General features: G+C 44.5%; 3 protein-coding genes across 3 annotated transcripts; all 3 read right to left on the reverse strand.

Annotated features, from left to right (window-relative positions):
* Positions 1-515: 515 nt before the first annotated feature.
* LOC306975088 (cytochrome P450 2K1-like) lies at positions 516-22955 on the reverse strand (the record flags this gene model as incomplete). The annotated part of the gene is made up of 16 exons (XM_079572509.1): positions 516-703; positions 814-955; positions 1892-2076; positions 4505-4646; positions 5315-5488; positions 5709-5869; positions 5950-6099; positions 12495-12663; positions 12897-13116; positions 17662-17839; positions 17921-18062; positions 18475-18659; positions 21507-21648; positions 22143-22316; positions 22426-22586; positions 22667-22955. 16 exons carry the CDS (start codon positions 22953-22955, stop codon positions 516-518), a joined length of 2802 nt encoding a protein of 933 aa, XP_079428635.1.
* Positions 22956-23657: 702 nt separating this feature from the next.
* Positions 23658-25373, reverse strand: LOC306975089 (cytochrome P450 2K1-like; the record flags this gene model as incomplete). Its single annotated transcript, XM_079572510.1, has 3 exons — positions 23658-23668; positions 24804-24972; positions 25188-25373. The coding sequence occupies 3 exons, from the start codon at positions 25371-25373 to the stop codon at positions 23658-23660; spliced, it is 366 nt and encodes a 121-aa protein (XP_079428636.1).
* Positions 25374-36200: 10827 nt separating this feature from the next.
* On the reverse strand, positions 36201-42048 carry LOC306975355 (cytochrome P450 2K1-like; the record flags this gene model as incomplete). Its single annotated transcript, XM_079572875.1, has 9 exons — positions 36201-36388; positions 36469-36610; positions 37286-37470; positions 38416-38557; positions 39087-39260; positions 39359-39519; positions 39600-39749; positions 40552-40720; positions 41863-42048. 9 exons carry the CDS (start codon positions 42046-42048, stop codon positions 36201-36203), a joined length of 1497 nt encoding a protein of 498 aa, XP_079429001.1.
* Positions 42049-52729: the final 10681 nt, after the last annotated feature.

Raw genomic sequence — 52729 nt, forward strand, 5'->3', positions numbered from 1 at the left:
GTATACATTTTCCCACGGGCGACACCTGAGCCTGGTACAAAGGTTCACATACCAAGATGTTTACAACAACACTTCAGCGCACAATAATAGTTTTCATGAAAACTACACAATCAAATCAATTTTCCAGCTCTGCTAAACCATGAAAAGACTTGTAACAAGCAGAGCGGTTTTAAATTCTCTTCTCTGAGCGACAGGAAGCCAGTGCAGCAGCGTTCTGGATGTTCTGCTGTCGTCTAACCGACTACATCTGGTTAGACGACTAAATTTGATCATCTCAATTTACTTGATAGAGAAAATTATTATTCTTTTTTTTAAGTGCAAATATATCAGGAAATGCCTTTTATTTAGCATTTTAAAGTTAATCTAAATAGAGGTTAAATATTTTGGTTTGTGTATTATTATTAATTTGTATCGGATTCTTTCCTTTTTTGTGATTTTCTTTTTTTCCATAGCAGGGTGTTATATTCACTGACAAGATGTCTGAAGAACACCGATTCAGATTTGTGTTTAGTGATTTAAAGACACGGGACGGCACAGAGTTGGTGAGACGCCGGGCTCAGGGTTATGCCGAAGCGCGGGATCAGCTCCAGTTCCTCCTCGCTGACACCACGGGGCGGCGTGAAGCGGAAACGCTGCATCAGAGTCACATAGAAGATGAACAGCTCCATCCGGGCCAGGCCTTCACCCGGACAAATCCTGCGGCCTGCGAGAGGGAGGAGCCACGTTCAAAAGATAATACAAGCTTTCACTTTGAGATAACGGCACATTTACAAATGAATGTGTATCGATAACATCCTTGTTATTAGTTCCCACCTGCGGAGAAAGGCATGAAGGCGTCTCTCGTGACGAACTTCCCGTCTTTGTCGAGGAAGTGAGCGGGATGGAAGCTGTGAGGCTTTTCCCATTGGCTCTCGTCGTAGAGGACCGAGGTGAGGAGGGGGTACACTGTGGTGCCCTACAGGGAGACGAGGCGGGTTAGAACTAGGGCTGCAATGATTCAAGTAAATCAATTGATTAGTAAAAATCCTCTAATCTAATTTTCCCACTTCGATGATTCGCTTAATTAATGTAACTTATTAGAACAGAATGGAATGGGGCCACTTAGCGCCCGGAACTTTCAGCGACGCTCGTTTCCGCACGGTGGCTTCTGCAGAGCGCAGCTGAGTTGTAAACAGCAGAGCAATGGCGGAGCTGTTCACTCAGAGCCGGGCAGAACCAGGTAATCATCGAAACACAGTTCAAACAAGAAGAAATAGCGATGTGAGGCGAAGATCAGACTGAGGATAACAAGGCGAAAGGACAAAAATATCCAATACCCCTATGCTACCAATGCAACACCAGGAGCGACATTATCATTGATTCAACAGCAGAATGTGAGACACACTCATTGTTTGTTTTATTACTTCTAAGTCTCGCGTCAGGCTCAGGTCATTTCTTTGAAACGTCTGTTTCTTGTCATGTTGTTTAGTCGTATTAGCTTTGTTTCCTCCATTAATTCCCAGGGGTCAGTGGTTTGCATTCACAGTAGGGATGCACCGAGGTATCCACATGCTTGTACTCATATTCGTCCTCATTCATGAGGTCCCGATACCAGAAACCGATAGCACCAAGCTCTCCACTGAGGAGAGAAAATAACAAACAGGAGAATTGTTTAGTGGAAATCCAAGATTCCACATAGGCTGACTTTATTACAGACGACACTCCCTAAATCAGAGTCTGAGCTGGATTTAACCAGAGCTAAATGTTGTTAGTGCAGCAGCGTGGAGTCTGCAGTGTTTACAAGATACAGGGTAATGTTGCTAATGCTGCTAAACTAGCCGCTATTGATTATTGGCCGGTAAAATAAATGTGTTTAAATAGAGCCAGGCTCTGCCTTTGCTCTGACACTGACCTTTTTGATGAAGTGTCCCTGGAAGGTGATGTCCCGGGTCGTCCTGTGGGGGAGGGACATGGGGGCGATGTTTGCGATTCTCTGCGTCTCGTGGATGACGGCGTCGGTGAACGGCAGGTCCTTCCTGTCCTCAGTCATAACCTGGCGACTTCCGATCACTCTGGAGATCTCCACACGGACCTGGTCTGAGAGACGAGAAAACCAGAAGAAGAATGATTGGTGCGATCAGAACTTGTAGGACTTTCATTTTCAGTTGATCTGCTTTTTCTTTAATGCACACAAATCCCATTACTTGCATCTCAGTGTGTAAATCTATGCTCGGCTTTATGTAATACGCACACTTCTCCTGACGCTGCTACAGAGTTAAATATTTTAACGATAAGCACCTTGAAATCTATAGCTTTTGAGGGGGTCCATGTGAAGTGAAGCTCACGTCGATGACCTCAGCTGGATTTGAGTGAAAACTAATACTTACTTAAGGCGAGTAAAGGCTTGAGCTTTAGATACGTTCAACGTTCAGACGTTTCCTGCAGTTGTGTATTTACATCCAACGTCATGTAATTAACACGTAGCCAGTCAAGGTTTTCTTGAAATATTCGTTGATTTGTGCAAGACGTCCAGAGGCGTAGCTTGCCATTAGGCAAGGCAGGCAGCTGCCTCGGGCCCCCTTGGAGGGCCAACAGATTTGACAGAAACGACCAAGAGTATAAAATCACTGCAGCAGCAGTGACGTAGGTGCAACAACAATTGAGCCAAATTCGCCCCTCCCCCACCTGCTTCTCAGAGGAGAGGCATTCCTGTTTGGGGCCCCCTGGTAGCCTTGCTACGCTACTGAAGACCTCGCTCATTCTTAATGGGAAAATAGCAAGAGAGGAAGGACTCCACTGTTTTCTGCCTGTCCTCTGTCGAGAGCGGACGTGTTTTCTGACTTCTCCTGCCGCTGCTTTTATCTGCTGCTGCTAGTGTCTTGTCTGACGTATCTTATTTTTTCTCTGGACTCTCTGCTCGCTGTGCTCCTAAGCCGGCTAACCATGGAATTGATCAACTGGTCTCTCAACGCAATTGACAAGATTTTTTCACAAAGAAATGGGGCAGTGGGGGAGCCTACTTGTCCAGAGGGGACATTTCCGGCCGGGTATGGGATCGACTCTTGGAACAAGTGGAAGGTCGTATGTTTGGCCCCCCTCTCTGTGGAAGATCTCTGGTTTATCGCAAAGTTGGCAAATTGGCAGCAAAAAAGGAGACCCCGCTGTCAACCGAAATCAAAGAACGTTTTGAAGCGGTAAGCGCCAATATGATGGAGTTACAACGGAAAGTAGCGAAAAATGAGGAACTGATTAAGGACCTTCTCGTTACGAGGAAGGATTACGGAAGATGGATTACATCTTGGCAAAGTCAGGGGAGACGTCTCAGGAGGTCTTGGGACAGATCTCGGGGCTTTGCAGAACTTTGGCTGGACTGAGAAGGCTGCTGCGGATGTCTGAATAATGTTGAAGATCGGTGAAAATCACATTGATTTACTCAAAGCTAAAATCTGAATAATTTTACCCTCCATGGAACACAGGAGAGCAGCTGGGCCGTTATCTTTCCTGTGCAATGTCTACATCCCACACCAAGGCCAAGCCACGGGGGAAAGGACTGATAGGACTGATGCCGGGCTGATACACAGACAAACATTTAAAGGTTTTTCTGCAGAGAAACCTCATACTGCACAACACGAAGTGTCCCGCCCCTATCCTACGCTCCGCCTCACTACTAGCCCCTCACCACCCCTCCCTTTTGTACTGAAGAGAAATTTCCACCATGCTTTCTGCACGTACTGTGTATCATCCAAAAATGTGTTATGTGTTTAATGTGTGCGTAAGTGCTTAAGACTTGCTTTAACTTTTTCTGTAATTTTCGAAGAAAAGAGTAGTGCGCACTGAATGGGTGCTGCTGTCTGATGCTCTCTCATCGAATATAATTTCTCCATCTGTGAGATCAATAAAGTATCTATCTGTTGACAATATCAAGTTGTTGTTGAAAACGCACCTCTTTGCACTGGCTTTTAATCCAAGCTGAGCTAGACATTTGATTATGCTGCAGTTTTTATTTTTTGTACATTGTTGAAGTAATATGTTTTTTGTGTGTCTGTATTTTTGCACTGAATATGGAAAGCACTTTGGGGCAGTACTCTGTTTTTAAAACTTCTGGAGATCACACTCGGAAATAGGTATAGGAATTGAGAACCGGTTCAATCCATCAGAACCGTGTGTCTCCATTAACGAAGCCTCTCATCGATTCATTTGCATTGCAGCCTCTTTATATAATAAACCTGCAGGTGTGGAGCCGCTGCAGATCCACGCACCACTTTCACTTCATCACCTAAAGTGTTGACTTTTAGGATCTGTGCTGCACGTCGTAACAAGTCCATCTGAATCCGTCCTCTCTATAAACGCTCATAAACGTGCGGCTGCTACAAAGAACCAAAACAGAGTACACGTGCTGAAACCTGTGCTTCTGTGCGTTGCCCGGATCATTCAGAAACTCCGGCACCAAGCTTTTTCAACCATCTTCCATCAAAACGAGGAGAGAAATGACCCCTCGCAAACCCCCTGATGTGGTGCGTATTACCCTGTAAGTGTGGGTACTTGGCCATGATGAGCAGGCCCCATCTCAGCGTGGTGGCCGTGGTGTCGGTGCCGGCGCCGAACAGTTGCATAACTGTGTTTAGCAGGTTGTCCTCGTCAAACGGACTGTTTGGAACTCCCTCCTCCTGAAGGACAACACATCGATACAGAACTGAATGTAGAGAATGTAGGTTCCAAAAAGGTTCATTTGGTGTTCTTCTGTTGAACTTGTGAAATGCTTCACTTTCTCAGACCAGTGTTGTTTTATTCATACCAGAATATTTTTGACCACTCTCTTTCTGCAGTCTGCCTGAGTTGGTCACATGTTGCTGTGACGTGTCCTGTCAGGTTCTGGCGCTGCTTTTAAAGGAGGCAACTGAAATTCGGAAACATGGCCCCGAGACAGTAAACCAGGATGAGGGGGCTTTTTTGCTTTTGCACACCTGGGACATTGTCCGGTTGGAAAACAGATCCACAACCTGTGTAAATCAGCTGACAAGACACATCACAACAACATCACTGGACGTGTAGGGCGCGGCGGATATATGCTTCTTATAGCAGGCTGAGGGCACCATCTGTCTGACTTCTTCAGGTCGGTGTCCCAGGTGTGAGTAAGTTGGTATGCCCCCTCGTCCCGGTTCACAGTCTGCAGATGGCACTGTCAGCCTGCTGCTACAAGCAGGAAGACCGAGCCAAAAACTGTCAGGTATGAAACAACACACAGGTCTGGCTATAAGAACATATTAACTTTATATTTTTCACTCGTATGTGCTTTTGTCTTAAGGACGGCTGGAAAGTCAGAAAAACCGCTCACCTTTTTCTGTTGAACCAAAAACGAGTCCACGAACCCCCGACACATTTGGGGGTTGAGCGTCTCCCTCAAGTTCTTGAAAAACTGCCTTTGTTGATTCTCGGTCTTTACTCTTAGCTTTCTAAATTCATTCCTCTTTGGCACCAGACGTCCGAGCCACGGGAACATGTTATAAATCTAAAACAAAAGTAAGTATTTAGCTAGTACTTACTCACAACATGTAACAATGTTAAAAGCTTTAACCTCTCAACCCCCACCTGAATCGAGCACATTTTCTGCAGTTTGGCTTTAGCTTTTAGATTTGGGTAATACCGAACTGGAGAAAATACACTTGGTTCAGGCGGTGAGTAAGAGGTTAAAAAAGTCAATATAGCACAATGTCTCCTCTGAAGATTACCTGCACTGATGGAGACCCAATGATCTGTGCGACTCTGTTGGCGTCATTGACTAAAGTTATGAACTTAGGGTCGTCATACTCAAAGCGACTCCCGTAGACCATGGAGCAGATTATATTGGAGACTGCCTGGTTCATTGGCTGTCTGGTGTCGAACGGTTTTCCTATCAAGTACATGAATAGTTGAAGGTTTGCTCATATGGGTCCAGTGGTGACTTGAGGTGTGAAGATTTCAAAGTCTCACCTTTAAAGTTCTTGAAGACGTCGCAGAGATACTGGGCCTCCTCGGTGATCTTGTCCTCGCACGCTCTCCTCCCCATCCCATAGTCTCTCAGGTTCGTCAGGACAAAGCGCCGCACCTCCCTCCACGGCTCGCCGTTGGACCACATCACTCCTGAACAGAGCAAAAAACATCACCTGCTTGAAGAGTGTCTTGTTTTTCCCGGTGCGCGTGATTGACAAACGGGATCAGCCCATTAGAGAAATGCTGGATATGACGCAGGAAGAGATAACCAGTGTTTCATGCCTCCACAGAGCTCCAGAGACTGTCAAGCAGAATATCAATGATTTTGACTTTGATTTGAGAATGAATTATAACCGGGGAAGCAGCGACATGCTGCTGTTAATTCATCAAACCACAGAAACATAGAGAGAAATTATTAAAGAGGGGGTATTATGCTTTTTTCAGCCACATAGCACCAGTCTATCACACTACAATGATGACGAAACCTTCTGTTGGTCTGTCAATGCAGTAAATTAGAATAACTGCCTTGTATAAAATTGCTCTTTCAAAATGGCTGTAGCAAATGGCTTGAAATAGGCCCCTGTCTCTTTAAAAACCTCTGACCCTTTCCGACACGCCCCCTCCACACGCTGTCTGTGGCATCACAACAACACTGCGCTCGTTTTCTCAACAGTATTGAAACTACGATCGGTGCATTTTAATTTTTATTGTTGGAAAGGAGCTACTGTTTATCACTTTGTGAACAATGGCCACACAGGATATTATTTGGAGACAAACCTTCCACACCGGACGGGGCTCTTGCCTAAAAAATAATTGCTGTTTGGAGGCTATCTCTTTGCATCTGCCATGCCCTATGGATCTCTAACTATACCCCCATGGACGACACCAGGATCTGCAGGAGCCCATACGATTCAAAAGACGGACATTATCTGTGCAGGTGGACAATGGTTTTTCGAGGTTACCCGTTAGCTTGTTATAATCGACTACAGCTCATTGTTGATGAAAAGTCTGTAATAAACCACAAATGTGTAAAGCCAGGCTCATTGTGTGATCATCGTAAAGGCTGCTTCAAGTAGCTGCCTGCTTTATTGACGTTATTTGTGCATAATATGCTGCCTGTTTTCAATGAATGTTGTGAAGGTGAAGGTTGTTAGCTTGTCGCGGCTAATAGTGCCTTAGCTCCGGGAGAAAACCACTCGGCTACGACTCACTGTAGATGAAATGTGAGCAATAAACTACGAAATCAACAAGCCCGGCTCAGTGTGTGATCGTCATAAAGGCTGCTTAAAGCAGTTGCCTGTTTTAGTGACGTTTTCAATGCATAATATGCTGCTTGTATTCAGTGAATTTTCCCGTTAGCTTGTCGCGGCTAGCTTGTTAGCTCCGGGAGAAAACCACTCGGCTATGACCCATTGTAGATGAAATGTGAGCAATAAACTTCCAAATCAACAAGCCTGGCTCCGTGTGTGATCATTGTTAAACGGTTCTTTATGTGTGTGGTGGTTTTATTGACTTTATTTGTGCATATTTCTCGTTTTCACGTGATGACTCGAGGTTTAGCTTAGCATTAGCTTTCTCCGGAGGCTCTGTGCATCATCAAGGCCCAGCGCAGAACCAGACACTGAAATAAGTGTTCTTGTCACCGGATTTAATCCTGGGTGTTTCGGTAACAGAAACACTGATGTGTGTCTTTGTAAAAGTCTGCTGTGGCTCCGCTTCACAACACGTGAAGCTAATCCTCCATGATGACTCTGTTTACATCTTAGGGCTAGACACTGCGGGGAGTGGTTGGTTACTCGGCTGGTGACGAAAGTTCGGAGGCGTATCCTGGAGGTCGAGGGCGTTTCCTGAAGGAATCAGGCGTTTTATCCCTAAAATGGCCGCCATCAGAGTTTCTACAGATTACTCGAAAATACATGAATGTGCCCAGGCAACACTTCAGGCATGGTTTTAATGAGGGAATGACTTAATAACATGATGTAAAGCTTGAAAAAGTCGATTTTGCATAATACCCCCCCTTTAAAAACAAATGAGCGCTAACTTTTAACACACAATGTCATTAGGCTAAAATAAAAAGCCGCTCAGGTTCATGTATAACTAGAAAATTTACTCTGGAATCATAGGCTACTAATGCTGAAATTGCAAAAATTGCAAAACGTGAAAAATTCATAATTGCATAATAGTGCTTTACATGCAAAAATCCCTATTAAGTTGCATTATACTGCTTTATATGCAAAAATCCCTATTAAGTTGCATTATACTGCTTTACATGTGAAAATCCCTATTAAGTTGCATTATACTGCTTTACATGCGAAAATCCCTATTAAGTTGCATTATACTGCTTTATATGCAAAAATCCCTATTAAGTTGCATAATTGTGTTGTAATTGCAAAAATCCCTATTTTTTTGCAGAAACTGTAAAAACTGTTGAAATTGCAGAAACTCTTGACATTGTATTAGTGGTGGGCCGTTATCGGCGTTAACGTGCTGCATTAACGCGAGACTCTTGTCGGGCGATAAAAAAAATATCGCCGTTAATCTATTCTCAAAGCTGGGTTGGGAGCTGGGTCTATTCTCTGCAAGCTATGATGACTTTCACCGTGATATTTTATGCAGGGCTTAAAGTATTCCGGCCTGAGGCAAGGATGTAAAAAACAGTGAGGTCCGGATAATTCTTTAAATGGGGGGGTCCCCCAGGAATGTTTTGAAGATTCCGATGTAATTTCCTGTATTTTAACACTTTTGTCTCATCCTTAAGCTGTTTTCAAGCTTAAGGATGTTTTGCTTTTTGTTGCACCGTTTGGGACCAGGAAGCCTGAGTGAATGTAGTGAGTGAGCGGATGGTGGTCGGACATGCAGATGGTGCAGACTGGCCTCACTTCCATCAGTCTGCCCCAGGGCAGTGGGTGCAGCCGTGCACCCCCTGAAGTTTTAGGTGACGAGTCACGAACCCCATACTTTGGCATGATGAATATCACAAAATAAAATATCTATTTAATATCCATTTCATCCATTATTACTGTGAAGCAGGTTTTCCAAACAGTTTTGCTCGCCTGAATGAGAGGCAATAAGAAGGTCTTGTCCTAAATAAATACTAAAATATGAAATGAAAATGTCCGTTTTTAATTGTTTTGAAAACGAGGCTGTGGGTGTGAATGGGCTCATTCTGAACATCAGACTCTGGTTTGGACACTGCGCTCTGGCCCCGCCCCCTCTGCGTTGCCCTCACTGTCAAACCCCCGGTAGCTACAAAGGTGAATGCGCTGGTTTAAGCTCTCATTAAAGCGAAGATCATTTATTCGCAGGACAATCTTTGCATGAGACAGAAACAAAGTGAGTATCAGAGGAGGAGGCGATGATGAGGCACAGACGCTTCTCCTTCTCCTCTCGCTCCTCAGATCAGAATGAGGAAAACTCCTGTAAATCGGAGTCACCGTCAGTCTGAGGCGCACGGGCTCCTCTCTCTTTATGACAGAGAGTAAAGAAACTGCATCTGGATCAAACTCTGGCAAGTTCATGATGAAGGCGCTGCTGTTGTAGTGAGGCTGACGCACAGCCGCGCCCCCGCCTCCGCGGAGTTTTACGCACAAGGGTCCAAAGCAGCTCATGAGGTTCGGCTTTAGAGTGGACACATTAACAAGCTCATCCATGTCTAAACTAGAGGCTCTTCCGCCTGTAGAAGCGCGTGTTTACAACATTCATTTGCGCAGCAAAGGATTCGATTCGTAAAAAATAAATAAAAAAGCTAAAATTTTACCGGTGACCTCAATGGTAGACACGGCCATGGCCTGAGGCCTCTGGCGCAAGCAAAGTGTATCAGACTGCAAATTATTTGTCCGGTTTTTCCGCGCATTTCTGAAAAACTCACGTTTCCCGCACTTCTTACGGTCCATGAATGCATCTCACGCGCAGCCTCGCTGTCACGTGATTCCTCTGAAACCAAAACAACTGTCCGGACGCTATGAACAGATGAGTGAGAATCGGATAAAGAGGCGAAGAGCAGCAGGTTCTACGACTGATCCACAGTGAGTTTATTTACTTATTCTGTGAGTACTGTCGGGCTAACGGGGTCGCATCAGCCGCGCTAAAATAAGCACTAAAAGCCCCGCACGAGAGCGCGGTGTCGGACCTGCCCCGCTCCTCCTTCTGCAGCCGTGCGCGCGGTGAGACAGGTGTGCGCGGTGAGACAGGTGTGCGCGGTGAGACAGGTAGTTATTTTTTGGGTAGCACACATATTCTGAATGGTTTCGGCAGAATTCAGCGAGACATTTTAATCTAGATTAATCTAGATTAATTTCAGAATTAATCTAGATTAATCTAGATTTAAAAAATTAATCTACGCCCCAGAGGTTCCGCTAGACTTTTTTTTTGTCGGCCACTTTGGCCGGCTGGGTCGTCCAATGTCGGCCATTCGCAAGAATTACCGGCCATTAAAAGATATATACATTATGAAGGTGGCTTATTATCAACAACAATCTAGACTAAAGCACATCTACACAAGTGCTTTAGTTGGTCCAAAAACACGGCTATTTCTAATTAAAGACTGACGTGAGAAAAATGTAGCAACAGTGAAAATCGGATATACACCACTCATATGCACTTCAACTCAGACAGAAAGTAGCCGATATCTACGAGCCTAACGCTGGTCCTTATCCAGGTCTGACCAGCTGCACAGCGAGGGCTGGGCTGTAGATCCCCATGGAGAGACAAATCGACAGCACTAAAGTCACAAAAGTCAGTCTTGAGCGATTCAAAACGGACCCAGCTCTGCTTCGCTTTAGAGCGGCTCCAACACCGGTAACTAAGCCGAGGCGTCTGCGCAGACTGACCGAGGGAAGCACCTCTAAACCCGGCCACTCTCCCAGGAAGAGCCGCTGCGGGACAGTGCGTCAGTCTGACTGAACACATGCGCGTTTCAGGAATATCCTAATCAAACGTATTAGCTGCCGAGTTCTTAACACGCTTATATAAAAGTAAATGTACCTGTAGTTTGCCGTTTTCTTGTAAAATGTGACGAAGCACGAAGAAAGAGCGTTACACATCCAGACAGCGATGATGGCGCTTCGACTGCGCTTTGTAAAACGTGCTAAAGGCGTAAAATCAAAACTTTTTGGATAGAAATATTGAACCTTTTTTGATATTTAGGCCTGTCTCGAAAACACTTTATGTTAGTCACTGACTTAGGTGACATGTTTAATATATTTTTCTATATTCTCTTATTTTTACCGTCGGCCAATTTGGCCGATGGACATAATTTTTACGGGCCATTTGCTTTGCAAACCGGCCAAAAACCGGCTACAGCCGGCTAACAGAAACCCTGCTATGCCCACCTCTAAATTGTATAAATTCTTAACATTGTATAAACTGTTGAAATCACTGACAGACTTAACTGTATCAAAAATCCTATTAAAATTAATGGGGAGCCTTCCCCATACAAATCAATGGCAGAATTCCCAAGCCCGTAGAAAAAAAACTGGAAAACTGCAGAACTCTAATTTTTTCTGGAAACTGACAAGTTGTGGAACCTGAACAAGCAGAAACTGTAGAAATTGTAAAAAAGATTTGGAAAAAGTTGCAGAAAAACATCAAACATCATCGATTTTTGGTCTTGGTCTGGGTCTTGGTTCGGGTCTGGGTCTTGGTTCGGGTCGTGGTCTGGGTCTTGGATTGGATCTTGGTTTGAATCTTGGTCCAGGTCTTGGGTCGGATCTTGGTTCGGGTCTTGGTTTGGGTCTTGGTCTGGGTCTTGGTTCGGGTCGTGGTCTGGGTCTTAGTTTGGATCTTGGTTTGAATCTTAGTCTGGGTCTTTGTTTGGGTCTTTGTCTGGGTTTTGGTCCGGGTCTTGGTTTGGAGCTTGGTCTGGTCTTGGTTCGGGTCTTTTCTGGGTCTTGGTCAGGGTCTTTCCTTGGGTTTTGTCTGGGCCTTGGTTCGGGTCTGGGTCTTGGTTCGGGTCTTGGTCTGGGTCGGGGTCTTGGTCCGGGTCTGAGTCTTGGTCTGGGTCTTGGTCCGGGTCTTGGTTCGGGTCTTGGTCTGGTCTGTCCCAATCCTTGAAACTGCTGAAGTCCTTGAAGCTGCAGAAATGGCTGAAAGCCCTGAATGTACCTGAAGTCCCATTAAAATGAATGGGCAGAATTCCCCATACAAATTAATGGCAGAATTCCCGATCTCGTAGAAAAAAACTGGAAAACTGCAGAAGGCAGATTTTTTTCTGAAAACTGACAAGTTGTGGAAGCTGAACAAGGTCAAACTGCAGAAATGGCAGAGACTGTGGAAAAAACTTTGCGGAAGCCCCATTATAAGTCAATGGGAAAAATCGGCCGATTTTTGGGCGATTGCGGAAAAACGGAAAACTCTGAATTCCCAATAGCAATAATCTCTGAAACATGCTGAATGTTTTGATGTATAACTTGTTGAAATTGCTGAAACTGTGAAAGCTGTGAAAACTGCTGAAAATCAGGCAAAAAATGGATTAATAATAAAAGATAAAGAACAAGAAATTGCGCCTTGAAGTTACAATTTCCCAAATATATTTCGGCGTTTGTTACCAAGTTTGCCTTTCTTCATAGATTTTGTGAAAATGGCCATTGGGTCTCTGTCCCCAAACACCTCGGCGTTGTCCACCAGACCCTCCTTCACCGTTTTATATCCCGCCAGAACCACCACCTTCTTCGGACCCAGCCACACCGTGAACACCGAGCCGTACTGCTGAGAAAGCTGTGGGACCAAAGAAACGGACATCAGGATTCATGCAACAAAAGCTGGCTTCTGGTGAGGTTTAAAATCTGAGTCGACAGCGGTGGCCCAGGTCATTTCAAGGACACAACAATTTCAGTTCTGCTTTCATCAAGACTTAAAAGTTTTCAGCCAACCTGGCCTTAATGTCCCTCAAAGTCTCTACTGTAAAAACTGGGAGCAGGGCGTCCATATAGCAAAATATCTATCTTCACCTCCATCAGTGTGTTGTAGGGCCTCTTCAGATCCAGCTGCAGGAGGTTTCCCACCACGGGAAAAGGCCTGGGTCCCGGCGGTCCCTGGTCTGATCCCAGACCATAGAACAGGTAGAACAAGAGCAGGACCAGGACTGCCCCGAGAACCGTCCCGGGACTGGAGAGGAGCACGTCAGTGAAGCCCATCTCGCCTTCTCTCTGGTGAGCTGTGAACAGGAGCCTTTAAAGCAGCAGTCCATAAATGATTGTATGAGCAGAAAGAGGTGTTGTTTCTGGGAGGGAGATAACAACGCTGAGGTGGAGACCCTTACCCTTCACCAGTGATGTACCTGAACACGTTCATTGAACGAAAGTTCATGACTCTATGCATAACACTAAGTGAGGAAGCCATAATAATTTTGACTCATGGCTGAAGTCAACTTTCTCCAGCTCTCCCAAGGTTGGCAAAAATGCATCTCAAAATACTTCAGATTGTTGCTTTAAGATATGGAATATACAAATATTTCCCTGAGAGGGGAAATATACTGAATGCAGGCTGCAGGCCGCAAAAGACATACACGGCCTGATGCTCCCACGAGAGCAAGGCGCCTGGAGCGCCTTTGCCCGCCTTTGCCCGCCTTAGCCCGCCTCGCTCATCTTAAACACACCTAACGAATTGGTGGTCCCCAGACTAAATAGGTGTTTAAGATGAGCGAGGCGGCTGCAGGCTGCCTGTGCGACGGTGCCCGTATTCTCATGAGACCGAGGCGGCTGGAGCGCCTTGGGGAGGAGAGCGAAGTTGCTTTTCTCCGCCTTGCTCGGCTGCCTGAACTACAAAAGCCAAAGGGATTGTGGGAAATGAAGTGCTGTAAACACGTTCGCTGACAGAGGACTGACAGATGATTGGATCTGAGTTGTGTTTAGATCAGAACCGTGTTGCCCTGACGCTCCGCAGCTCCTGCATCCTTTTGTCTCATCACCAAGATCTACTTAAATCTGCAGAAATGCTTCAGAGTCTTCATGTTTGACAGAAAGTGCCAGTGTGTTCAACATAAGCATAAGTGTATTATTCTAATCCTAAACTGTAAGAGGAGAGTCTGTTATTTCAGCTGTAGTGATGGGTCTGTCTGGTGTGTGGGAGAAGCAGAAATGTGTTCACAAACTTTTAAAATAGTTTTATTACCAAACTCTTTCTAAGAAACGCGAGACGCTGCGTGACCTGAGGCTCCTCTCTGTTCTCGGGGCTGAGATGTGTCTGACTTGATTAGAGGCGTCTTTCTCTGCCCTCGGACGCCACCGCCTGGTCTCGTCTGGAATCGAGGCGAGGCGCACTTCATCTTTAACACACCTAATATCCCTTGTGATTTTGCTGCGGGCTGCCCGTGGGGCGGGGCGGGTCAGAAAAATGCCGGTCACTTTACCGCCGTACGCGCATTCATTGAATTCAGCCACGACTTATTCCGTCACCTTTAGAGCAGGTTTTTGACGTAAATATGCATCGGATTTTCACAAAACAAGCAGCGTTTTGCAGCTTGTGATCCAGCGAACACATCATGTCTCCTATTGTCGCGCATCACTATAGAGCTCCACAGTCCCGCCAAATATTAAGAGTTTAACGTCACCGCAAAAGCTAATCAGCTCTGTAGCAATTCGTGACCATAAAATGTTTCATTTCAATCCAAAAAGAAGACGACATGTTGAAGAAAAGGCAAAGGTACAAGGCTGTGACATCATTCACTTCCTGACTATAGAAACTCCGTATCTCAAGAACCATTGCAACAAACACGGTGAGTTTCTTTTACTTTGCAGACAAAAGTTCTATATTATTTCACTAAACAATCTGAATCAGGCTAATTGTAATAAAAATGATCGGTGGTTCGTTTAATTGGATCGTTGGGAACATTGTTTTGATCCATCTGACGTTTTTCTTACTCTCAGTGTTAGATATGGATAAAACTATCTGCCTGCAATATGTTTTAATACATTGTTTATAATATGTTTTCTACATTACAATAAATAAATAAATAAATACGTGTGGGAATGTGAAGCTCCACCAATCAAAAGCCTCGTAGTAGATCATGGGACTCCCGAGCATCCTGGGTAATGTAGTTCTAGGATGAAGGCTCGCAGTTAAACTAGATGGATCTCAGACGTGCTTTTTTCACCTGCATCTGACTTTGCGGTCGCTTTAGAACCACAGAGCTGGATTCAGCCCGAGCTGACGGAGTTACGGAGTTAAAGACTTTATTCCAAATCAATACGGTCTCAAAGCAAAGGGGAGTTTTACTTCCGGACCGGAGAGGAGGCGGGACTGTGGAGCTCTATTAGACATCACGACTTCAGGCTCTTTCTACTTCGGCGGCCGGTCCCGTCCGCTTTACCCAAGCCAGAATCATTCGAATTTCCGCGTATCTCCTCTGCCCTCACATTGTTATGTCTTTTAAAAAAAATAATTAATATCATAAAAAGTGAAAACACAAAAGCACTAAGGAACAATATATTCATGAAAAAGCGTATTTGTCAAATTATTTTCTTCTTTTTCTTTTTTTTTTAGCCCTCTGCGCCAGAGAGTGATCTACTTTTGCGCTGCATCTGGTTAATACTAGCTCTCTCCCATTCATTCTCAATGGTAAGTAAGGATGCAGTTCACTGTTTGGCCACCAGCGTGAAATTGGGGGCGCTGTTTCACTCCTTTTGCAAAGTTAAAGGGATATTTCAGGATTTTTAACATCGGGCCTCATTTCCTAGTTATCCAGAGTGTTGCTGATTTCTGGAGATATTTATTTTTGTAATTCATGCAGTTCTTATATTTGAAGAGTTTCGTGGCGCTAGGCTAGTGCATGTCTATGGTATCAGCTAGCCTGCATTAAAATCAGTGTGACCCGCTCCACAGTGCACCTGAGGCAAATCACTTATAACACCAGACTAACCATATAAATGTCTGTGTCCATAGAATTATTTTTGGAATAAAACTGACCTGCATCACATGAATGATCGCATTTTGAGGGACTATTTTCTAGCAGATCACTCCAACACTGCGTAGCTTATACAACCACGAAGCTGATGCTGCTCAAATATAAGGCATTTTAAATGCAAAATGGTTACAATTATTCATCGACACAGACATTTATATGGTTAGAATCGTGAATCGAGTTTTTTAGAAAAAAAATCACAGATTTTTTGGGGGGGAAATCGCCCAGCTCTACTATCTATCAATTTATCTGAACATCTGAAGAACGACTTTCTAACATTTTTGTCTCGTCAATGAAAACTGTTGGACTTGGTTACATTATCTCTTAGCCTCGAGTCGTGCATTGTCCGTCTCCGACAATTCATCTGGTTCTTTTGGATCATTCCGTTGATAAATGAAGACATTAAACAGATATAAGAATCATCAATTATTATTGAGAAAATAAATACGAACAATAGTTACGCTTCACGAGCAGTTGGTAGTTCCACGTTGAGACAACACAGCGCCGCGGCCCCTCATGAGAGATCTCTGCCACTGCTTTGTCTCTTACACTTTTATAAACACCTCCCATGCCAGGGGGCATCTGCGTGTGAGTCTGCAGTTAATCTCAAATTGGCCAAGGTCGGTTCAAGCTGTTCTCCACATTGTGACAATGTATCTGCAGCGAGCGTGTCTCATCGCTTCCTGTAACTTCTTTGTTACCATTTTCGTACTCCCTGTACTTTCTCTGTTATATTTACTTGTTATCGTCGTCCTTGCATTCCAGTTACTGCTATGGCAGAAATCATTTCCTAACAAAACTTTCAAGGCAGAGCAAGTTTATTTGTAGAGCACAATTCACACACAAGGCAATTCAAAGTGCTTCACAGTTGCATAAAACTACAAGAAAGCAAATCAAATCAATGAAACATCAACATAAAAATGAATCAATTACAGTAAAAGGCAAGAGTGCAGATGAAATACTCTCGAGTACTCGCACGAGTAAAAAGAACTGTTTTCAGCCTGGATTTGAACATTGCCAGAGTTGAGGCCTGTCTCACATCCTCATGAAGACTGTTCCAGATTTTAGCTTTAGCCTCACCGTGTTTAGTCCTGACTCTGGGAACCACCAGGAGACCCCTCCCTGAGATGGTTCATACGGCTCTAACATGTCAGCGATGGACTTTGGTGCTAAACCATGAAAAGACTTGTAACAAGCAGAACTGTTTTAAATTCTATTCCCTGAGTGACAGGAAGCCAGTGCAGAGACCGGAGCACTGGACTAATATGGTCGTATTTCCTGGTTCTTGTCAGGACTCGAGCAGCAGCGTTCTGGATGTTCTGCAGCTCTAACAGTGGATGGATAAGTCTCTCTAAGTCTGGTTTTGACACTATTCCTCTGATCTGAGCCATGTTTTTCAGATGGTAAAAGCTGCTGATGTTATTGCTTTGATGTGGCTGTTTAAGTTCAGGTCTGAGTCCATGATCAATCAGTTTTGTCTGAGTTTAGTTGGAGAAAGTTGTTTTGCATCCACAAACTGATCTGTTGGATGCAGAGACAGAGTATCTCCAGGCCCATGTTCACCCAAGTTCATTCTTTCCTTTTTTTCTGTTTTTTCTTCCATGGCGGTAAATTGTATTCACTGACATTTATGAAATATTGTCCTGAATTTCTCGTACACAGGAAAAGGCAGAACAAACCCTGAAACCCTCCCCTGAAAAAGAGATTCTTAATCTCAGTGGGACTATCCTGGTTAAATAAAGGTCAATAAATTAAAAAAACAAAAACGTTTAAATGGCAAATTTTCAGATTTGTGTTTAGTGATTTAAAGACACGGGACGGCACAGAGTTGGTGAGACGCCGGGCTCAGGGTTATGCCGACGCGAGGGATCAGCTCCAGTTCCTCCTCGCTGACACCAGGGGGCGGCGTGAAGCAGAAACGCTGCATCAGAGTCACAAAGAAGATGAACAGCTCCATCCGGGCCAGGCCTTCACCCGGACAAATCCTGCGGCCTGCGAGAGGGAGGAGCCACGTTCAAAAGACAATACAAAAAGAAAGTATATATCGATAACATTCTTATTATTATTATTCACCTGCGGAGAAAGGCATGAAGGCGTCTCTCTTGACGAACTTTCCGTCCTTGTCGAGGAAGTGAGCGGGATGGAAGCTGTGAGGCTTTTCCCATTGGCTCTCGTCGTAGAGGACCGAGGTGAGGAGGGGGTACACTGTGGTGCCCTACAGGGAGACGAGGCGGGTTAGAACTAGGGCTGCACTGATTCATCAAGTAAATCAATTCATTTGATTAGAAGAAATCCTCAAATCTAATTTTCCCACTTCGATGATTCGCTTAATTAATGTAGCTCATGCTTGTATCCTCAAAAGATAAATTCTCTGTTGGCAAATAAAAGAGTCAACAATGTCCACATCTTTATCATGAATAATGCTCGTTCCACAAGCAAAGTGTTATGAAAGCACGTACGGTATCATCTGTATCATCTCATGTTTGCATCGTATGACCATTTGAATTTTGGGTTTGTTTGGTTTTATGTTTTTTTTTTGACCATCTCTGGTATTGGGATGTCCTCATGGCCGGTAAAAATAAATGTGTTTAAATAGAGCCAGGCCCTGCCTTTGCTCTGACACTGACCTTTTTGATGAAGTGTCCCTGGAAGGTGATGTCCCGGGTCGTCCTGTGGGGGAGGGACATGGGGGCGATGTTTGCGATTCTCTGCGTCTCGTGGATGACGGCGTCGGTGAACGGCAGGTCCTTCCTGTCCTCAGTCAGAACCTGGCGACTTCCGATCACTCTGGATATCTCCTCACGGACCTGGTCTGAGGGACGAGAAAACCAGAAGAATGATTGGTGCGATCAGAACTTGTAGGACTTTCATTTTTAGTCGATCTGCTTTTTCAAAATGATTCTTTAACACACACACAAATCCCACGGCCAGGGGTTACAGTGGGCGGGAACGGTTGGGAACGGCGTTCCCCCACCTTGCATGGCCAAAAAAAAAAAAAAACGTTCATGATTGCAACTTTGTCATTTTCACGCACATACGATGCAATAAAAATACTAGGTCGGGCCTACTAAATATCCGCCCGGGGGCCAAACAATAAAATCTTTTCCATAAAAATATATATTTTTCGGGGCATTATGTGATGGGGAACAAGGGGCTTTTAATTTTCTTTGTTACTGCTGTGTATTTAGAGTGTTTTTATCCTTTTGCGTGATATTTTTTAGAGTGCATGTTTTAGCTTGTTGCCCCGACCAACCCCAGCCCTGTCACTTGTCCATCACTTACCGTCTGCATCAACCACACCTGCGGCGCATCAGGACTCTTGTATAAGAGGAAAGCGAGGAGACGACAGAAAGGAGACGGGAGTGCCAAGTGGGACGACGGACGCACACGCACCTGGATAGGAGCCCCTCTACTACACAGCAGACCCTGCGAGCGGACGGAGCGAACACCACGAGGCCTACTACACGCAGAGGCAGAGGAAACTCTGCCTTCGCAGTAAGTGTTGTGTAAATTGTAATCGCTAGTGGTGTTCAACTGCCTTGGGCTGGGTGCTCGCGGGCACGTGTGTGCTGTTCGTTGACTGTGTCACTTTGTGGGCAGGGAGAGATCGGGACCCGGAGACCTGTGATCGTCCACGAGAGCGACCCCAAAGCGCGAGCGGAGCGAGGCGGATCCAGCACCTACTGCTACGCAGATCCCGCGAGTTACTGGAGCGAACACCACGAGGCCTACTACACGCAGGGGCAGAGGAAACTCTGCCTTTGCGGCAAGTGATTGTGCATTAAAGATTGCTAGTGGTGTTCAACTGCCTTGGGCGGGGTGCTCGCGGGCACGTGTGTGCTGTTCGCTGGCTGTGTTTTGTGGGCAGGAGCTATCGGGACTTGGAGACGTGCGGCGGTGTTTTGTTTTTTTACAAAGCCTTAAAATGCTGGAATATAATATAACGTTTATGTTTAGAACCAATTCTATTCAGTGATGATAATTACATTTTTATTCATTTATCCCAAAAATCTGAATATGTTTGGTGGTGGGAGGCTCACTCCTGACCGGCCCAGTGGCCAATGACAAACCACAAATCTCCCCCAGTGAAAAAGTAGTGCAAGAGCCCTCCTGTAAGGACCACAGACTGTGAAAGTGGATTTTCTCAGATAAACAACATAATAACAAGCCAATATTGTTTCTCAGTAATGTTTCAGCACTCATGTTCATTTCTTTGGTTGGGGCTCCTTTGAATAAGTGGATCCTGACAAATATGTTAAGAAATGGGTTCTTCTTAGACGTAGGACTGCAGACCACATGCCCAGAGAGGAACTTCATAGATTATGGAAACAAATAAACTGAGTGGATCTGGCAAAAGCAGAATTTGTTCATTTTGTAAATCACACAGATCCCAATCATTTATGATTGTTAAAACCTGCTAAAGGATATCAAAAAATAATTCAAGATCTTAAAAAATATTGGAGACTAAAATAATTACAGTATCAAATACCTTGTATTGTGCAGTATGAATACTATATACTGTTCAGAACCCATGACTACACGTCATTACATAAGTACATAAAAATATAAAATATAGCGTGTATCCTAATGCTTGTTGAAGGTTAAAGTCCCCCCACCTCCCAAATCCCACTTTAACCACTGCCCACGGCCCTCGGCTTTATGTAATACTCTCGCTTCTTCTGACGCTGCTATCGAGTGAAATATTTTACAACCACCAGAAAAACAAGAGTTCAGCCCTGGACAATAACATCACTGTGCTCAGTTCATGTTTTATTTTGTTGGCCGCCTGCCAATCGGGGTCAGGCAGGACAAAGGAGAGCACTAACCATCAGAGAGGGTGCAAAGTTCACTGAAGGATGTTTGTATTTAACAAAGAGATTTATTTACTTATTGGGACAAGCCCCTTGAAATCTCTGGCTTTGGAGAAGTGCAGGCCGGTTCTCATGTCAATGACCTCAGCTGGTGATATCTGTGTGAAAAAAAGCTTGAGCTTTAGAGACGTTCAATGAACCCAGACGATTCCTACAGTCGTGTATTTACGTCCAACGTCATGTTTTTAACACGTGGCCAGTAGAAGACATCACTAATCCCTAATTGGAAAATAGCGACAGAGGAAGGACCGCGAACTCTGGAGATCACACTCAGAAGGAGGTATAGGAATTGAGAACCGGTTCTACTTGAGTAATTTATCAGAACGTGTGCCTCCTTCATTAACGATGCCTCTCATCGATGCCGCTTTGCGGTGCAGCCTCTTTATCTACATAAAGACACATCTCTTTAGTTCGTGATGAAGTGAACGTGAATGGATCTGAGATAAAGTCATGGCTGTTTTAGGATCGGCACTGCACGTCGTAACGAGACCATCTCAATCTGTTCTCTCTATAAACGCTCATAAACGTGCGGCTGCTACGAACTGAAGAACCAAAACGAAGCGCACGTGCTGAAACGTGTGCTTCAGTGCGCGTCGCTCGGATCATTCAGAAACTCCGGTGTCGAGGAGCTTCGATCATAAAAATAGAGGAAGCTCCTCCTCTGCGCATCATTTTCAACACTGGCTTTGGCAAGTTTAGTTTAATTACAGAAATGAGCGTCAGCTCCCCTGAAATAAACGTTTCGGCTTTATATTCCCTCGCAAACCCCCTGATGTGGTGCGTATTACCCTGTAAGTGTGGGTACTTGGCCATGATGAGCAGGCCCCATCTCAGCGTGGTGGCCGTGGTGTCGGTGCCGGCGGCGAACAGCTGCAGAACTGTCTGCAGCAGGTTGTCCTCGTCGAACTGACTGCTGGGAACTCCCTCCTCCTGAAGGACAACACATCGATACAGAACTGAATGTAGAGAATGTAGGTTCCAAAAAGGTTCATTTGGTGTTCTTCTGTTGAACTTGTGAAATGTTTCACTTTCTCTCAGACCAGTGTTGTTTTATTCATACCAGATTATTTTTGACCACTCTCTTTCTGCAGTCTGCCTGAGTTGGTCACATGTTGCTGTGACGTGTCCTGTCAGGTTCTGGCGCTGTTTTTATAGGAGGCAATGGAAATTCGGAAACATGGCCCCGAGACAGTAAACCGGGATGAAGGGGCTTTTTTGCTTTCGCACACCTGGGACATTGTACGGTTGGAAAACAGATCCACAACCTGTGTAAATCAGCTGACAAGACACATCACAGCAACATCACTGGCCGTGTGGGGCGCGGCGGATATATGCTTCTATAGCAGGCTGATATTAAATTTATATTTTTCACTCGTATGTGCTTTTGTCTTAAGGACCGCGGGAGAGTCAGAATAACCGCTCACCTTTTTCTGTCGAACCAAAAACGAGTCCACGAACCCCCGACACATTTGGGGGTTGAGCGTCTCCCTCAAGTTCTTGAAAAACTGCTTGTTCTGATTCTCGTTATTTTCTTTGAGCTTTATTAATTCATTCCTCTTCGGCACCAGACGTCTGAGCCACGGGAACAAGTTATAAATCTAAAATAAAAAAGTATTTTTATCTAGTACTTACTCACAACATGACATTGTAACAATGTTAAAAGCTTTAAAAAAGTCAATATAGCACAATGTCTCCTCTGAAGATTACCTGCACTGATGGAGACCCAATGAGCTGTGCGACTCTGTTGGTGTTATTGATTAAAGTTATGAACTTAGGGTCGTCATACTCAAAGCGACTCCCGTAGACCATGGAGCAGATTATATTGGAGACTGCCTGGTTCATTGGCTGTGTGGTGTCGAACGGTTTTCCTGTCAAGTACATGAATAGTTAAAGGTTTGCTCATATGGGTCCAGTGGTGACTTGAGGTGTGAAGATTTCAAAGTCTCACCTCTAAAGTTCTTGAAGACGTCGCAGAGATACTGGGCCTCCTCGGTGATCTTGTCCTCGCACGCTCTCCTCCCCATCCCATAGTCTCTCAGGTTCGTCAGGACAAAGCGCCGCACCTCCCTCCACGGCTCGCCGTTGGACCATATCACTCCTGGACAGAGTATAGACATCACCTGCTTGAAGAGTGTCTTGTTTTTGGACCTCAAGATCATTAATGTAGAGGTGAACAGCAGAGGGCCTAGTGGCCGGTGGACGCGCCTCAGGGAGTGTCGAGAGATCCTACAGTGCATCCCTCGCCTCCTGTGCGCCGTTTTTTTTTTCAAGCTTTTTGAACTTTTTTGCGAGCGTTGACCAATCAGGAGCTTTCCCCAACAGTGACGTGCGTTGGAGCTGATCTTATGCCGCATAAAACAGTCAGAGTCTTGGAGGATCGTGTCGTGAACCAGAGCTACAGCAGCTCTGGGACTTTTACAAAGACATCAACTTATTTCAGTGGCTGAATCTGTGATGGGAATGTGTTTGGGCTAACCTAGACTAGCCATTGTCCACCGGCACAAATAATCACGCTTTTTCTCAAGCGTTTGGGCTGGATATAGGCTTAAATACTGGGGAGATGCAGCATAAGACCGACCTGAGTGCTTTCACTATTTATCCCCTGATTGGGACAGGACAAGAAAGAAATCCACTGGGAGTTGGCGGGAGCAGGAGTCCGTATCAATGCCTCAGGAAGCACCAGATTCAGTAAATTCCAAACATGGTGGGTCAACGACAATCCAAACAATTATCCTAACCTTAAACATAATTGTTTTCCTGTTTCTAAACTTGGCCCTAACCAGTTACATATTGTCCGTATCAAACACATGCAACGGCAAAATAGCTGGGACCATCCGACTGTTGCCTGGCCTGCCAGACATGCTTTTTAAACAATATGTAGTCTGGGATTGTGCGTGATCTCAGCGATTTCCCGGTGATTGACAAACCGTATCAACCAATTAGAGAAATGCTGGGAACAGAAACACAGAGAGAAATTATTAAAAAACAAATGAGCCTCAGCAGCGGCTGCATGTGTGCGCTGGAGTTGCTGTCAGCACAGACAGAGCAGAGATGTGTTGGTGCTGAAAACAATGTCATTAGACTAAAGCTGGGGTGCTCGAACATTTTGTCTCCGAGGGCCAAAATGAAAAAGTGCCTGTGAGTCGCGGGCCAAACGCGGCGATGTCAAGCACGAAAAACACATATAACTGCAAATTATAAAGTTACTTTATTCTATTAACTTTTTAATTTTTAGGTAGCCTACATTTGCATTTGTTTCTATCCATGCAAATAACATGCTATATTCAAACAACTGGTAACTATGGCAAAAGCCTAATTTTAGTAAGACAAAACCAACATTTGTAGCAATTTACTGCCAAAAAACAAAAACAAAACAAACACCTGTATCTGCAGCACCTACAGTGACTTTACCTCATTCGTTCACTCAAAGAAAATGCCACACTAGATTATTTTGAAAGTGTCAGTTCAGCATAAATTCTTTTATAAGTCATTTTTTAACATATACTGTTGTTGACGTCAACAACCTTTGCAATAAAAAATTGAAAAACTGTGAAAGTTGATGCTATAACGCTCTGTAATTGATAAATACCAAGACACCACAACATTGTTCCCTTAACTTTGCGAAAGGAGTGAAACAGCGCCCCCAATTTGACGCTGGTGGTCAAAAAGTTTACTGCATCAATATTTACCATTGAGAATGAATGGAAGAGAGTTAGTATTGACCACACACAGCGCAAAAGTAGGTCACTCTCTGGCGGGCCAACAGAATTGTTTTGGTGGGACAAATTTGGCCCGCGGGGCCCCACTTTGGGCACCTCTGGAATAAAGTAAAAACCACTTATGTTCATCATGTACGATAAAAGCTGTGTGTGGCACGAGGACAGAACCTTGGCTGGTGATCGTAAAGGGCGTCATGTTCAACTGCCCCTGTGATCTAAAACTGCCTGAATGACTTTAAATAGTGCTGCTGGTTACTCCTTGGTACAAGACTGAAAAATGTGGTTTCTGCAGGCGCTTAAATGGAGACACAATACGAAAAATACATTAAGGCGTGTGGAGAAGTTGCGCCATGAAGTGTTTGTTACCGCGTTTGTCTTCCTTCATAGTTTCTATCAAAACGGGCATTGGGTCTCTGTCTCCAAACACTTCGGCATTGTCCACCAGAGCCTCCTTTACTGTTTTAAATCCCGCCAGAACCACCACCTTCTTCGGACCCAGCCACACCGTGAACACCGAGCCGTACTGCTGAGAAAGCTGTGGGACCAAAGAAACGGACATCAGGATTCATGCAACAAAAGCTGGCTTTGACAACAGCGTTGATTTTCTTGTGAGGTTTAAAATCAGAGTCGACAGTGATGCCAAGGCTGGTGGCTGAAGGACGATGGCCCTAAGATGGCACTTGATGTCACTCAAAGTTTCTATTGTAAAAACTGGGAGCAGGACGTCCAGCACAAAATATCTATCTTCACCTCCATCAGTGTGTTGTAGGGCTGCTTCAGATCCAGCTGCAGGAGGTTTCCCACCACGGGAAAAGGCCTGGGTCCCGGCGGTCCCTGGTCTGATCCCAGTCCATAGAACAGGTAGAACAAGAGCAGGACCAGGACTGCCACTAGAACCGTCCCGGGACTGGAGAGGAGCACGTCAGTGAAGCCCATCTCGCCTTCTCTCTGGTGAGCTGTGAACAGGAGACTTTAAAGCAGCTGTCCATAAATGATTGTATGAGCAGAAAGAGGCGTGTTGTTTCTGGGAGGGAGATAACAACGCTGAGGTAAAGCCTCACCCTATACATTATATCACAGATGGTCATGTGATTTTGAGAATGTGTACCTTTATACTTGAGTAGTATTTTTGTTGAGAAGTCTTTATTTTTACTCCATTACATTTGAAAAACCTCCTTTAGGAGAGTCTTTTAAACTGTTCAAGGGTCATACAACTGTCCACCACAAAGTCTTCTGTGCCTCATCCAAAGAACTCTTACTCCAAAAGAAAGAAAGACGGCGGCGTGAGTAAGACGGCAGGCACCTCTCTCCACCCAAAACTTGCCTAACTTTAATCACCTATCGATTACACTCTAGCCTTAATGCCAAGAAATTGAACAAAGGACTTTTGCCTGCCCAAACCACCCAGACAACCACCCAAAGATCGTGATGCTTCAGAGGATCTTATTGCTACCACAACTACCAGCCAGCCAGGTAGCACCGGCTTAGGTGCTAATGCCAGCGCTAGCCCTGAAGGAACTCCTCTTATGATGACTGACGCTCTGTTAAAGAGTATTTCTGCGGCAGTTGCTGAGGAGGGACAGCGCATCTTACGGTCTGTAAATCAGTCGCTTGGGAAACTTGAGATTAAAGTGGGTAACATGATGAAGCGCATTGATGATGCCGCGGCTACGACGGAGGCACTTGTTGCTCGCCAAGCTGAGGCTGAAACGTGCATCTCCCAGCTGGAGGATGACATCGCTCCATTAAAAGACCGACTGGACGCGTTGGAGAAAGCGAACAAGGAGCTGAAAGACAAAGTATCTGACCTGGAATGTCGGCGGAGACGGAAGAACATCAGGCTGATGAATCTAAAGGAGGCTATTGAACATCTGTAGTTTAAAAAACAAAATTTGTGAATTATCTTCTATTTTATTAGAATCAAATATTCACATAATGGCTCTTACAGAGACACACCTAGATGAAACTGTAGAAGATACAGCTTTAGCAATAGAAGGATATAATATTTTCCGACATGACAGGAATAAACATGGTGGAGGAACTGCATTTTATATTCAAAGTCATATCCCAATAAAAATAAGAAAGGATCTTGGTGTGTTAGGCATAGAAGCGCTTTGGCTTCAAGTACATCTTCCACATCGCAAGCCCATTCTGATGGCCTTTTTTTCCAGGCCACCAAGTGCTAATGCTGATCACCTGAATAATGTTTGTACAATGATCCAAAAAGCTACTGATACAAACCATGAAATGTTTATTCTTGGAGATATGAACATTGATTGGTTCTCTGATCATTGTTGCATGAAAAAAAATCTTAGTAATACAATTATGGTATGTAATCTTGTCCAACTAGTGAATTCACCTACAAGGATAAAAACTAATAGAGATGGGTTAACTACCTCGACATGTATTGATCATGTCTATACAAACTGTATGGAAAAGTGCTCAAGCATTATCTCAGTGGCTTCAGTGACCATAATGTTGTTGCTCTGGTTTTCAAGACAAAAATACCACGAGCTGGACCTAAAGTAATTTATAAAAGAATGTATATATTTCTTTTTCAGAATTTGATTTTATCAATGATGTGGAAAAGGTACAATGGGACACTGTGTTACAAAGCACACACGCTGAGATTGCATTGAACAATTTTTGTAAATTATTTTCAGCAGTATGTGATAAACATGCCCCAATTAGGAAACTTTCTGTTTCGATCGACAAGGTCTCCTTGGCTAGATGGGGATCTGAGGCAATCTATGGGAAAGGGACCGAATGAAAAAGGCAGCTGTGAAGTCTGGTGATTTTGAAGACTGGCAAGCTTATCGGTTACTGAGGAACAAAGTAACAAAAATGAATAGGCAAAAGAAAAAACAGTACTATTTTACCAAATTTAAAGACTGGAAAAAATAGTACACAAATATGGAGAATGATAAATGAACTTCTGTGTCGAGGCAAAATTAGTAAAATGTCTTCTTTCATTGAGATGAATGGTACATTTATTACCAAACCTTGTGAAATTGCAAACTATTTCAACAGTTACTACCAGGATAAAGTGAAAACAATGAGGAATGAGATGCCCCCAGTTAGTAGGAAACTGTCCGAAAAAATTATTCGAGAACAAATTGTTAGTGATAAGTATTGTTCATTTGTCTTTGAACCCGTTAAAACTGATGAAATTAAAAAATTATTGGAAAATATAAATTGTGATAAACCATGTGGAATTGATAATATGGATGGAAAACTTCTAAAGCTTGCAGCTAAATCAGTAGTCAAGCCTATATCTCACATTTTTAAAGTATGTTTTGATGAATGTACCTATCCAAATCTGTGAAAAATATCAAAAGTTGTTCCTATGATAAAAAATTCAAAACAGCCACTGACTGGTCAAAACAGCAGACCCATAAGCATCTTACCTGTCCTGAGCAAACTAATGGAGCAGGTGATATATAAACAAATTCAGAACTATTTTGAAGTGAATCACCTTAATTCTGACGTCCAACATGCATACAAAGCAGGCTACTCAACCAGCACAGCACTAACAACTCTGACTGACGACTGGCTGGGACAAATCGATAACAAGCAATTGGTAGGAATTGTGTTTCTGGACTTCAGTGCAGCATTTGACTTGGTTGATCATCAACTTCTACTTGAGAAACTACAAGCATATGGTTTTTCAAACACAGCTATCAGTTTCTTAAGTAGTTATTTGGTTGACAGAACACAATGTGTTGCCTTCAATGGTTCCCTTTCAGATACAATAGCCCTAACCTGTGGAATTCCACAGGGCAGCTGCCTAGGTCCTCTTCTTTACAGTGTTTATGTAAATGATATGTCATATGTTTTACGAAAGGCCTGTATGACTGTATATGCAGACGATACAACAATGTATGTTTCTGCCTCTACCGTCGACCAGGTCAAAAACATGCTCCAACAGGAGCTAATGTCTACTTATGAATGGGTGATCGAGAACAGGTTAAAATTGAATGTATTAAAAACAAAGTGAAGCTAACGGAGAGCGCAAGTCCTTCAAAGACCCCAACAAGGCCGAAGCTTTCCTCTCAACCTTCACATGACTGGTAAAGTTGGCCTAATTTTCTAAATTTGTTCATGATAAACTATTGATGCTTGATTTGACTGTCACGGAATATGGGGTGCAATGCGTCACATATGGAGAGTTGCAAAATGGACATTGAGAATGTTTTGGATAGTAGTCCAACCTCTTTTGTTTTGTTTATTTTTATGTTTTCCTTCTACTTCACATGGCGTTTCACTACTGGAAAAGTATAGTGTGGTCCTAAGCTCTGTTAATACTTACTCCCTAAAATATTGTGTTACAATAAAACAATGGGATTTTTTTTTTTTTTTCCTACCTTGGAAAAAACCTATCCCAACAACTTTGTCCACCAGCGGGTGCCAATTATAAAAAAAAAATGTAAAGGGTAACTATCCCAGCTCTTGTTATTTTACAGCCACTTGTAAAATGGAAGAAACAAATATCATTAACACAATGAAATGTTCATACTCACCTGGTGCTGATGGTATTTGTAGTAAGACTCTTAAAGCCATTGTGAATGTAATAGCTGAACCACTTGCTTATATAATAAATCTATCTTTACTGCATGGTATTGTTCCTAACCAGACTAAAGTGGCAAAATAATACCAGTATATAAGTCTGGGGAGAAAAATGACACACAAAATGACAGACCTATATCAGTTCTACCAACCATGTCAAAAGTACTTGAAAGAGTGGTCTACTCAAGAGTTGTGAACTACTTAGATAAACAGAACATATTGGTATCTTCACAATATGGCTTTAGGAAAAATAGCAGTACAGGTATGGCCATTTTAGATCTTGTTGAAAAAATAAATGATGCTTTAGAAAGGGGAGAAATCGGCGCTGGTGTATTTCTCAACCTTTCAAAGGCATTCGATCCGATCGATTTTGGAAGACAGCAATATGTGAACATAAATGGGGTAAATTCTACGATGGCATTGATTTTGGGGTTCCACAGGGATCCCTTCTGGGACCTCTTTTGTTTATTGTCTATGTTAATGATTTTGTACATTGTTCTAGTGATATCCACAAAGTACTTTTTGCTGATTACACAAATTTGTTTGTGTTACATAATCGCATGGATCAGCTTGAGAAACACATATATGAGCAATTGGTTAAGGTAAATAATTGGTTTAAATGTAATAAATTATCGCTAAACATTAGTAAAATGTTTTATATTATTTTCCGATTAATTAATCAAAAGTACAGTGATTAGGTCATAAATATCTCAATAGATGGCAAAGATATTAAGAAAGTTCATTCTATAAAATTCTTAGGAATCCACATTGATCTGTTTCTAAATTTCAAAAAACATATTGATGAGTTACTTAAAAAATTGTCCAAAATTGTAGGTCTGTTTTTCAAGTTGAGCCAATTGCTCCCACATGTTGCGCTCTTGTCCTTGTATAGATCTCTGTTTGAGCCTCACGTGAACTATTGTAACTTTATTTGGAACAATACTTACTCTACCCACACTACTAAACTTCTGGTATTACAAAAGAAAGCAATAAGGTCCATGAGAAATTCTCCCACAAATGCTCTCTTCCACAGATAGGGCCTCCTTAAAGCTTCCTGAAATTAATCTTTATCATAATGCATATACTGTGTATAATGTTGTAAACAGGTTAAATCCTATACTCACCCGTTCTCAACATGATACTAGGAAAAAGTTGCTGTTAACAGGGAAATATAGGAAATTAAAATATACTAGTTTCAGCATATGCCACAGTGGTCCAAACCTATGGAATGAGTTGGAGGACTTAAAACAATCTCCTACTTTAACTATATTTAAAAGGAGACTAACTTCTGGAGAGCTATGCTTCTGGTTTGCTTGCGGCCTAGGACTCCCAGGGTCCTACTGGTTTCTCTCTGTGCATGGAAACATTTTTGAGGCACAAGGTATTACATTGATACAAGGTTACGAAACTGTTTGATTGTTTGGATTGTAACTAGGACCGGACTAGTTAACAAATGCAATGTATTCTAATTACAATTTATTTTCCAGTAATGATTAAAAAAAATAATAATAATAATAAAAATAATAATAAAAATAATAATAATAATAATAATAATAATAATAGTAATACGTTGGACTGTCAAAGCCCACACAGTACAGCCCCGCTGATACTTCAGCAGGATTACATATTCCATGTGAAGGCCAAAAAAAAAGAAAGTGTATACATATATATGTAAACATATGTATAAATGAACATTATATATTGTTGACAGGCCACCTGTTTTGTGGTGATATTGTCCGCCTTCACCTTTTGGAAGATGTCAGCGGGAATTAGTTTTATTTGAGCCATTCTTACGTGTTTTTTATGCTAAGTATCTTTGCCCAGGGTGGTGGGTTATGGACCCCTGTTGATAAGCTTTTAGCTTTTTGAGTGTCCATTTTCACAATGTAGCACTTGCTTGATGGGTTATAAGTTGAATTTCCTGATTGTATGTGCAAAGTTGTGAAATAAACTAAACTAAACAAACTAAAAACATTTGGTGCAAAGCAGCAGAAAGCCTTTCTGTCTTAACACAGTCCTGAGACCTCAACTGGTGAGAATTTGACCTGACATCTATTACGTTTAAAGAGGGGGTATTATGCTTTTTTCAGTCACATAGCACCAGTCTAAATCACACTACAATGATGACGAAACCTTCTGTTGGTCTGTAAATGCAGTATTTTAGAAGAACTGCCTTGTATAAAATGTCTCTCTCAAAATGGCTGTAGTGAATGTCTTGAAATAGGCTTCTGTCTCTTTAAGAACCTCTGAGCCTTTAGACACGCCCCCTCCACACGCTGTCTGTGGCATCAGTGGGGAGGGGGCTCTGCTGAGGAGCAGTGGTTGGTTACTCGGCTGGTGACGAAAGCTCGGAGGCGTCTCCAGGAGGTGGGGGCGTTCCTAGGAGGACTCAGGCAAACCTATCCCTAAAATGGCCGCCATCAGAGTTTTTACAGATTACTCAAAAATACGTGAATGTGCCAAGGCAACACTTCAGGCATGTTTTTAATGAGGGAATGACATAATAACATGATGTAAGGCTTGAAAAGGTCGATTTTGCATAATAATAAAGGAACATTAAGGCAGGACACCAAAAAGAAGGTTGTAAATTAATAGAAGATAAAGCTTCTAGAGATTCCTACCCCACTTGAGCATATGCTGTACAGTAGATCACAGGCGGGTCCTATAACCATCTAAAGGGCCTTTCTCACCGGCATGGAGACTAGTTAGAGGCTCGAGTTGCCGCTGGTCGTGAAGATGTCCCTGAGACGTCCCCTGGAGATAAGGAGTCTCCAGCAAGCTGAATTCTCGTGATATTTACAATATATACAAACACACAAGAATCCATCTTGAACCGCTCCTGCCTTCACTGTTCGGGACAGAACAAAAATGTAAAAACGCCGCGATCACAAAGCACTTTCTTCAAAACTAAACAGTGAATGGATTCGTGGTGTTCTTGATCCAATTAGCAGTAAATGCTGCTCCAAACGTGCAACCTCTTTCCCAACGATTTAAAGATGTCTGAGATTGATGTGAAAATGTTATTGGCTCTGTTATATCAAGTTAGTCCCAAGCAGTTGTGTCACGAATACTATTTGTTATTTGTCCTCAACCTGTGAGACGTTCCTGCAACTTTTTATACCTTTTCAGGTATAATAACAAAGAGACTCCATACAACTCTTTGAGATCTCCTTGGTGTCCGACAGGTCTCGGAGACATTGCAGAACCGTCTCACAGGTTGAGGATAATAAATAGTGTTCTCAATATTGCCACAGCTACTTGAGAGTTGCAGAGATTTGATGTGGCTGTTATATTTAACAGGCCGTAACGCTCGCCAATAAAAGGTCATCGAGACATTGGTTACTGTGTGCAGAGGTGAGACAGTTTATGAAGTCAGCCTGAACTGTTGGGCAATCTTTATGGGCTCAGATTGAAAACTCCAGTCGCAGGAAAGCAGCTGAAATATGTTCACAAACAAAAAAAACTTTCAATGTTTACTCTTGTCTGTCAGATCCTCCCTTTTTTTCATATGCATTCCTAATGTAGTAGAAAGTCTTGGCTTTCAATGAGGTATCACACTGGCATATAGGCAGTAGGTTTCATAGACAACTAATCAACTAAACATTAATAATAGAAGTAGTTGTTGAAGTACTTTAGTAATTTTAGGTGTAGCCTGGTACTTCAGTTATGTTTCCATGGCTGTGCAGAGGTGAAAGTTCTCCTTTAACCTTAGCTCCAGTTGGAGTCGTGCTGTTTCTGATAAAAACGTATTCAACTATAAAAGTCGAGAGTTTCTTATCTGGATTTTCAGGCTGTTAACGTTTAACGTAAACACAAAAATGGTATTGATAACGTCAGTATTGTAAACGTTAAGAGAAAACTGTAAATGTAACTCCAACATCATGAACAAAAAAGTAGCATAGATAGGAAAAACGTTCATTTACGCCTTATGTTTTCATTCTTCACTTCACAAGTTTCGTGTACGATTAACAAGCTATGGTTGCAATAAATTTATTTCTGACCTTTTTTTTAAACATGGATTTTGTCACTTTTATAAAGTTTGGCTTGTGCACAATCTTTGTTTATTATTATTAAATATGCACTTGTCAGTCAACAGTGGTTGTGCATGAATCACTCGAGGATGGGGCGATTGGTTTATGGGATGGCACATAGCTCCTAATCACTGGTTAGTTAGCACCAGAGGCCCCTATGCTAACAGTGGATGGATAAGTCTCTCTAAGTCTGGCTTTGACACTATTCCTCTGATCTGAGCCATGTTTTTCAGATGGTAAAAGCTGCTGATGTTATTGCTTTGATGTGGCTGTTTAAGTTCAGGTCTGAGTCCATGATTACTCCTAGATTTCGCAAAAAAGTGTAATTTTTGAAGAATGTCAGAAGCAGAAAACAAGCGCATGTTTGTGGGCGGAGCCTCAAAGGCCATGACGTCACGGAGTGAAGCGCGATCAACTTATTATGTACATAAAGACATGAGTAAACTGCGCGTTTATTAGTAAAAACTTACAATTCACTGTTAGTCCAGCTAATCCACCTCTGCACCCAAAACAAATCCACATGGTCCAAAGAGCGACTGATAGTTTTCCAACTTCGAAGGTTTAAACTCTTCATCCCTGTGTCCGCGTGTTTCATTTTGCCCTTTAGACGAGTTAGCGCAACTTTGTAGCTGATTTTACACGTAAAATCACCAGGACCTGAAGCTGCCGTATATATCTATATATATATATGTATAATTTGTGTTTCCTGTTTGTTTGGGCTGAGTGTTTCCCTGGGATTAACCTGGCAGGCACTGCAGCTGCGCCGCCCATATATCTTTCTAGACCAGGGGTGCCCAAAGTGGGGCCCGCGGGCCAAATTTGGCCCGCCGACACAATTCTGTTGGCCCGCCAGAGAATGACCTACTTTTGCGCTGCGTGTGGTTAATACTAACTCTCTTGTTAACTAATTCTCAATGGTAAATATGGATGCAGTACACGTTTTGACCACGAGCGTCAAATTGGGGGCGCTGTTTCACTCCTTTCGCAAAGTTAAGGAAACACTGTTGTGGTGTCTTGGTATTTATCAATTACAGAGCGTTGTAGCATCAACTTTCACAGTTTTCCAACTTTTATTGCAAAGGTTGTTACATCAACAACAGTTTATGTTAAAAAGTGACTTATAAAAGAATTGATGCTGAACTGACACTTTTAAAATAATCTAATGTGGCATTTTCTTTGAGTGAACGAATGAAGTAAAGTTACTGTAGGTGCTGTAGATACAAGTGTTTGTTTGTTTTTTGCACTAAATTGCTGCAGTTCGTTTTAACCCCTTAACTCCCACCTGAACCGAGCACATTTTCTCCAGTTTGGCTTTACCCCAGTCCAAAAGCTTCTGGAAAAAAGCTATGAAAATAGCAACAAAACTGAGACGAAAACAATGATGGAAATGTGACAAAAAAGTGACTAAAAATTGATGAAAAAGTAGCAAAAATGTCAAAAAATGTCACAAGAAATTGCCAAAAAATGGATGAAAAAAATTACAAAAAATTGACAAAAAATTACAAAAAATTGACAAAATATTACAAAAAATTGACAAAAAACGACAAAAATTTGATTAAAAAAATTGATGAAAAAATGACCAAAATATAACAAAAAAATGACAAAAATGTGACAAAAAAATGACAAAAATTTCATTAAAAAATGTGACAAAAAATGACTAAAATGTGACAAAAAATGACAATAATGTGATAAAAAATAACAAAAAATGGATTAAAAAAATGACAAAAAATGACCAAAATGTGACAAAAAAATGTGACAAAAAATGAAAAAAATGTGACAAAAAAAACTATAATGTGATAAAAAAAAATGGATGAAAAAATGAAAAAAATGTGATCAAAAATTGACAAAAAAAGATCCTCTCGGTTCAGGCGGGAGTTAAGAGGTTAATATAGCATGTTATTTGCATAGATAGAATCAAATGCAAATGTAGGCTATTGAAAAAATAAAAAGTAAATAAAATAAAGTTACTTTATAATTTGCAGTTATATGTGTTTTTCGTGCTTGACATCGGCGTGTTTGGCATTTTGGCCCTCGGAGACGAAAAGTTTGGGCCCCTGTTCTAGACTGTGACAAAACTGGCCAATTCTCCTCGATTAAAACACACCCCGCGATTAAAGGTCCTATATCATGCAAAATCGACTTTTTAGAGCTTTTGGCCATGTTGTTATGCTATTTCCTTATCAAAAACACCCCCAGAGTGGTTTGTGGCTTCATTCACGCAGCTCTCAGTAATCCTCCTGAATCCTGCTCTCTGAGGCTCCGCCCTCTCCTGGTGAACGACTGAGTGTTCAGTTGTGTCGTAACAGCGGAACGGAAGTGCTCGACGTCTGTAAAACAATGTCTTACAGCCTGATTTTAATTTGTAAAACAGCTTTTTCATTATTTCTGTCGTAAGAGAGATGAAAGCGGGGGAAAAAAAAAAAAAAACAGCCAAAACAGACACATCCCCTGAGCGTCTGAACAGATCAGTCATGTTTGCGCTGCAGCTGAAGATGGAGCTCGTTATAACTGGACACACCTGTTCTCACGGAGAAAAAGAAGCGCGTTTGGCTACGAGGACGGGAGTTTGTTCAACTTCTTTCAAGAAGAGGCCAATCGAAGTTTTTTTCTCTGGGATTCAGCGACTATCACCAAAATGGTGTTTTTCTGTGACTGTTTGGTGAACCTTCGCCAGAATCAAAGTGGATTAACTTTTATAACCAACGCAAGTCCCATAATGTAAACAGCGATGGACCAGAGCGGTGAGTCAGTCCAAACGCGGGTTAGCTTGTGTGTTAGCATATTAGCTTGTGTGTTAGCATACTAGCATGTGTGTTAGCCATTTATGAAGCTGTGTTGCAGATGTCAACTCCGTATAACTGCATCGTGAAGTAACTTCACTTATTGCTGTTTATTTATATTACGGTAAAGTATGTGCGGAGAGAGGGGGCGGAGTTAACTGAATCGAAGCGTTGTGTCTTCCGGGTTCGAAAAATACCTCCAGAAAACACTTATATTTATCACAAAAATGAGTGCTCCATAGTGGTAGAGGTACAATATATCATATACATGTCTATACTTAACTTTGGAATGGCTAAAATAGCATGATATAGATCCTTTAACGTGATCGACCTTTATTAAATCTCAGTTAGAGAAAAATTTGATTAATTGCCCAGCCCTATGTTATTTAAAGACATGGGACGGCACAGAGATGGTGAGGCTCGGGGTTCAGGGTGGAGCCGACGCGCGGGATCAGCTCCAGTTCCTCCTCGCTGACACCAGGGGGCGGCGTGAAGCGGAAACGCTGCATCAGAGTCACAAAGAAGATGAACAGCTCCATCCGGGCCAGGCCTTCACCCAGACAAATCCTGCGGCCTGTGAGAGGGAGGAGCCACGTTAAAAAGACAATACAAATGAATGTATAAATCGATAACATTCTTATTATTATTATTCACCTGCGGAGAAAGGCATGAAGGCGTCTCTCTTGACGAACTTCCCATCTTTGTCGAGGAAGTGAGCGGGATGGAAGCTGCGAGGCTTTTCCCATTGGCTCTCATCGTAGAGGACCGAGGTGAGGAGGGGGTACACTGTGGTGCCCTACAGGGAGACGAGGCGGGTTAGAACTTGGCATGGGCGTAGGTTTGCGTGGGGACCATGGGGACATGTCCGCACCAATATTTCAGGATGGCCAAGTTGTCCCGACCAACATCATGTGGAGATCTGCATATTGTATGATAAGACTAAGACTTGACTCACATGTGGCACTTTAGGCTTGTGAGAGGACGATCGGCATTACAACACCTTTTGCTTTGCGTTGATTGGCCAAATATTCGCGGAGATATTCATATTTTCAGGCCGTCATAAATGACCCCAAAGACCACGAGTGTAACTATTTGCTCTCATTCAAAAATGAAACATTTTTCAAAAACAGAACCTGCTCTACCTTTGAGCCTCTCCCAGTGCCCAATTCACCAGTTATATCCACTTCAGGATTTTCAGTGTTACAGGGCCATTTTTGCCTCAAAATTTGACTTTTTTTACATAAACATGTCCAGCCGACTCAAAAAATAATAAAAAACGGTATATTTACTATCAGTGCATTTTTATGAAGTCAAACTAAAGATAGAACCCACATTTATTTCATTCATATTTGAGTGAAATATTAGAGAAACAAAATGGGGTCAAAAATTACCCCAGGTGACCACGAGTGTAACTGCATTATGGGGCACACAAGGGTTGAACAGAGCCCTTTGCCTTTGCTCTGACACTGACCTTTTTGATGAAGTGTCCCTGGAAGGTGATGTCCCGGGTCGTCCTGTGGGGGAGGGACATGGGGACGATGTTTGCGATTCTCTGCGTCTCGTGGATGACGGCGTCGGTGAACGGCAGGTCCTTCCTGTCCTCAGTCAGAACCTGGCGACTTCCGATCACTCCGGAGATCTCCTCACGGACCTGGTCTGAGAGACGAGAAAAACAGAAGAATGATTGGTGCGATCAGAACTTGTAAGACTTTCATTTTTCATCCTTTGTTGCACACAAGTTCAGCCCAGGACAATAACATCACTGTGCTCAGTTCATGTTTTATTTTGTTGGCCGCCTGCCAATCGGGGTCAGGCAGGACAAAGGAGAGCACTAACCATCAGAGAGGGTGCAAAGTTCACTGAAGGATGTTAGTATTTAACTGAGGCTCTGCAGTAAACGATTGTGATGGTTCTTGTGCAAATCCTCCCTACAAAGAGATTTATTTACTTATTGAGACAAGCCCCTTGAAATCTCTGGATTTTGAGAAGTGCAGGCCGGTTCTCATGTCAATGACCTCAGCTGGTGAAAACTAGTGTTTGCTTTGGTGCCAACAAATAATGTTTTTAACACGTAGCCAGTAGAGGTTTTCTTGAAATATTTGTTGATTTGTGCAAGACATCGCTCATCCTTATTGGGAAAATAGCAAGAGAGGAAGGACTCTGACCTGCAGAGATCACACTCAGAAGTAGGTATGGGGATTGAGAACCGGTTCTACTTGAGTAATCCATCAGAACATGTGTCTCCTTCATTAACAATGCCTCTCCTCGATGCCTTTGCGTTGCAGCCTCTTTATATTATAAATCTGCAGCCGCTGCAGATTCACGCCTGCAGATTCAAGCACCACTTTCACTTCATCTCAAACTAAAGTCTCGGCTGTTTTAGGATCGGCACTGCACGTCGTAGCGAGTTTATATGAATCTGTCCTCTCTATAAACGCTCATAAACTGCAACGACTTGAAGAACCAAAGCAAAGCACACGTGCTGAAACATGTGCATCTGTCGCTCGGATTATTCAGAAACTCCAGCGCAGAGGAGCTGACAAAGGAAATCCTTCGACCATCGAAAAAACCTCGCAAACCCCCTGATGTGGTGCGTATTACCCTGTAAGTGTGGGTACTTGGCCATGATGAGCAGGCCCCATCTCAGCGTGGTTGCCGTGGTGTCTGTGCCGGCGGCGAACAGCTGCATAACTGTCTGCAGCAGGTTGTCCTCGTCGAACGGACTGTTGGGAACTCCCTCCTCCTGAAGGACAACACATCAATACGGAACAAAGTACTGCAATCTCGGTTCCAGAAATAAAAATTTGGTGTTCTTCAGTTAAAAAGAGCCAAAACATTTTATTTTATATAAGACCAGTGTTGTTTTTTTCATACCATACCAGTTTCGACTGCTCCCTTTCTGCAGTCTTCCTCAGAGTTGATCACATGATGTTGCTGTGACATTTCTTGTCAGGTTCTGGCACTGTTTTTTAAGGAGGCAATTGAAATTGGAAACATGCCCCAGGACAGTAAACCCGGATGAGGGGGCCTTCTTTCTTTCACACGCCTGGGACGCTGTACTGAAGAAGTCAGACCGTTGTCCGACCTCCACCGGCTGGAGAACAGCACCAAAACCTGTGTAAATCAGCTGACAAGACACATCACAGCAACAAACTCTGAGGAAGACTGCAGAAAGTGAGCCGGCGAAACTGTCTGTCTGAAATAAAACACAACATGCTTTTGTCTTGAGTTGAACACACAACCTACGGACTGAGAATCAGGATAAGCCTCACCTTTTTCTGTCGAACCAAAAACGAGTCCACGAACCCCCGACACATCTGGGGGTTGAGCGTCTCCCTCAAGTTCTTGAAGAACTGCCTGTTCTGATTCTCGGTCTTTACTCTCAGCTTTATGAATTCATTCCTCTTCGGCAGCAGACGTCCGAGCCACGGGAACATGTTATAAATCTAAAATAAAAGCAAGTATTTAGCTAGTACTTACTCACAACATACCATTGTAACAATGTTAAAGCTTAATATTACACAATGTCTCCAGTGAAGATTACCTGCACTGATGGAGACCCAGCAAGCTGCAAAATTCTGTTGGCGTCATTGACTAAAGTCACAAACTCAGGGTCGTCATACTCAAAGCGACTCCCGTAGACCATGGAGCAGATTATATTGGAGACGGCATGGTTCATCGGCTGTGTGGTGTCGAACGGTTTTCCTATCAAGTACATGAATAGTTAAAGGTTTGCTCATATGGGTCCAGTGGTGACTTGAGGTGTGAAGATTTCAAAGTCTCACCTTTAAAGTTCTTGCAGACGTCGCAGAGATACTGGGCCTCCTCGGTGATCTTGTCCTCGCACGCTCTCTTCCCCATCCCATAGTCTCTCAGGTTCGCCAGAGCGAAGCGCCGCACCTCCCTCCACGGCTCGCCGTTGGACCATATCACTCCTGGACAGAGCCAGAAACATCTGCTGAGTCTTGAAGAGTGCGAATAGTAGAGGGCCTAAGACAGACCCCTGAGGGGATTTCACTACTGATCCCGTGATTGGGACAGTGGGAGTATGTTCAGATATGAACAATTTGAAACATCTGGGCATTTTCAATGTAACGCCCCCTCCTCGGTGAAAACAATCACCTTATTGGATTGTGCCTTTGTCTGTGAATGACATATTGTGTACGATAAATTTAACAAAGTTGCCTAAAAGCTGTTATGAGATTCGATGCTCCAACCATGACATGATAGAGAAGAATTTTCATTCTTTACCTTCTCCAAGGACCCTGAACGTTGGAAAAAGCGGGTCAAAGCTAATCCAAACCATTTTCCTACCCTTAACCTTCATTAAGCGTTTTCCAACTCATGGCCCAAACCTTAACCAGTCACATATTGTCCATATCATTCATGTTCATGTGTGATGAAAAGCTGTGTTTTGGCACGATGACAGACTGGTTGGTGATCTTAAAGGATAGGTGTCATGTTCAACTGCCCCTGTGAACTTAAACTGAAACTTCCTGAACAACTTTAAATAGTGTTGATGGTTAGACTAATAGTGTGGCCACACTAGCCCTGATTATTTGGCCTTTGACCCTAATCTTCATTGACATTCTGGGTCAGCCGTGAGATAATTGGTAGGACCAAAATACCCATGAGATTTGGGCTTGGATATCAATATAAAAACGTAATAAATTAAGCCGTGTTGACAAATAGAGCCGTTAAGTTACAATTTGCTGAATAATTCTCAGAGTTTGTTACCGTGTTTGTCTTTCTTCATTGTTTCTGTAAAAATGTGAAATTCTTCTCTGTCCCCAAACACCTCGGCGTTGTCCACCAGAGCCTCTTTCACCGTTTTATATCCCGCCAGAACCACCACCTTCTTCGGACCCAGCCACACCGTGAACACCGAGCCGTACTGCTGAGAAAACTGAGACCAAACAAACGGACATCAGAATTCATTCAGGATACATTCACACAGCAGGGAATCTAGGAAATGTATGTCATAATTGTAGTCAAAGTCATATTTTTGCTGACTAAAATTAAACTAAAACTAAATTACACGTAGTTAATATCTTCCTCCTGTGATCCTGCCCTAAGTCGCTTTTTAGGAACATGCTCCTTCAATGCTGGGGAGGAGGAGTCTAAATCTGCCATGATTTCCCTCTTTTGAACGTGGTCATAATGGCAAACAGGGAGGAGTGAGGAGGTTAGGTTAGGTTAGGAGTTGTATATTATTTTTTACGGTCTATGGTTGGAAGGAATGGCAATCCTGGCGGCCATCTTGTGACTGACTCTTTTAGTGCTCAAGACAGAGCGAGTCAAAACAAGACTTAAAATAGTTCTAGTTCTAATTGATTAATTCTATCTTTATGTTTTATTGATTGTATTTGTTTTCTTATATTTATACAACTGTGAAGCAATTTGAATTGCCTTGTGTATGAACTGTGCTACAAATAAACGTGCCTTGACCAATGAAATGTAATCAAACTCCACTTATTTTCTTGATACTGGTTTTATCAATTTTTATCATTTTTTGTTATCTCATGACTCTGATCTTTCCATCCATCCATTTTTTTCCGCTTTATCCGGGCCGGGTCGCGGGGGCAGCAGTCTCAGCAGAGATGCCCAGACTTCCCGATCCACACACACCTCCTCCAGCTGTTCTGGGGGGACCCCGAGGCGACACCAGGCCAGCTCAGACAGACATAGTCCCACCAGCGTGTCCTGGGTCTTCCACGAGGCCTTGTCCCACTTTTTGATCAGTTTGATAATTGTGACTGATCGAGTGCCCTTATGTCGTATCTGCTTGAGTGTCCCATCATAGGACTGCTCTTACTATATCCAATGTTAATAAATTCCCCAATATTATGCATCGTAATATATCGTTACAATGCACTCTGATCAATAAATTACTTTTGCATTTTTACTATTTAAATGTTTACAATTTTAGTGCAATGACAGAATACATTTTTTTTCGGACCTTTGGCCTCTGTGAATTAGCTTTAAAGTTTGAGAACCCCTGCTCTAAAGACGGGGAGCAGGACGTCCAGAGCAAAATATCTATCTCACCTCCATCATTGTGTTGTAGGGCCTCTTCAGATCCAGCTGCAGGAGGTTTCCCACCACGGGAAAAGGCCTGGGTCCCGGCGGTCCCTGGTCTGATCCCAGTCCATAGAACAGGTAGAACAAGAGCAGGACCAGGACTGCCCCGAGAACCGTCCCGGGACTGGAGAGGAGCACGTCAGTGAAGCCCATCTCGCCTTCTCTCTGGTGAGCTGTGAACAGAAGTTTAGCTTTCAAACAGCTGTATGTGTGTGTTAGCGTGTGTGTTAGCGCGTGTGTTAGCGTGTGTGTTAGCTTGTGTGTTAGCCATTTACGAAGCTGTGTTGCAGATGTCAGCTCCTTATAACTGCATCGTTAAGTAACTTCACTTGTTGCTGTTTATTTATATCACGGTAAAGTTGTATGTGCGGAGAGAGGGGGCGGAGCTAACTGAATCGAAGTGTTGTGCTTCCGGGTTTGAAAAATACCTCCAGAAAACGCTTATATTTATCACAAAAATGAGTGCTCCATAATGGTAGAGGTACAATATATCATATAAATGCCTATACTTCACTTTGGAATGGCTAAAATAGCAGATACAGATCCTTTAAATTGATTGTACACTAGTATTACCGCATGTGCCCAGTAGAGGGTGCTGCAAGTGTTGCTGTAAGCACACCTCCATCTTGTGGAAAAGCCAAGACAGCACTTTTAAGGTACTCATTGAAAAATGTGATAAAATCATTACGAAATGGTGTTCATAACCGTGTATTTTGGGTAGAACAAAGCCAATTGCCAGAGGTACTGGCTCTCGCCTCCCCGGCCGCCTCTCGCTCTCGCCTCCCCGGCCGCCTCTCGCTCTCGCCTCCCCGGCCGCCTCTCGCTCTCGCCTCCCCGGCCCTCTCCTCACACTCTCCCGGCCACCTCTCGCTCTCGCCTCCCCGGCCGCCTCTCGCTCTCGCCTCCCCGGCCCTCTCCTCACACTCTCCCGGCCACCTCTCGCTCTCGCCTCCCCGGCCGCCTCTCGCTCTCGCCTCCCCGGCCCTCTCCTCACACTCTCCCGGCCGCCTCTCGCTCTCGCCTCCCCGGCCCTCTCCTCACACTCTCCCCGGCCGCCTCGCTCTCGCCTCCCCGGCCCTCTCCTCACACTCTCCCCGGCCGCCTCGCTCTCGCCTCCCCGGCCGCCTCTCGCTCTCACCTCCCCGGCCCTCTCCTCACACTCTCCCCGGCCGCCTCGCTCTCGCCTCCCCGGCCCTCTCCTCACACTCTCCCCGGCCGCCTCGCTCTCGTCTCCCCGGCCCTCTCCTCACACTCTCCCCGGCCGCCTCTCGCTCTCGCCTCCCCGGCCTTCTCCTCACACTCTCCCCGGCCGCCTCGCTCTCGCCTCCCCGGCCCTCTCCTCACACTCTCCCCGGCCGCATCGCTCTCGCCTCCCCGGCCCTCTCCTCACACTCTCCCCGGCCGCCTCGCTCTCGCCTCCCCGGCCCTCTCCTCACACTCTCCCCGGCCGCATCGCTCTCGCCTCCCCGGCCCTCTCCTCACACTCTCCCCGGCCGCCTCTCGCTCTCGCCTCCCCGGCCGCCTCTCGCTCTCGCCTCCCCGGCCCTCTCCTCACACTCTCCCCGGCCGCCTCTCGCTCTCGCCTCCCCGGCCCTCTCCTCACACTCTCCCCGGCCGCCTCGCTCTCGCCTCCCCGGCCCTCTCCTCACACTCTCCCCGGCCGCCTCGCTCTCGCCTCCCCGGCCCTCTCCTCACACTCTCCCCGGCCGCCTCTCGCTCTCGCCTCCCCGGCCCTCTCCTCACACTCTCCCCGGCCGCCTCGCTCTCGCCTCCCCGGCCCTCTCCTCACACTCTCCCCGGCCGCCTCGCTCTCGCCTCCCCGGCCCTCTCCTCACACTCTCCCCGGCCGCCTCGCTCTCGTCTCCCCGGCCTTCTCCTCACACTCTCCCCGGCCGCCTCTCGCTCTCGCCTCCCCGGCCCTCTCCTCACACTCTCCCCGGCCGCCTCGCTCTCGTCTCCCCGGCCTTCTCCTCACACTCTCCCCGGCCGCCTCGCTCTCGTCTCCCCGGCCTTCTCCTCACACTCTCCCCGGCCGCCTCTCGCTCTCGCCTCCCCGGCCCTCTCCTCACACTCTCCCCGGCCGCCTCTCGCTCTCGCCTCCCCGGCCCTCTCCTCACACTCTCCCCGGCCGCCTCGCTCTCGCCTCCCCGGCCCTCTCCTCACACTCTCCCCGGCCGCCTCGCTCTCGTCTCCCCGGCCTTCTCCTCACACTCTCCCCGGCCGCCTCGTTTTCGCCTCCCCGGCCTTCTCCTCACACTCTCCCCGGCCGCCTCGCTCTCGCCTCCCCGGCCCTCTCCTCACACTCTCCCCGGCCGCCTCGCTCTCGCCTCCCCGGCCCTCTCCTCACACTCTCCCCGGCCGCATCGCTCTCGCCTCCCCGGCCCTCTCCTCACACTCTCCCCGGCCGCCTCGCTCTCGCCTCCCCGGCCCTCTCCTCACACTCTCCCCGGCCGCCTCGCTCTCGCCTCCCCGGCCCTCTCCTCACACTCTCCCCGGCCGCCTCGCTCTCGCCTCCCCGGCCCTCTCCTCACACTCTCCCCGGCCGCCTCGCTCTCGCCTCCCCGGCCCTCTCCTCACACTCTCCCCGGCCGCCTCGCTCTCGCCTCCCCGGCCCTCTCCTCACACTCTCCCCGGCCGCATCGCTCTCGCCTCCCCGGCCCTCTCCTCACACTCTCCCCGGCCGCATCGCTCTCGCCTCCCCGGCCCTCTCCTCACACTCTCCCCGGCCGCCTCGCTCTCGCCTCCCCGGCCCTCTCCTCACACTCTCCCCGGCCGCCTCTCGCTCTCGCCTCCCCGGCCCTCTCCTCACACTCTCCCCGGCCGCCTCGCTCTCGCCTCCCCGGCCCTCTCCTCACACTCTCCCCGGCCGCCTCGCTCTCGCCTCCCCGGCCCTCTCCTCACACTCTCCCCGGCCGCATCGCTCTCGCCTCCCCGGCCCTCTCCTCACACTCTCCCCGGCCGCATCGCTCTCGCCTCCCCGGCCCTCTCCTCACACTCTCCCCGGCCGCCTCGCTCTCGCCTCCCCGGCCCTCTCCTCACACTCTCCCCGGCCGCCTCTCGCTCTCGCCTCCCCGGCCCTCTCCTCACACTCTCCCCGGCCGCCTCGCTCTCGCCTCCCCGGCCCTCTCCTCACACTCTCCCCGGCCGCCTCGCTCTCGCCTCCCCGGCCCTCTCCTCACACTCTCCCCGGCCGCCTCGCTCTCGCCTCCCCGGCCCTCTCCTCACACTCTCCCCGGCCGCCTCGCTCTCGTCTCCCCGGCCTTCTCCTCACACTCTCCCCGGCCGCCTCGTTTTCGCCTCCCCGGCCCTCTCCTCACACTCTCCCCGGCCGCCTCGTTTTCGCCTCCCCGGCCCTCTCCTCACACTCTCCCCGGCCGCCTCGCTCTCGCCTCCCCGGCCCTCTCCTCACACTCTCCCCGGCCGCCTCGCTCTCGCCTCCCCGGCCGTCTCCTCACACTCTCCCCGGCCGCCTCGCTCTCGCCTCCCCGGCCCTCTCCTCACACTCTCCCCGGCCGCCTCGCTCTCGCCTCCCCGGCCCTCTCCTCACACTCTCCCCGGCCGCCTCGCTCTCGCCTCCCCGGCCGTCTCCTCACACTCTCCCCGGCCGCCTCTCGCTCTCGCCGGGTCTCACTTTACGGGGACGGCCGGTGCTTCCTCCGTGATTTGTCCGAGTCTCATTTCTCTGCTAGCTGCTAACTGTACCTGGTTTGCGTTTGACAGCAGCATGAAAAAATACAAGTCTATGAGCTCATCGTAGACTTGCTTTATTTCATGCTAGCAGCTAGCCCCGTTGTCAAATCTGTTTGATGCCACTTTCTCTCTTTTATTTGTCAGATAAAAGCTGACAGACCCTGGCAAAACCAGGGTACATCAGCCACGACATGAGACTCAGACACAGAGCGGATTAAGCACAGGCTGCCCCGTAAAGTTAGACCCGAGACCCGGGACGAGTGGTATGCGGCCATAGTTTAAATCTCTCGTACGAACGTTTTTATGTTTCTGTTACTTAGTGATGAATTACTTTTGGGATATTGAGACATTTTCTCTTCGTCATGTCGGGATCAGCCCCACACAACACTAGCCTGGCATCCAGACTAATCTCTGATGTTTATTAATTGATAAACAGGAGACTAGTCTGGCGACCCTGTCGTAGAAAAGCTTCTGCTTGAGGCGGGACTAATGTGGGACGACCGAAGCGCAGCAGCCAATGAGAACATAGCGGATGTGACGACAGAAACAGCGACAAGAAAGTTGTCGTCATTCGGACATTAACAATGGCGCTTCTGCCACACGGAGTTCAGTAAATGACTTCTGTCGTTTATGTCAGAAAAACTTAAGAACACAAGCATACCGGAGCATTACGTGAAGTGGTTGCTTGTGTTGAAAAACTACAAAACAAAGGTGCAACAACGTGACGCCCGTTCAGGGAGCTGCTCTGATTGGTCGGTAGGCTCCATATCGCTGCGTCACTTCCTTTGAAAGCGCGCAATGGAGTGTTGCCAACACACTTGCCGACACTAACGCAACACAGGTGTGAGCACTATTTCTTCACGATATAATTAATGATCCGTATCACAAACAATTAGACCCTTGACACACAAGATGGCGCCATATAACTGTGCGGGAGTGTTACGTCAATGGAAAACTATCTATAGGGCTGCCAACTTTGGTCGTTCAGTCGACTAATTGGTCGATGTGTCGACTAAATGCATAATTTTGATGCTCTCAGTTTACACAACACAAGAGATCTGTGGCTGGTCTATCTTTTACCTCGGTCTGATGTTTCATTTTCATAACAGATATATCAATGTTTTACAGACAGAGTGACGCTTGAATTGTTGAAATAATTTTGCAAAAAATAAAAAAAAAACCTTGGAGGAGAGCCATGAAGGGCGGGAGAGGCCTCTCCTGCGTGCGCATAAGCAGCTGAGATCAGCGCTCTGTGTCTTGGTGAGACGTTCCCTTCGATGGGCCAGACTTCTACAGTTGTTTAAACATCAGATACCCCGGTTCTACAGTGAAATAGTCGATACATGAGTCTGACGTCTGTCCTCTGTCAGGCTCTACGGGAGAAATGAAACGGAAAGTAGCAATGAAGTCAGACTTTCTCCGCTTCATTCTGGCTTGTTCCCAGATTTAAGACGAGGAGCTCCGCGTAACGTGAGCCGATTCATAACTACACCATGCAGCACAAAAGCCAAAGAAATGAAGCAGCTTGAGAGGACATGGAACCAGCGGGCGGAGCATTTCACAATAAAGCACATGGTTCGTGTTTACATTACGGAAGTGTTTCCCGGAGGACATTTGGGAACAGGGACGATGATGGATCTACCGCTTTATTTGGATTATATGGATGTATGGACGGCACATGTACAGCAGCAGATGCGAGTGAGACAGGAGCTGGAGTCTGAGATTAAAGGTGAGATTAATGTGACTTTTTACAGATAAATGCACCGTTTACGTTGCTTCTATGTATAAACAGCATGAGCCCCCAGGCTGTCCCATGTCTTATGAGTGCAGTTTGGGATATAGAAAAGTTGTAGTTTTGTCAGTGCCATGCCACGCCCCCTTTTAGTGGACTAATCGTTGGTCAGAGCATGTTTTTGGTCAAACAAAAAAAATCTTTGTTGTTGACAGCCCTACAAAAAGTGAACAAACAACATAAAAAAACAATCGGAGAGTATGTACAACTATGTACAAATCAGAAACTATTCACAGGGTTATTACACTGTCATGTGTATTTTAGTGCCACATGTAGAATACTGCGCACTGTGTGAAAGCCTGTGAGTTTCTGTACTGTTAACTTTGAATGTGAAGGATTGGAACCAGATATGAATGTTTTTTGATATACTTGAATAGTGATTGTTATTTCCCTGCCCATGTAGGTTGCTTTTTGCTTGATATGATTCGAGATGGACCGTTCGATGTGAGCCTGGACTGGAGTTGCTGGATCCTAAGTCGAGGACATTCTGGACGCTCTAACATCCTTGGTGGACCTGGGCCCCATCGTACACCATTAAGCTGAGATATTGTGCACACAAAGGGTCATACTACCCAGATCATGGTAAATCAGAGCTCTGACCATTTTTTTTTATTTTCCAAATTGAGCTTGGGTATTTTTGAGGGTTTTGGATCAAACAGAAGAATAACATAAGATGCTGGGCATACAACATAAAAAAAAGGCCAAGACAACACAGAAATCATAGCAGCCCAAAAGTAGCTAATTAAAAGCTTGAACAAATATATGTGTCTTAAGGTTGCTTTTGAAAGAATCAACAGAGTCAATAGAGCGCAAAGAGGGCGGAGGATCATACCAGAGCCCGGGAGCAACAGCCTGGAAGGATCGCTCACCTCGAGTACGAAAATGAGTGGAACCTTCAGCAGATTCTGATCCACAGACCTCAGAGCCTCACAGGGGAGTAAGGCAGGATCAGAGCACTGAGGTAAGAAGGAACCTGACCATGCACGGCTCTGAAGGTTAGAACCAGGATTTTGAACTCTATCATATAAGACACTGGCAGCCAATGAAGTTATTCTAAAATAAGAGATATGTGGGTCCTCGCTGCAGAGTTTTGCACTAATTGCAGTTGAGAAGCTCCTTCTTGTTCAGACATGAAAACAATAGTTCCAATAGTCTAAACGTGAAGACACAAAAGCATGAATGCTCAGCTCCTCCTAAATTTAGAGATTTGCCTTAGTTGAAAGAAGCAGTTTCTCGTGAGCTGCTTACAGTGCTGCACCAATGTCTTTGTCAAAGAGAACTCCCAAGTTTGTCTCGGCTCCGCAGACTGGCCTAAATCACCCAGGTACTGTTTAATCCCTGGAATTGAATCATCAGGTGCAATAACCAGTGTTTCAGTTTTGTCTGCATTGAGCTGCGGAGAGTTCTCACTGAGCCATTGTTTTATTTCCACTAGACAAGCAACATTTCACAACATTTTGAAGTATTTAAAACATCCCAAAAGCAAGCTCAGGAGAAGGGTTTAACCCCTTAACTCCCACCTGAACCGGGCACATTTTCTCCAGTTTGGCTTTACCCCAGTCCAAAAGCTTCTGGGCAAAAGCTGTGAAAATAGCAACAAAACTGAGATGAAAACAATGATGAAGATGTGACAAAAAAGTGAGAAAACTTGGACAAAAATGTGACGAAAAAATGACAAAAATGTAACAAAAAAAAGACAAAGAAATTACTAAAAAATTACAAAAAAGTGACGAAAAAATGACAAAAACGTGATGAAAAAATGACCAAAAATGGACCAAAAAAATGACAAAAATGAGTTGAATACCTCCCCTCCCCAAAAAAAAAGATGGAAAAAAATCTGATGACGTGAGGAAAAAGATCCATTTAGATTACTTTTGTAGATCTTAGCTTTCAAATGAGGCGTTACACTGGCCTACTGGATTTGGGTAAAGCTGAACTGGAGAAAATGCTCTCGGTTCAGGCGGGAGTTAAGAGGTCAAAGTGGCAGTTAACACGATTATAATGAAACAGACATAGATTGAATAATAATAATTCATAACTGAAGATGACTTATGTGCTGGTCCTGCGGCAAAGAGCAGACACTGTAGTAGCAGCAGTTGTTTGTGAAAGTATTTGTAGCCTGGTACTTCAGTTATTTTTCCATGGCTGTGCAGACGTGAAAGTTCTCCTTCAAATCCGCTGAGCTAAAAGTCGATTGCTCAGTGAGAGTTTTCTTACCTTTGTTTTCAGGCTGTTGACGACGATGAAGCGACACAGTTTCCAGGTCAATGCAGAGCTCTGAACACAGCGACACAAATGGTTTCTGTACTGGACAACCATCCCCAAAAGGCTGTGATGAGAGAGATGCTGTAATCCAAATATGGTCATTTCCTTGGTGGGAGACGGCAGCCTTTTAACCCCCACCTCAACCGAGCACATTTACGGCTTTACCCAAATATAAAAGCTTCTTGGCATCGAAAATAGCAACAGAAACGAGACGTAAACAAGGAAGAAAAAGCAACAATAACTTTTTTTTTTTGAAGCAACAGAAACAAAACCAAAAAGTTATAGAAACAAAGCAAAAAAAAAAAAACCTATGACAAAGCAGCAACAACGTGAGCACATTTTCTCCTCTTTGGCATTACCCAAATCTAAAAGTTTCTGGACTGGAGAGTGAGTGTAGTCACTTTTTTGTTGCATTTTTATCACTTTTATGTTGAATTTTTATCACTTTTTTCAGGAACCGAGGCACGTAGAATTAAACTGTTTCCACCTACAGAGAGCTTAAATCAGGGGCGCCCAAACATTTCGTCTCCGAGGGCCAAAATGAAAAAGTGCCTCTGAGTCGCGGGCCAAACGCGGCGATGTCAAGCACGAAAACACATATATCTGCAAATTATAAAGTTACTTTATTTTATTAACTTTGTATTTTTTCGATAGCCTGTATTTGCATTTGTTTCTATCCATGCAAATAACATGCTATATTAAAACAAATGGTAACTATGGCAAAAGCCTAGTTTTAGTAAAACAAAATCAACCATTGTAACAATTTAGTGCAAAAAAAATAAATAAACACCTGTATCTACAGCACCTACAGTGACTTTACCTCATTCGGTAACTCAAAGAAAACATTAGATCATTTTGAAAGTGTCCGTTCAGCATCAATTCTTTTATCAGTCACTTTTTAACATATACTGTTGTTGACGTAACAACCTTTGCAATAAAAGTTGGAAAACTGTGAAAGTTGATGCTCCAACGCTCTGTAATTGATAAACACCAAGACACCACAACAGTGTTTCCTTAACTTTGCGAAAGGAGTGAAACAGCGCCCCCAATTTGACGCTGGTGGTCAAAAAGTGTACTGCATCCATATTTACCTTTGAGAATGAATGGAAGAGAGTTAGTATTGACCACACGCAGCGCAAAAGTAGGTCACTCTCTGGCGGGCCAACAGAATTGTTCCTCTTTGGGCACCCCTGGCTTCGAGTCTCGTCTTTAAAACGAGCCACAGCATGTGTCCATAATTATAACATAGAATACACTGTGGTGCTACAAACATCATGAAAAACGGTCTGGATTGTTGGCAGCTAAAACAGTGCGGCCTCAATGCGTTCATTGTGCTCTACAAATAAACTTGCCTTATTTCATGACGTTTTCCTGCGATATCTAAAATATGGCAGCGCTCCGTCGCCTCCTCACGCTTATTCATGCACAAATACTGACATGTTTGGTATCCACGTGTAGCACGAAACGTGATCGAGATGACGCTGTAATACAAATATGATCATTTCCTTTTTGGGAGAAATGCACACATGCATCGACCTTTGGGCCCGTTTTCTTTAGATTATAAATGTGTTGCCTTACTAAGATAAGTTGGCAAAACTTTATTCTTCTCTGAAGTTGATTGAACTCAAGTCGATGTTTGTTCAATTGTTTCAAATTGTTGCAGCGTGAATACAGTTTATTTATACAGACTTTATGATGAGGGTTTTGTAACTGAACTTTATTTTGTGTAACCCTGTAGTGAGGCTGAGCGTCGGAGCCGTTTCCCGCCGCAGTGGTGGAGCTTGGATCTCCAGCGGTCGTGCCCTGTCCCGCGCTGACCAGGGGCTCCTGCTCGTCTAAGCTCAGGTAAGAACATATCTCACTATGCAAAAACTGTGGCCTGGAGCAGTATTTTCACATTTCTTCTTCTTTCTTCTTCTACGGTGTCAGCGCCTCGTTCTGTTCTTCCTGATTACACTCACGTCATTGTTCAAACCCCAAAACTGTCCTCCACATTTTTAAAGCCCATGTTTATCACGCACTGCACAAGCTGCTCACACGGCGTGTCCAACCTGGAAGTTATTTTTAACCTCTTAACTCCCGCCTGAACCCAGAGGATCTTTTTCCTCACATTGTCAGATTTTTTTTCGTCATTTTTTTGTTGGGTATTCAACTCATTTTTGTAACTTTTTTGTCATTTCTTTCTCACATTTTTGTCTTTTTTTTTTTTTTTTTTTTGGTCAAATTTTAATCAAATTTTTGTCGTTTTTTATCACATTTTTGTCATATTTTGTCAAATTTTTGTCATTTTTTGGTCAAATTTTTATCACATTTTTGTATTTTTTTGTCCATTTTTTGTCAATTTCTTGTGACATTTTTGCCACTTTTTTGTCACATTTCCATCATGGTTTTCGTCTCAGTTTTGTTGCTATTTTCACAGCTTTTTTCCAGAAGCTTATGGACTGGGGTAAAGCCAAACTGGAGAAAATGTGCTCGGTTCAGGTGGGAGTTAAGGGGTTAAGAAAATTATTCTCATAGCTGCCAGCAGGAGGAGCTCCAACTCTTTTGCCTACATTTTACTGTTACTATTTAATTCTTACAGAGACATATTTATTGTAAAATACAAAAGCTGAGGCTCCAAAATAAGTCTATTTTAAGCCCCAAATACAGGACATGTCCACTTTAAATCATCTAAAATGACAATGAGACTGATATTTAAGAAAAACCTTGAATGAAATCTCGCTTTGACAATAGCTTGAGTCGCAGTTTTTAATAATCTTGAATGACAAGTTCTTTCTATCAATTTATCTGAAAGCCTGACGAACCACTTTTACACAATTCATACACAAGGCAATTCAAAGTGCTTCACAGTTGCATAAAATTACAAGAAAGCAAATAAAATCAATAAAACATCAACATAAAAATGAATCAATTACAGTAAAAGGCAAGAGTGCAGATGAAATACTCTCAGTGTCATATGCACGAGTAAAAAGAACTGTTTTCAGCCTGGATTTGAACATTGTCAGAGTTGAGGCCTGTCTCACATCCTCATGAAGACTGTTCCAGATTTTACCTTTAGCCTCACCGTGTTTAGTCCTGACTCTGGAA

Source organism: Gobius niger (genome assembly GCF_951799975.1).
Source record: "Gobius niger genome assembly, chromosome: 15".
Lineage (NCBI taxonomy): Eukaryota > Metazoa > Chordata > Actinopteri > Gobiiformes > Gobiidae > Gobius > Gobius niger.